The 69,254-nt window shown below is 42.3% G+C and overlaps 1 protein-coding gene and 2 long non-coding RNA genes across 3 annotated transcripts in view; 2 read left to right on the top strand and 1 right to left on the bottom strand.

Moving 5' to 3' along the window:
- The window catches only part of LOC125307643 (rap guanine nucleotide exchange factor 2-like), a 104,642-nt gene extending 99,629 nt beyond the window's left edge, over positions 1–5,013 (top strand). The window contains 3 exon segments of the mRNA XM_048263697.1: positions 673–1,130; positions 1,611–1,892; positions 2,049–5,013. Of these exon segments, the coding sequence (XP_048119654.1) occupies positions 673–1,130; positions 1,611–1,892; positions 2,049–2,074 (766 nt within the window). The 3' untranslated portion in view covers positions 2,075–5,013.
- A 14,068-nt stretch (positions 5,014–19,081) lies between these two features.
- Positions 19,082–32,624, bottom strand: LOC125306870. Its single transcript, XR_007195618.1, has 3 exons — positions 32,316–32,624; positions 31,983–32,201; positions 19,082–19,181 (listed from the first exon to the last, which is right to left on the bottom strand). It is a non-coding gene; the product is annotated as an uncharacterized LOC125306870 (long non-coding RNA).
- A 2,543-nt stretch (positions 32,625–35,167) lies between these two features.
- LOC125306867 lies at positions 35,168–36,444 on the top strand. The gene is made up of 4 exons (XR_007195614.1): positions 35,168–35,267; positions 35,485–35,530; positions 35,998–36,081; positions 36,219–36,444. It is a non-coding gene; the product is annotated as an uncharacterized LOC125306867 (long non-coding RNA).
- The last annotated feature ends 32,810 nt before the right edge of the window (positions 36,445–69,254 follow it).

Genomic DNA, 69,254 nt, shown 5'->3' with positions numbered 1-69,254 from the left:
AATGTTAGTAGAGGCGGAGCTCCACCTGTAAGATATATGACAGAATCCTACACGAGAGAGAACTTCGTTTTTAAGACAATTGATTGGTCAGTGGGCGGTAGATTACACGATTTGAGCTATAACTTAGCACAAAACCTCCTCCCGACCAGGTTTGGTTGACAGCATAAGATGCCATGGTGAAATAGCGACACTAAAACAAATCCACTTTCGTGTCACAGCATACCCTAGCTTTGAGCGCAACATACCTCGCTAACCCACTAATCGAGATTCGTAGTACACCCCACAGTACAGCCTGGAGTAGGACAACACACACACACACACACCGGCCAGTACAGCCTGGGGTAGGACAACACACACATACACACACACACCGGCCAGTACAGCCTGGGTATGACGCATACACACTCATGCCTGTCCATATAATATTTAAATATGCATATGTTGGTCATATCAACAGGAAAAATGGTTAATGGCTAATTTGCAGTTCTGGTGAGATGTCAACTGCCGGTATTTTGCCGGATTTGTTTACACACATGCCAACCTATCAACCAGTACAGCCCAGAGCTGCATCCTCATAACAAGCTCAGCATAAAGCTCCTATATATAGCTCCTAACTCACCGTGTGTGTGTGTGTGTGTGTGCGCGTGCGTGCGTGTGTGTGTGTGTGTGCAGGTCGTACTCATCCATGCAGGACTGCCGTGCTCTGTACGCGGGTGCGACGGTGCTGTCCTCTCCCAGCTCGGAGGAGCTGACGCAGGACCAGGGCGACCGCGTGTCATTGGATGCTGCCGACAGTGGCCGGGGCAGCTGGACGTCTTGTTCCAGCGGTTCCCATGACAACATCCAGACGATGCAGCAGGGCCGCAGTTGGGAGACGCTGGCGGAGGGGGCGGGGCTGTGGGCGGGGCGTGGCAGCTGGGCGTCATCGGCTGGCTCCTCCTCCTCGTCCTCGGTGGCGTGCTGGGGGGAGGAGCCGGAGGGCGACACGGGCACCATCAAGCGCCGTGGCGGGAAGGACGTCAGTGGCGACGCCGACTCCAGCAGCATCACCTCCACCGGCTCCGAGGAGTCCAAGCAGGCCAGCCGCCGCCCATCCCCCATCACCGTCGGCAACACCAAGGCTGTCGTCAGTAAGTGTTACCATGGCAGCCAGCACATTTCTGTGAGAGGGGCTTTAAGGCGACACGTTGGCAATGAGTCACTATACTGCTCACTATTTTTTAGGGGTGTAAAGATTCTGAATGTTATGCCATAAAGTAACACAAATAACTTTGCACTCTTTTATAGCCTACCCATTTGATCATTCTAGAATTGGATGCTATAGTATTCATTTGAATAAGACTCTAATCTTGTTAGTCCAAAATAACTACCCGACGCGGTTACCAAGGTGACTGCCCAGTGGTGGGACTTTGGTAGAGTTGGTTGTGTTGGGTCACAGCTGATTAGCCAGTGTGATTGGTGACCGCTGATTGGCCAGAGATTAGATAATTGGTGACAGCTGATTGGCACATGATGAGATGATTGATGACAGCTGATTGGCCAGTGTGATTGATGACAGCCGATTGGCCCGTGATGAGATGATTGACGTGTGTCTCTTGTGTCCCCTGCAGCGCGTAAGGAGGGGCGGTATCGTGACCCCCCTCCCACGCCACCCGGGTACACGGGCCTCACCCTCTCAGATGTGACGATGGAGGGCAGCGTGCCCGCACACGCACACACACTCACACACGGCGGGCGCCGGCCACCGGACTACACCACCGCGCTGCAGCGCTCCCGGCTCGTCACACACTCGCCGGACTCCCAGCAAGCTCTCGCTGCTTCAGCCGACACACACACACGACACACACACTCCCAGGACGGAGGGGAGGAGGAGGAGGAGGAGGAAGAGGAGGGTAAGAGTTGACCAGGACTGTATCTGAGCAGCTTTATGTTTGTCTATGTTTGTTTCAGTTGCACATGCATCATGCATGCATGAATATTTTTAAGAGTGTGTGTTTGTGTGTTTTGTGTGTGTTTACTGACCATCTCTTCCCTCTCTTGTCTTACAGAGGACGAGCAGGTGTCTGCAGTGTGAGTGTGAGTATGTGTGTGTGTGTGTGAGGGCAGTCCTGACGTGGATTTCAGCAGACAGACATTGAGCCACGCCCAGCGGTGCTGCCTGCCGTTTCCTGATTGGTGGATCCATCTGTCTTCTCTGCCTTAAAGCAATGGGGAGGGGGTTACCCCGGTTACCCCGGGTTACCCCGCCCTGCGCCGTACTGTGAAGGACTGGAGGGGAGGGACTTAGAGAAGAGACTGGGATCTCAAACTCAATGCCTGCACTTTGGAACATATGACAAGACTACAAAAACAATTTCACTTTGACACACACACACACACACACACACACACACATACACAGGTGCGACATTCATGTTTGAATAATAAATTTGAAGAAAAACTGCGAACTTCTGTTGTCCGGACAACAGCATTCCTGAGGCCACACCCACTCTGGAGTCATCCATCATCTGCACTTTTTAAACTGTTTTATATCAACAACACACACACATGCACACGCATACACACACACTGAAATTCCAGCTCACCCACTGGACAGGGGGTGTGACATCACTCCACACCAACCTTCATCATCATCATCATCATCATCATCATCATCATTATTATCGTAGTGTCATCATATCAGTGACGGCCTGGAGAGCCATCAACAGAGCGTTTTCATTGGCCACTGCCACTGTTGCTACCTGACCATGCTCACCATTGGAGCAGGTCCGTGGGCGGGGCTTCCTGGTGTCCAATCATGCACTCTGTTTGGGTCAGGGGTGGCGTGGGAGGGTCCGCACACTAGCAGCAACTCCTAACTCCTCCACACGCTGGGAAGTGCCTCTGTCAAGAACACGCCCTTTCTCCATCCTCAGCACACACACTCCATCCCTCCATCCCTGACAGACACACACACACTCCATCCTCGACACACACACACTCCATCCTCAGCCCACACACTCCATCCCCGACACACACACTGATTCCAGAGCTGACAGGACAGGACTGGACGGACATGTCCAGTGTGATCCCAACAAACGGTGCCTGAGGCGCAGGAGGCCCTCTGATATCTGGCTAACAGGCTAGCAGCCTAGCCAGCAGTGTACAAGCTAAGTGACTATCTGCTGGCCAGCTAGCATGGGAATAAGAGCTAACCGGCTAATTGGAGGGCCAGCTAGCATGGAAATAAGAGCTAACCGGTTAACTGGAGGGCCAGCTAGCATGGGAATAAGAAGCTAACTGGGATAGCTGGAAGTGGAGTACCACCAATCAGGCTAACTGCAGAAAATAGCAGGGGGGAGGGGGCATAACTTGCTAACAGGCTAACTGCACAACAAAATTAGCAGGAGTGTGCTAGCAAGCCTATGAGCTAGAAAGCTAACTTCACAACAGAGTTACTGGGAGTGGGTATTGGATCTAACAGGCTAACTGCACAGCAAAGTTAGTGGGAGTGGGACTAAGAGCTAAATGGCTAGCAGGCTAACTGCATAGCAATGTTAGTGGGAGTGGGACTAAGAGCTAAATGGCTAGCAGGATAACTGTAGGATGCCATAGGTGGCGTTTAACCCAGGGGCATGTTGCATGGTGAGGGCAGGCGCCACTGGAGCGGGGCACTCGGGGGAGCGGAGTATGACTCAGAGGGTGGGGCAGAGGAGTATCTGAGGGGGCAGAGGGGCATCTGAGGGGTAAAGTATCAGAGCGTTGTACTTCCATCAGGTGTGTGAACACACACTTCTTAATCACATGAAGGGTTTATAATCTCCTCACTAGATCAACAGTGGAGTCCTACAGGAGCGAGTGTGTGTGTGTGTGTGTGTGTGTGTGGGTGTGTGTATCTGCTCATATTTATCTGAAACTGATGGCTGCGTGTGTGTGTGTGTCCGTGTCTCCATCCACGCACTGACTTTTACTGGAACTGAAGGAGGGTGTGTCCACTGAACAAATCCACATTTCCCTCTCTGCTGCTGGAGATCCTGGACTGACTGCGCTCTCTGGAGGGTTCCAGACACGTTCTAGACTGGATTCTGGAGGGTTCCAGATGCTTTCTAGACTGTTTTGTATTTGTTTGATGGGTTGTTTTTATTCATGTGGAGGGGGTTGGGGAGGGCAGAGGTGGAGACGTCCCTGCAGACTCTGGCCCAGATGTGGCCCAGACAAGCCCCCCCACACCTCCTCTTCTTTTGTCACTATGGTAACGCTGATCACATTGATCAGCCTGTAGAGAAAAAAAAAGAAAATCTGACTTTTGTGAACTGAGTTAGAAAACCTTGTAGTTACAGTGTTCTCCATGGAATCTCTGTGACATCACTTCCTGTGTGGTTTTGTTTCTGGTTTGCTTCCTGTCTTTGTTCGATGTGAAGGCTGCAGGTTGCAGGCCTCTATGGCTCACGGTCCTCACACACACACACACACACACACACACACACAAAACGTTGCACAACCCTGTACAAGCAGAAGAGTAAAGGTAGTAGGTAGCTTGGCTACACCACGTGATGTGTGATGTCATGTGTGATGTCATGTGAGAAGTGCTTATTTAGCTGGTGAAAATCTTCATTCTCCTCCTGATACTTTTACCTGTACGTCTTTTAAAAAGACAATTGGTGGAGTATGTATTGGCTGTTATTTTTTTTTCTTTTGTTTTCTTTTTTTGTATTTTTAATACAATAATTGTACATATTGGTTATATTTTTGTTGACTTGTAGAAATTGTACTATGTTTATGCCTCAACGTCCAGTTGATATGAAGCTGGAGGATGAATAAATACGATGACCGGAAACGAGTCCTAGGTTTAAAAATGCACTTACTCTCTTCAGATCTTCTTGCCCCTTTTGAATACTGTCTCGTCGACTGACGTCTGGCACCATCTAGTGTTTGCACAAGATAAGACATGGAAGTAACTTGAAATGTGTAACTCTCTCGTACTTTTTTTTAACTGACAAGTGTATGTCAGAACAAATAAAAAAGACAACTGTCTCCCTGCCTCATTTCCTCCTCTATGTAGACGATAGCATGACTCAGCAGTGAAGCACTGGCGCTCAGCATCAGTGCAGACTAAAGCATGACTCAGCAGTGTACAGGAGCGACCAGCTGGAGCAGACTAAAGCATGACTCAGCAGTGTACATGGGCTCACGTCATCCGTTGCCGAACTGAATTGTGTGTCTGTTGCGTCGCGTTTCTTCTGTCGCTCGCGTTGAGAAGTTCAGCTGTTGCTGCACCGACAGACGGCACCGGCCAATCAAGCCAATCGACGGAGGGCACCAACCAATCAAATTACGGTTATACTTCAAGTCATTTGCATAGCTACCGTCGGGAACACCCACTGGCATGCGTTGACGGAACGCAACTGTGTGTAGAGGCCGTAAAGCATGACAGCAGTGTACAGTAGTGAATGCAGCTGGAGCAGACTAAAGCATGACTCAGCAGTGTACAGGAGTGACTGCAGCGGGAGCAGGCTAAAGCATGACTCAGCAGTGTACAGGAGTGAACGCAGCGGGAGCGAGCTAAAGCATGACTCAGCAGTGGAGCACCGGTGTTCCAGTTTGTCTGGTCCGTGATGTTGACTGGTGACATTTGCATAAAATGGAGCGCCAAAGATTGTCATTTTCACAAAGTGTTTGCAAAGTGAGACAGCATAATATGAGGATCTCGGAGAAACGTGTACCAGTTAATGTCTAATGCATGTCCACTTCAGCGTTATCCACACAATACGAAACATGCTACAGTATGTGACCAGAAGATTAAAACGAAGTCGCCCGAAACATGGAAGGTTCACATGGGTTTCAAACCATGAGTCTCAATGGCACTGCAAGCAGTTACACCATCAATCCCACCGCACATCTGATGCCTCTAAGCATTTGTAATTAGAGCCTCAGCTAATAGTACAGTACGCTGTGTTTGGACAATAGGCTCCCGCTGGATTTTCATGTAAAAATATTTTTTTTTGCATATTTTGCTAATATAGAGTCTAAGGAACAAGATTTTTTTGTCTTCAAATTTCCACAATCCATCTTTAGTGTTTTTATCTGTATGTTTTAAAATAAGTGATTATATCTAGTCCGAAAAGTGATTTTCACATTTTCTTCTTCTTCTAATTCCACTTTTTGCACACAAAACCCCCAAATAATGTAGAAAGGTTGTTGGTTCTAAAACAATATCCATAGTTTTCAAACTTTGAGTGTAAAAAAAGTGTAAAAACACCTCCACGCCTATGTCAAAAAACGATTTCTTAATCTTTGCTTTTCTTGATGCTTTCCTTGACCTGCCAAGTCATTCTATTGTCTTGGAAATCATCTATAATAGTACAGGCAACACAGTAGGCATGGGTAGTTGAGTAACAGTAGGCAAAATTAACAAAAGAATATAAGGTACAAACAAACAGACAAACCATGGATGGCCCTCTCACAGCCTGAACTAATAATACAAAAAACAAATAACTCAAGGGAAAACCAGTGTTGCCAGCTATTTCAAATGGAAAGTAGCTAAAGCCAGCTCCAAAAGTCGCTAAATGTCGCTAGATGACGTCACACACTAATTTGCATATCAATTACGTCACCAGGTCGTGACCCCCCCAATTTTTTTTAAAAAAAAACGGTGATGGCCCTTTAATTCCCCTTTACACCTGTTTGCTTTTCTCCCTAGGCCTACTGAAATAGGCAACTTTAAGAGCCTAATTTAAATATATTTAATTTAACATACTTGTATATAGGGTAATTGATACACTTTACACTTCTGTACATCTTGTCATAGTATACACCAGAATGAGGATTAAGTGGCTGAAAATCAGTCATTTCCAACCTATTCCCAACTGCTGCATTTGCTTTGCACAGCTTGAAATCTGATTATAACTTCACCATAGGCTACACACAATTTAACCTTACAACAATGGCTATATTTTGGATTTATTTAGTTAATGTCACTCAGACAGACCGACATCATTTTTTTCCCTCAGCCGACAGTCTGTCCTGCATTGACAACATTGAGGCGACATAGCCTAAACGAATGCTTTAGGTTTTTCTAACTTGTATGCTCGATTTTGAACTATCTGCTTGTGAATGAAGTTGTAGCCTACTTTCCTTTGTTGAATGGTGGAAAGCGTGTCCCTGTTTCCCTGTCATCATGTCATTGCTCTCGTCTCGTTGACTCTGGTTGTAATCTCACCAGAAGTTGCTGCACCTTCCAATAACATTGTCTGAGCTGTTAGATCTATATAACATCTACTTCCGTGGATAACATGGGCTGATACTACATAGGCCAGTCATTACTTTTATAATCATGGGGCAACGCTTTGGGCGAACTCGATGTAGGCTAATTCACAAACGAAACAGGCATGAGACTCTTACACAGCACAGCCGAACTCACTGCTCACTCATAAGAGTAAAAAGGGACGTTACATGCCATCACATCAGAGTCTCAAAAAGTCTCCAAGAACGCCAGAAAAAGTAGCTAGATTTGTCGCTAGTCGCTTTTTACAAAAAAAGTCGCTTGGGGGGTCTGAAATCTCGCTAAATATGTATATATAAGTTCGCAACACTGGGGAAAACATTGCTCAGACACAAAACCATTTGCATTTACTCTCTCTAAAAGCAACGGGTTATCCACAGCCAACAGGCCGGGCGTGCGAGAGAAGCAATGAAGTTGAATTAAGAATATATCCATGTTCTTCCAACAACAACAACCACAAGCACCCAGCACCAAACAATTCAAATGACCGGCACTGTTCTCCCAGAGAGGAAGCTACGTACAGTATATGATCACCACCCATGTGCGCCAGTGCTGCAGGTCAGCCTTTCCACATACACACCTGGCTTTAAAGTTCACCGTCCTGGTAGCATACCTATCTACTGCCAAGGCCTGAAGGGGACGGGGAGAATATTTACTTCTGCTACACTGGCAGAGAACTCATGTGAAACAGACTGTGGGAGGTGGAAGGGGTTTGAATGCTGTCCGGCAGTATTATGAGCGTGAACGTCGGAGGGATAGAACCGGATCAGGGTTCAGACCCAACTCCTCCAGTCACACGATTGGAAAATTACCTGCTGCTATACTTGGGGCCAGCTTGAATTTCCCCTTGGGGATCAATAAAGTATCTATCTAGCGCTGGTTCTTTCAAAGTGACTGTGCTAAATGGTGCCACTGCCAGGTGGCTGGCGCTGTTTGTGGGGGTTGGACATCTGGTACGCCCTCCAAAAGAGCCTGGGACAGTTGGTCAAGGTTAAAGTTAACACCATCTTGGTCACTGTGATGCTAAGCATTAGTCCTGGTGTGGACTATGGCTACCCTCAACGGGTCTCCAACTGCAGGGTTACTGAGGCCTGGCTCCCTCCCGGTACCCCCATGAGGCTGTGGAGCAGCCAGTGCTAGTGGGCTGGAAGAATCTTGACCGGTGGGAACAGGTTTAAGCTCAGAGCCATGCATGGTCTTGAGGGGCCCCTCCTCCCCATACGGCCTGATCTTATAGTGTGTGCCAATTTCATACTTGGTAGACACCCATGTATCCTGGATTTTGTGGCGACCGTGAAAATGGTTCTTGCAAAAGAGTTTACATGTACATTACATTTAGCAGACACTTGACCAAAGTCACTTACATACTGTATGTCAGCTATATTACAAAGGATCACATTGTCCCAATGTGTCCCAGAGCAACTTGGGGTTAAGTGCCTTGCTCAAGGGCATACTGTAACAGTGAAAACCAGGAATTGAACCGACAACTTTCAAGCTACTGCATGCTAGCCCAGCTCCTTAACCACTACACTACCACCACCCACTACAAAAAGACTAGACTGCCAGGTGGTAATATGGGTACAGTGTCAGGACCACCATGCCTATGATATGCCGCAGCCTCTTCCAAGTGTCTCCTAGCATAGACAGAAGTCAGGTATACTCTTGATGTTGCACCACCCAATCAGTCGGTGGACTGTCCCTGTGGTCACTTCCAGTATTTAGGTGGGTCAGAGACTAAGAGTGAAAGTAAACAAGACAGGGCCTGGGAGAGAAAGGTACTTACCAGAAGGGCATAAATAGAAGGAGCTAGCAGAAGAGGAGATGCAAGGACTTTCCAGAAAGAGGAAGTGAAACCAAAGTTGAAGTGACACATAGAACCAAACAAAACATACCCTGCCTGGCAACAGCTTACACATAGAACCTGGCTACATGTATTCTGCCTAGCAACACACATTTTTTAATGTTTAGATGAGAGGGGTTTTCCACCAATATCTCAAGTCCAAAAACGGTCTGATTGGCTAAAAGGGGCCTGGTGGCGTTCCTGGTGATAGGAACGCCTCCCAGGCCCCTGAGAGCATAAAAGAAAGAGCTCAGGCACATTCAGATCAGATCTCATTGGGGTAGCAACTGCAACTCATGACTCTATTGCCTGACGGTCCAGTCCTGACGCTGTTTGGATTGTATTCTCACTGCAATACGGTGAATAAAGGATCAACAGTCTTCAACGTTTCTCGTCTTGGTGTTCTCCTGTGGGTCTTTGACATCAGAGTGCTAATTGGCTTGGAGGTTCAGGAAGTGGTCAATTTTCCATGACAAAGGCCTGGGTAAACTTTGAGAAAACATTTGTGACTACCAGAACATTCTCTTGTCCTGTGCTAGCCCAATCCCAGAGAGTAAAGTCAATGGAGATTATTTACAAAGGCTTAATGGCTAACAGATTTCCCAAGAAGGTTCTGGCTTGGGTTTGTCTTGCTTTAGCAACCACACAGTGCTCGCACTCAGAACACGACTTTTGCACCTCATGCCACATCTGGGTCCAGTAGCACCTCTGGCATAGGAAATCTGTGGTCCTGTCTACCCCAGATGGCCATGGTTGTTGTGTAGGCTAGTGAGCACTTCGACTCGCAACACCTTTGGCAGTAAAAGCTGCAGCACTGGATCCCTGGAAGGAGGAGCCTGGATCGCTCGGTACAAGGTCCCATCCACTTCCTGTATCTGGGACCACTGCTTTATCAACTGCGGACTTCCCTTGGTTCACTCCACTTGTCTTAACGGGTAGGTGGTCATCCCTGTCACCAAAACAGGTATCTGGAAATACAGGGATCAGTCAGGACTTTCAGGACTCTTTTGGTTTGACCAGGGATGGTGTCCCCATACAAGATTCTGTCATCCAAGAGTCTTGGATAGGTGCACTCGAGGCTTGTATGTTGGCTATGGCAAGCGGCAGGGGGACGTCCAGGCCGTGAGACACAGATCGCAAAGTGTTAGTGGGGCTTCTGAGAAGCCTAGAAAGGGTATTGGCATTGCGATTAGCTGTCCCAGGATGATATTTGATGTTGTAATGAAGAGGGCAAGTTGAGAAACCCAGTAATGTTCCAGAGCACCCAGTTTCGCTGACTGCAGGTATTGGAGAGGATTGTTGTCAGTATATACGGTGAACTTCTTGCCCAGGAGATACTTGCAATTTTTTGCCCACTTGACTGCAAGGAATTTGAGTTTCATGGCACTATAATTTGACATAATTTGCTCTCACTTGGCCGCAAACCCCGGCTAGCAAAAGCTATTGGTCGCTGTAACCCATCCTTCTCCTGTGACAGAACTGCTACCAATCCTGCATGCCTTGCATCTAGGGGTGTGAGTCTCTCATGTAAAAGACGATACGATTCGCATCTAGATACATGGGCACGATTCGATACAAGAAAAGATACATGTTTATAAAAAACGATTCAGTACGATTCGATCGATGCGATTGCAATTCGATGCAGTTCAAGAATGGCTGAAAGATTTTTTTATAATTTGCTCAAGGTGCACATTCATTTTATATTATCAATTATCATGGTCATGGATGTCAATTAGGCAACAAAATGTGTGAATATGATTATCTAAACTGAGGTTTGTTTCATATACTGTATTGAAATGAAAAAAGAATAGTCTACATTTCAGTCAAGCACAGCAGCCAAATACAACATAAGAATACATTTTTATAGACTTTACAGATTTTCTAGAGTTATATGTGATTGTTTTCATGGAGCTGTAGCCTTGTTGAGGTAAGACAATACCGAAATAAAATAAAACAGTGCTTAAGACACTCTTGGCCTTTTCTCATATAGGCCTAGCCTACCCTACAAGAATAAAATAGGCCTACAAATCAATGAACTCTCTGGGCTTATTTTGTTCCAACAGTAGACCTAATGCAGAAACCTAAAATGCCACAAGTCTGAGTGAATATGAACAAAATCATTGGCTAACTAGATGTACCGCAGAGCGGTACAAAATATGACCGCCGCCCAGTCCAGCACATTTTTTCCACAAAAATAAATCACGCTGAAAGGCCTATATGATTCTAACTGTCTCACTAAATTGCATTATCCACAATCAATTCTCACTGGTATCTGCTAGACAACAAGTACCAAAACATGATTAGTTCATAGATTTCACATGTAAAATTCATTTTATACAATCCCACCCCCATCTTGCCTGTTCATAATTCTGAGAAATTCTTGAATTGTGTGCATGTGTGCGTGTACACGTTTATGTTTGTGTGTGTGGGTGTGTGTGTGTTTGCCTGCGTATGTGTGTTTGTGCATGTGCATGCATGCGTACATATGTCTACTGTGTGAGTATGTGTCATACGTATGATTACTGTGAATGTATGTGTGTCCGTGTGTCTGTTTATGCACATGTGTGCACATGGAATGGGATTACATGACCCCTAGAGGCAAACATATGGAACAATTTGGTCATCCTAGGCCCTACGGTTCTCAAGATATTCACAGAAAACTGTGTCTGCCCTACCCTCCTTTCAGGGGGTCCAGTACAGCGGGGGGGGCTACAGATCAAAGCGAAAAAACGATGGTTCCATGCTATCCATATGGGGTTACATGCCCACCAAGTTTCATGTACCCCGGTGTCTTTTGTTGGTGTAATGGTCAGTGTCCCTCCCATGAATTCACAAAACTTGTTGGTGTCATAATGATCCTGGTCACTAAATGTACACACCTAAATTTTTTTGCTTTTATTTTTAACTATTGAAATAAGGGTAATGGGATAGGTTGACATGCCCCTTAAGATCAACATATACAAAAAAAAGTGGACCTCCTATGAGCACAGAAAACTGTTCACAAAACTTGACATGCATTCAGGAGGGTGTCATAATGATCCTGCACTTTCAAATTTTGAGTGTGTGTGTGTGTGTGTCCATTCTGTGGGCCCTGAGTGTGTATGTGTCCTCTCTAGGGGGGGCAGTTTTGACCATGGCAGGGTCTCAAACTCCAAATGAGCTGGGGCCAATTCTGCCAAAGTCATCTGATTGGAGGGCCAGCTATTTCTGAAAATGCAATGTTCTTTTTTTCAAATACCACACAAAACTGCAAACAGAAAGTGCAAGTGTTTTTATCTAGTTTTAGACACCCGTGCTAGCAACCTTAGCTTATAAATACAATAATGATAAAATAAATATTAATACAAATTATAAAATAAATGAAAAACATAAAAACAGGTATGTGTGTGTGTTTCACACCAAATAAAAATATTTCCTCTCATAACTTTTTTAAACCTGGCAAACTAGGCATCAGGGTTAAGAAAGCAACACCATTGGATTTTTATATCAAAATTTCAAAAGGCCATGGCTTGAAAGTGGTCAGAGATGAAGTCCTACTGTAAATGTAAAAATCTTTGAGTAAAACAAAAGTTTATGAAGGGGGTAAATTTACCCATGTAATTTGTCACTGGATGGCAAGCACCTCAAATTATGCACCTTTCAGTAAATACTGGATGAACATATTTAAGCAGGTTTACTTTCCTTTTTTCATATTACCCACATAACAAATGAACAGGAAAACACCTAAGATGTATACCAACACCTAATATGTTGTGGTTTAGTAATAGATTACTACAATATAGTATTCTGGTCAAACAGTTCCTATCGCGGGTAATCTGCAGTACCCAGAAGTTTGCATCATATTGCGGGTGACTTTGTAGTTCTTTAGAGCCCTATTTCTACTAGCCCTGCTGTCTGTACCACATCCATTACGGACACTATCATCACGATTACCACTGCAACCTCCAAGCTATGTTGGGCAGAGGGTCGAAACAAGCATGGTATGCTTAGTGGACACCGTTGTATACACGCACCTCCATTCACAGACGACCGCCGTGACTATCACTGTCATAGACGATCGATCATAATCTCCAAAAGGATATTCTCCTTCAGAATTAGAATAGGTGAATAACATAGCTTACCTAGAACTTCATCGCACGTGATTTGGTGTAGGCCTATTTCTGCTTCAATTTCTGCAACACTATGGCCTGCATCGCTTCGGCGTCATTACATATGCACGCCTTTGTGTTTCTCGTAATACAAGTATTTCCTGAAAACTTTGGCGCAGCGATTTTGGGTTTGAATCAAGCTATGGATGTCTTGCACATAGTGGAGCAGAGTAGGCCTACAAATGAGATTTGTCACCGTACCTGGATCTATCGTCTATTTTAATCAGTATCGTTGTTTGTCGCAATTAATAGCCTCAAGGGCCAGATTACATTATTATTTTGTCATACGTCGCGGGCCGGAATTGGGCAGGACGCGGGCCGGGTGTTTGAGACCCCTGCTCTATGGGGCCTGAGTGTGTGTCCTCTATAGGGGGCCTGAGTGTTTGTGTGTGTGGGTCCACTCCGTGGGCCCTGTGTGTGTGTGTGTGTTCCTCCACTCTGTGGGGCCTGACTGTGTGTGTTTGTGTCTATGGCGATAGAAAGCACTTAAGCGATACAACATGCATACGGGCGTATTATATTTCACACAGTAGGCATCGCTTTCAATGGCCACTTCAGTCGCGCATTACGAGGCGTGAAGCTGCGTGAAGCTTTAGTACCACTTTCAGCCACTGTGCGTCGCTCTGCCACTGTACATCGCTCTGTCAGTAGCCTGACTGCCACCCCTTCTGAAAAACCAGGAGGCTAGGCTACCTTTAAACATAATTGTTACCGAGAGGAATCCCAGCCTACGAATTCAATAACAAAATAAATCGTAATTAAACATTACCTCAATTAAGGCTACTTGGGTATGGCTTAAGGCTTGACTACACGGTGGTAGCGAAAATCGAAATCTGCTTTTGATAGCCTACCGGTGCCGCTCCACAAAATGAAAAAATATCTTAATTTGCTGTCTATGTTATTGTCAGTGTTGGGGGTAACGCAACTACGCAAATCAAAACAGTGTCTTAATTTGCCCTACTTCTTGACTGCAATGTAGTCAATTGACTGCTTGACATGTCATTTTTATTTTTCTGTACAATAAACAAATACATCTGCTTTATGCCGCAGAATTACATTCATATTTGGCTGACTGCAGACGCGCCACTTCCCTCCCCATATTCCAAGATTAAGATAGTAGCCTATACAATAAGAACTTCATACTATCGTAAAAAAATCGTTAAAACGAATAGCTATTTGCAATTTGACAAAACACTGGTCCTCATTTTGCGAATGCAAGGACGATATGAACCTGTTGCATTTAGTTAGATGTCCGAGTCACGCATAATGTTCCACTGCATAAAACCACTGGCTCGTAATCACAATAATTTAACACACGACAGTTGGATAGCCTACTTCATCATGTCCCCATGCCTACATTTTTGTGAGTAGCATAGAGATCGTTAAAAACAATAAAGTATGGCTCTCCGTTTGGGACATCAAAACTTGCTTGTCGAAGATGCTGACTTGCAAAAGCCTCGGGATAACACGTTATCTCCACTATCATCAGTCATGTCCCTTGATCAAAGTGGGGAATGAAATAAAAGTTTGAGAACCACTGGCTTAACAAGTTACCTGCAGTCCAGAACACAGAATCTGTTGCAATATTCTGATGATCGGCGATGATATCGGCAAATGTTTGTTTTCCAAAGTAAGAATTTCACTTCACCATGCACCTTCGACAATGAATAGCTCATTACACTTGTTACTGTTAAACGTAGGCCTACCTGGTATCATTACAAACATTATTCTGTGTCCTAAAACTGGCATATTTTATGGCATTGTGTCATGTAAGTTTGTTGCAAAATCTAGAGAAATGTGTGAGGTGGTCAGAGGGGGACAATTGAGACACACATTGGATTGTGTTATTACTTGAACATTCCACACTATCCACAGCTGTGGTAGGCCTATCAGGGGCAGGAGGATTACTGTTAACGCAGGCTTTATATAAAATTCTTCAACAGAAGGCCTCGAATGTTGTCTTGTTTGTGGAGCGCTTTGCTTCGCTTCTGTAATCATTGAAAATGAGGGCTTCCCTCAATGACCCTCCGAGAATAAATAAAGGTTGAATGAATGAATAAATGAATGCAGGCTTGCCCAAAATAAAAAAAAAAAAAATTGTTCCCTCGAGATTGGCTACGCATTTCAAAACATCGCAACGTAAAATGCCACAAAAAGCTGTTTATGAATAGGTCTTAGTGAGTTAGGAGTCCTCTCGACTTAAGCTGTCCCAGACTTAGGTGCTACTTTTAGGTCTAAAATGCTTCGTGAATTACTTTTTGTGAAAAAATTTGGAGTCCTAAAGTTAGGAGTGACACCCATTATTTTTAGGAGTTGCTCCTAAATTAAGCCAGTTAGGAGCTACTTTTAGCCTTAAAATTCTTTGTGAATACGGCCCCTGAATAAAAAGGCCTAGCCTAAATGAATCAAGGCAAAACAAATAGCCTAGTAGCCTAATGAAACATACAGATTGATGTAGTATCTTTGTAACATTATTAAATTATTCTGTTGCTATGCCTACGTTTGCAAAAGAGAACATTTTAATTTGATTCACAATAATGTTACATTTAATTTACATGTTGACAATGATTAGCCTAGTTTTGGTTGTTGTTGGCGGCGTTATTGCATGTTAGTTATTGCATGTTAGTTATACAATGCAAAATTGCTTCCTCACGATTGGAAGCTCCTGTAGCTGCATAGGATTTCAAAACACGGCAAAATGCCGCATGTTTGTGAATAGGTCTGTGAGTAAGGAGTCCTCTTGACTTCTTTTAAGCTGTCAGAGGTGGGAAGGTGTGATTTGTTGGGGGCAGGGACGGATTAACTGGGCACAAATGTCTAATGGCCCCCCCTTCCCCCCAGCCAACGTGAATCGGGTGGTTAGTTAATAGGCCTATTGTGAAGATTGTTCCTGCCATCTAAGGCACGAGTGCATCTGTGAGGCCAAGCCTCACCAAGTAGCTTGTTTGTTTACAACTAACATTCCATTTAATTAAACTGCTTTATAGGCTATGCCGAAATAGTTTTCAACATTTTGAATATTAGTGTCGGGTGAATTGAAATGTTCTCAAAGTAGCCTTATGGCTGAAAGCTGCTTGGGATCAAGCAATATAACCATACAAACGCGCTTCCTGCACTCATTGTTTCAAAAGGAGTAATTTTGGCTTTGTAAGAACTGAAGAGCTGTGGATGGCACGGCACAGTATGCCCAATGAAAATAAATTAACGCAACGCAACACAACACAGACCCGCTTCTCTCGCGTCAGTCACTGACATGAACGAAACACAGAACCCGCTTCTCTCACGGCAGTCACTGACAGTAACCTAGAATAAATGCATGGGGAAAAACACTTCCCCATGACAAAGACATCGTAAAACACTGAAAGTTAATATTTTGTCACTAGCATACATCTGTCATATATTTGTCATATAACATACATCTGTCCTTTGTATTATGTTCCAAGTAGCCTATGCGTAATTCTGCTTCATAAAGTTGAACAAATACATTTGCTTATTTCACAGAAAAATATAAATAGCCAGTTAGGATCTACAGTGCAGAGTTGGTAAGTTATGGTAGGCCAACTTGCAGTGAACATACAAACAGGGGAAATTCTTTCTCTTGTAGCTGAGTAGCCTCAGGTGCGCACGTGGTATAAGGCCGAACATGCAAGTGCCAATGAAGCGTGCTCTCCGCGACAATCACGCCGTTAACTTAAATAGGTTAACATCACTCTAAGTTCGCCTTCAAGCAAGGAAAACGATGATTTGAAGACATCTGTTTCGTTGGAAGGGCAAGGGGTAGCAACAGGGCAACACAGAGACAGGCCCGATGGCAGGGCTGTTATGAGAGTATTAAAATATGGGATATCATTAAAATGGCAAGACAGCGGGGGAAAGTTAAAATACGTGATAAACACGGAAAAAGTTGGCATGCATTGTTTCGGTCCCCGTGTACAGGGATTATTTGTCATATTATTAATCACATATGATTATTTGAGAAATTGTGCAAACAGGCGCAACACATTTGAAAAGGAAGGACTGGTAGCATGCAAGCTCACGGGAAAGATTGATTTAAGAACGTTATCACAGTGTGTGGCTGTGGCGCGGGCGGAAGACAGCGACAATTGGCAGGGGAGGGTCATGTCTTTTTTAACAATTCTGTCGGAGGGTCATTGAACAATTTCTAGCAGGAAAAGAGAGGGTCATGCAACTTGCAACTGAAGCACTCAAAATTCTTCCGGTGGCCCCTTCAATAAATAACGAACAGTCCCTAGATTGCTGCTGGGCTATATGTCTTGGTTCATGTCTGTTAACCACTCATTGCTGTCAAACGCATAGCCTATCTCGCGGTTGCATCCATTACAAACAAACATGCAATGTGAACGTCTGGGATTGGGGAGAGCACTAAATGCTCTACTGAATAAGCACGAAGTCAAACCTTTAAATGAAAAACACTCTTTAATAATCAAAAAAAAAAAAACGCTAATGAAGTAAACTTGTGACCATCAAAAATCTTTTATCGCCTGTAACTCCGTGATAACAGGATGTAACAGGAAGGCATTTGGCTGAGCAACGGAGGTTAATATGCTCTATATTTTGTCCAAATGATGTCTGTCTATCATCGTTGCACTCAGAGAAAACCAGAATGTTTAATTTGTCCCTGCGTTTCTTCACGGGCTGCAAGCGGGATTCACTCGCAGTTAACCAAATATTTCTTTATTAGGGCAGGGCAGGCATATTTATGGCTATTAAATTATTTCTAAACCAGTCTGCTAAAGTCTGTAGTGAAGTCTGTGTAGGGTTTTCCAGGCTCCATTTCTTTTTACGAGACACCCTTCTCACTTGAGCCATCTACCGGTTGTTTGGGTTGTTGCAGCGTCTCACTGGAAAAATACAAATTAAAGTCACGTGATACCGCGTGATCCCACGCGCGGACCGCGAGTGAAGCTGGCCAAGTTGAAGCACTGCCCACTGTATGTTAGGTCACAGATACCTGCGATTACAACACCTCATTTTTACCTTTTTGTGTTTAACTAGGTGGTGCTATACATGAAATGAGTGGTTATGGAATGGGTTGACATGGCCCCTTGAGATCAACATACAAAAAAAAATGGTCCTCCTAAACCTTACGGTTCTCGAGATATTCACAGAAAACTGTGTCTGCCCTACCTTCCTTTCGGGGGGTGCAGTCCAGCTGGGGGACTACAGATCAAAACGAAAAACGATGGTTCCATGCTATCCATATGGGGTTACATGCCCACCAAGTTTCGTCTACTCCGGTCTTTCAGTGTCCCGAATCCTTGACGGAAATTTGGACATGCGAAAAAGAAAAAAAATGACTAAACCTAAGCCGCTTCGCTGCGCGGCGGTCATAATAAGATGGATGTTGCTGTTGGCGAACAGTGTGACACGAGTTAAGCTTTTATTAAGTTGGCAAACGTTTGAACTAGCTCGCTGGTGGGAAACGATGGGACTCATAGCGCTGCCGCTGTCCTATTATTAGTGCAGAGGGAATTTGAAAGACAACTGATTATCCCACCCCTCGGACTGAGCACTGCGAACGGTGAGTGTCCAGACCCTACATTTTAATATGGGTCTGACTCGTCAGGCTATAAACTGGCTATTAGACTATACGTTTTCCCTCCTACTCAAGCGAGGACGCCTTGCACACTACTCCTGCTTGACCCATCCTTTCTGGCAATTTCCAATCAGAGCCAAACACTTTCATCACACAGAATAGAGTGTGTGTGCCTCCCTCTATAAATCATGTGTAGTGGGAGAGTCATTAGCCTCAAAAACATGGCCAAACTTAGAAGTTTAATGTCAAAACATGAATTTTAAAAAACTTATTTGCATTCATCTTCTGTAGGGTTGATTACTGCAATGGGCTTTTCCATTTGGTGTCTCTGGGCCGAGTCCTCTACTTCTTTGGCTTCATGTTCTGAGTCCTTTTCTGTGAAAAGAGAAACATACAATCAGTCACCTTGAGTTGACCATTTTTTCATCTTTATACAGTGGTTCAACACTGATCAAAATAGGAAATATAAGTTTCTTTAATGTAACCCTTTCCAGCTAAGGGTTACATTATACATAAAAAACATACCGTGAACTTACGACATGAACTGTGCCAATTTAGGGTGACATTTTATTATTATATGGTGTTGAGCAATTTATGTGTCCTTCAGCTTGTACTGTATTGTCTGAAAATATGAAATCTCCCCTTGGCCCACCGTCTATTAAAACTGTCTAATGCCACTAAGGAAAATAAGGTAGCTCAACTAGATAGGTAGCGCAGATCGACAGATACGTTCTATCGAATTATGCTACGGTAGCTCATCTCGACAAAGCAGCACCGGCACACAAAGCCGCGCCCTTTTACCCATATATGGATTGGCGGGGAGTTGGGCAGAGTTAGGATTCCCCAAGATTTTCCAAGATGGTGCCACCCATACCCCCCATAAACGGCCTCAAAACCGTTCTTCAGAAAATCAATGGGTGACGTCACAGACGCTTTGTCCATATTTTTTACAGTATATGGTTGCTTCTACCCTGGAAATCCAGAGTTCTCGCGAGAGCACAATGGAATTGACCGATCCCAAGCCCCACCTCCCATTGTCAGTCCCATAGTTAAGTCAGACAAGTTTGCAGGAAAGTGTGCGAGAACGCGTGTTCAACGTGGGGACGCAGCACCCCCATTTAGCCTAGTTTAACAGTGTATGCTGGATTTCTGGGCGTCAAGTAATATTGATATATTCAAAAAAACAGAGGCCAGAAAGGCCTTCAGTATGCGGAAGGACACATTCACAATGTCCGCTGTTATCAACGAGGTGGAACACCACAAATCGAGGACAAACCAATCCGGTGTTACGGATCTTAATGGGATGCATGTTAACTGGGGATAAACAATTAGCACGTTATCACGAGTTACCTTATTTGCTGCAGATGTGACTCTGATTTAATAAACAGATCTGTGCAAACATATGGTGTTGACGTGCCATAACAAAATCTAACCATATTTCGAGGATTAATTAACACGCAACTTGGGAGAGTGGCTAGCCTATAAGCAGCTCATGTGGGAAGGTGGAGAGATAGCTTCGCTTCTGTAGGCCGATAGCCTACTTATTATTTTGAATGGCTGCTTTAGAAGGAAGAGTTCAAATAAACATGATACAAGTGTATTGAAAAGGAACCACTAGATCTATCAGAGTTGAAACCTACCATGCACGACATATCTGCATGGCAGGCAGACGCTATCAAGAGCAATTGCAGATGTGATTTGTCTTGCATAAGACTTCATCAGTGCCCGCTTAGGCTAAATGTGAGCAATGTAGTAGGCCTTTGGTGATTTCGAGACTGCATAGCCTATACAGCAAAGCATAGTTTTGATCTTTAGAAGACATTGGCTATCTCTCGTTCAGCCATCAATAATGCATCACAGTAGGATATTGCGTTTGTTGAAAAAATGATTGTTAGCTTATTTCTTTGAACAGTCTTCTATCCCAAGTTAAACATGGCAAGGTAGCCTGTGCCTAAAAGCTGAAAGTATTGTAGTTGTGTGTAAGGCCATACGTGATTGAGTATGAGTGTGCGAGTTCAGTTCCTGCAAGGTAGGTATAATTTTTTGCGTAGGCTTATGTTGTCGTTTTAACAGTGGAAACCAGGTTTAGTTATGTTTTAGTGTGTAGTTATGAACACAAATAAAGGGAACATTTTCGTACACACTCAGATTTCTTTAATGAAAAGTAGCAGCCTATCCAAAGTTATGCCTGTTTCACACATGTCACTTCTACCCCAGGCATATACTTGAACCTTTTTGAGCTCTTTAGTTATTTAGTTACTTAGTCTACTCGCAAAAGAAGCATTATAGCATTCGCATAACTGGCGTATTGTAATACAGAATGGACACTAGAAAATTCAAAATTGACAGAGGTTGACAGAGGTCCTCCGAAGTCCTCATTGTGACATAGTAGGCTTGGGATCAGTCAATTGTCTCTACGAGACACTCTGGCAAGGAGCAATGATGCACGTTACTTTTACCCCAACATTCCGGGGAACCAGCTAAACTGATGAAGACAGCGCTGCAACATTGGAGGACAGTACACATTGGTCGTTGTGTTATCCGATTGCGTCGAAGTCTGAAATCATTCAGAGTAAACATGGTCTAGTGTTATCCAATTGTGTGCAGTGAGATTTTTAAATGCATGCTTGTTGCCGCCCCTCGAGTTAGGCCATTACATTGTTCTTGGCCAGACCCTTAATCTTTCTAGATTATCAGGGTCTGGATTTTCCAGGCTAGGTTGCTTCATGCTGTGCAACAGGAACTATTGATTTCCCTTCCTATGGTCCCTAATAGTCCAGTGGACAGAAAGGTGAACCCGGAAATGTTGAGTACACCAAAGTTTTATGATGGAAATATATAGAATGGGTTCCCAGCATGCAGAAACTGCCGGATGCTAATTTGCATATGTTGGGCAATTTGTGTAATTGAGCTAATTAGCATAAATTACCATAATCACCTATATTGATCATATTATAAGAGCTGCTTGGCCAAAATGGACAATGTTAGTATGTTTTTAGGGGTTACTGGAGATGCTGAGTCCATATCTGACATTTTCAAGATTCAAAATCACTATTTTGCTGAGTTTTTGGGGGCGATTTAGACGGATTTTTGGAGGATAAAAATGTTCAGTGTTTAGGAATAATTTGGATCCTCAAGTTATTTCTGAATTCCACAATAATTTTGGAAATAGCTATTCACTGGCCCTCTGCTGTGACTCACAATTGAGTAACAAAGGGAAGAACTAGCCTCTACTACTCCTCACTGTCCTCATCCGTTGTCCTGTTGCCATCTTCTCCAGACTCTTCATCCCTGTCCTTCTGCTGTTTTTGATGTGTAAATATATTCCCACATGTAACATCACTGCCTTTGCAGAAACAATAATTAGTACAGGCCAGGCCTGCAGCTGCACAGCTGCACTTTCCAGATACATGTATACACAGTTTTAACCCAGCTTTGCAGTTACAGCTGATAACATCTAACAAATCAGGAGGAGCAACAGGACTTGAATCGAGGGTGGGCAAGTTCCTCTCCTTTCTTCATACCTTTCTTCTAACTCCCTCCAAATGCGGTGATATCCACAGCCGATGGATCAGGACGGTCTACTGGTTTCCAAAGCAGCACCTGTAGATGGGCACGTTTTCCATGGAGGAGCAAGTTGCGTTCTGAAGGAGACAGTGTCTTCAGTGCTGGAGGAGCCGGGAGACCTCACCGGGGATGAATTACTGGGCACGCCAGGGATGAAATTTGTCTCAATATCAACACATCAGGATGTAGGCTATGAATCTGGAATTTAGTATTGGCCCCCCAAATGCAAGCCCAAACAAATTAAAAACTTTGCATGAAATCATTGTCATAATCCAATATCAACACATCAGGATGTAGGCCTTCAGTAGAATCTGATTGGTGGGCCTGCCTTGAAGAGGGTTTGATGCGTGGCCATGGTTGGACTGGGAGCCTGTTGGAAAATAAGTCGGGCCTGTTACCACCGAGAGAAGACCTTGGCCCTGCTCTTTAGAAAAAATAAGGGGGAAAAAAGTTTGTTGTGTGAAATGTTCGTCGGCCTGTTCGCCCGCCAGAAAAATAAGGGGAAAAGGTTGTAGGCCCAGAGAAGGTCTAGGCGCGATTGTGAATGTGGCGGAACAGCGGAGGACAGCTCTGCAACAAGGCAGCAGAGGAGGGGCGCCAACGTCGGTAGCTGTAGCCTGATTAAGCTGGCGTGGGCGGCTGCGATGGAGCTGGAGTCTGCTGCCCCGACTGGCGAGACGGCCAGTGGAGCATCGGAGGTGCAGTGCCAGTTACGGTGGTAAGCGCCAGGGAGTCTGTGGCAGTGGAGGCTAGGCCCCGCCAGGTGTTGCGGTGGTGCACACTGCGAAAGTGCGACCTGAGGGCATTCTCTGAAGGGAGCTGGGGACGAGAGGCGACAGACCAGGTGACTGCTAGCACGCCCCGCATTGGGCCGCTGGTGGTTGTGGTTCCCCAGGGTGAGTAGGGCTCTTGCGGTGTGTGCACCCCACCTGCTGTTGGCAGTGCCAGAGACTAATTCCTGGACTGAATGTGGGAACGCCTGCGCCGAGGATGGCAATGGCTTGTTGGGGGAGCTGTGCAATGCCAGCGTGCTGGACTGTGCTTGAGATTCCAACAATGTTTCGCGCTGGGGATTCTGGGAGAACTGAATGATCATCTCAATACCAATGTTTCCCAAAAGGCTTGTCCCAAGGAGAACAGTATTACCTTAAACACACATGAGGAAACTGAAGAGTCCAATCAGTAGACTAGGATAAGATAGCCAACTATGCTACTTTGTTTACAATATTTCCAGACTTCAACCAGAGAGCTGAATGTGGTAGAGTTGTAATAGAAATAGTAGGCCTAAGCTATAGGCTAATCTGCATAAAGTTTGCTGTCATAAATATCAGACATTCAGTATTCTCTCTTTTTATATCAGGATATAAAATAATACAGATATATTACATTGTAATCCTCTGATGGAGGCTAAGGTAGGCTATCCCCCCCCGGTTCGTATTAAACCGTGGGTCAAAAATCGTGATACGAATCGAATTGTTAGGTTGGTGTATCGTTACAGCCCTGCTGTATATCGCTACAGCCCTATCCTCCAAAAATCTGTCTAAATTGTACCAAAAAACTCAGCAAAATCATCTTAATGAGAGTAAAAACGTGACCAAACCAAGTTTAAATTTTGAATTTGAATCTTGAAAATGTCAGATATGGACTCAGCATCTCCAGTAACCCCTAAAAACAAACTAACATTGTCCATTTTGGCCAAGCAGCTCTTATAATATGATCAATATAGGTTATTATGCTAATTTATGCTAATTAGCTCAATTACACAAATTGCCCAACATATGCAAATTAGCATCCGGCAGTTTCTGCATGCTTGGAACCCATACTATATATTTCTATCATAAAACTTTGGTGTACTTAACATTTCGGGTCCACAATGGGGCTCTATGGGCTGTCCACCGGACTTTAAGGCTCCACGCTGCGAGTTATTGTGTGTGAAATGAAGGGGTGTATTTATGTGTGCAGTAAGGTTTATTTCCGCGGCTTGTTTATGCTGCTGATTGTAAGAGATCAGTGTGTGTGTGTGTGTGTTGTATGTGTAAGATATACTGACACTCCTATTCATCCATCATCTGCCACATGACAGGGAGGTAGTTAAAAGCATACACACACACACACGCAGAAGGTGAAGGATCGATTGTCATTCTTTTCACCTGTTCGATTTTTAGGGCTCTATCAGCAGCACCTACTACACACACTCACACACACACTAACTCTTTCTCTCTCACACACACACACACTAAACACTCTCTCTCAGACACACACACACACACACACTCTCTCATTCAAACAGCAATGGCCATCTCTGACACAGTTTTCCTATCGGAATAAATCCTCAGCCCTGACAGTCTTCACACAGTGGAAGTAGAATGGGGACTAACGTCTCTGCTCTGGGGACTAGCGTCCATCTGTGCTCCTTTTTAGCTCAGTTAGCAAGCTAAATACCTTAGCCTCCTTAGCCTTGAATTTCCCCTGGGGATCAATAAAGTATCTATCTATCTATCTCTATCTATCTACAACACTACATACTCAGAAGTTGAACCTTCTTTCATACATATATAAATTAACATCCCCCAGAATGTCCATACGGAAATTTTCAACAAGTAATGTCAACTATTTAAAGAGGCCCTATGCAACAATTTTAGCAAAAATGACCTTAATTATGCAGGTTGAGTCGTTCTGATGGTTCTACAACACTTTTTGGGTCGTTTTGTGGGTGCTTCGTCTCTCCCTAGTGCTTCTCCGCGGAAAAAACGAATATGCAACTTTCTGGTCGCGGTCCGAACACATCCGGATGTAATCGGCGGAAATACTCGAAAATGTAGTCGGATTGTAGTTTCTAAGAAGACTGCAAAACGGACTCCGACTTGGCTTTGTTGCTGTCGAAATTGTAAGTAGCCTATCCTTGGGTGAACTTTGTTTTTGTAATGTGATTTGATAGTCTCTTGAACAATGTGTTTGCTCGACCGTTTTATTGTGAGCCCTATGTGTTTAGCTTGGTTTATTGATGGCTAGCTTGTTAGCTAGTGGGGGTTTAGCGTAGCAGTCACTTGCTACCGAAGCTGCAGGGGGAGCTATGTCGTGAAAAATGCGAGCCCAAATCAGGCGAAAACCCAGAAACAGCGAAGGAATAACCAGACCTGCATAGGGCTTCTTTAACTATTTTACACTGATGATGCAAACTTCGCTAGTTAGCAAGCTAATGAAGCTAATATGGAATGCAATTGCAAGTTTTAACATTCATAATATCACATTGTTTCATCCCCATTCACACTATGTGCACTCATCAACACTCTAGGAACCATTTAATACCACTGGTATTGTTATAATAAACATTGGACAATATCAATAACCTCCATCATCAAACATGTTCTGCCTTTAAAAAAAAGATACTGCATGGCGCAGTCACAGAATTCATAGTTTACCCACCTCGTAGTTTACCACTACACCCCTGGTAGTGAAGTAGTCATTATCATTTAGTCATTTCGGTCAAAAAGCGAATTTCCTTCAGTCATATTCTTGGAGAAGGATAGTAGTCCAGTATAAGGTGACCAGACTAATAGATCAGTCTAAGGTGACCAGACTAGTAATCCAGTCTAAAGTGACCAGACTAGTAGTCCAGTCTAAGATGACCAAACTAGTAATCCAGTCTAATGTGCCGTTCTTTTTGTCCACCGAACTCGATTTGCGAGCCAGTTTCCTGGGTTACGAACCAGACGTTGCAAATAGAACACTCCCGAGGTTGTTTAAACAAGTCGTCTGAACCAAGGGGTAGTAGAAGAATCAATGGAGGCTGGAGGGACCACTTCTCTGCTAACCCCCATAGAAGCCCATTCATTTTAGGATTTTTTAGAACTTAATATAGCATATATCCTGTGCCGATATTGTAGCTTCTGTGTTATCTACATAAACAATAAAAGGCAAAACAAGACTCGACTACCTCGTACATAACTTTAGGTTCCCGTAAGAAGAATGTTTAGCATGTCTGGTTGTAGGGAAGCTAACGCACCGTAGGGAGATAACCGTATTGTTTGGATAAGAAGCTCAGTCCAGCCAGCACGGAAACTCATGAACAAAGCTATGTAGCCTACAATAGCATAGGTAAAGCATTGCATAGAGGCAAGTAAACCTAATGAAAAACGGCACTAACGATAATCATTTCGGAGGTTTTCAATGGATTAACCGTAGGCCGGAAAAGTGGAAAGAAGATTAGCTTCAAGGCTATAACTTTTTTGTTTTGTTTTACCATGGCTGTTTTTGAAGATGATCATGTGTGGTAGTTTCAACATTAACACAACTTGATATCACTTGTGAGGATGATATTAATAATAATACATAATTAAATGTTTAACTTTGATGACTTTGAAGGCGAAGGAAGTGTGAGAAGAATTTCTGTGAATCTATCATATGAGTTACAAGATTCAGTTCGATGGCTAACGTCACAAAGTTAAGTGCGAGTCTGCGCAGTACTGAGGGACCAACTGAAAAATCGTTCAATTTGACTCAGTGCCCTCCCATTGAAAACGACGGAGTCTGTTCATCCATTTCTTTTACTGTCTATGGTCTGAACTCAGAGGACCCCGAGTTCAGTTTACAAGATGGCTACTACAAGCATCACACATAAGTTAAAATTGTGGTTTTCTACTATTTTAAGCACTTTTGTCTTTGTTGTAACCAAATGAAGAAGTCGTACACACAGCACTGTATACTGTTACCTATAGGCATGTCGCTCAAGTGCCGCCTTTGTATCGTCTGCCGTTAAAACTGGCTAGAGACTCTCCATGTTGCTATGACAACAATGCCGAGTCAGAGCAGTAGCCTAATGTTATTATTAACGTTAATCATAATGGAATATTCAGATATCAAACTGAAATATGTTTGGCAATATGTAATGAACATGTGTCTATATTTGATTAACGTTTAAACACAGAAAGACTATTTTTCAAGCATATTACAGTCACTAAAGGCCGATTCACACCAAGAACGATAATGGTAACTATTAGGGACGGGCATAATTAATCAACGATCGATAGTTGATCATTAAGAATTCCGTCGATCACGTTAATTTGTTGTCGACTAAACTACTGCAGGTTGTGTTACATAGTGTGTCTTGAAGAAATTAAATGAATCACTGTGTGGCAGCAATTAAACATTATACCACCCGGGGACAATATTTGACGCTATAGGCTTACTCAGTTACCTACGAGTTTCCGTTTTGATTTATGAAGAGTTCACGGTGAAGTGTGGCGTGGGACCATTTTATAGTTTAAAAAACGATAACGTTAGTTCACTGCAAACACTGCAATGTAATATTTGCCTACCAGTAGGGCTATCAGTGCAAGTGCAATAGAAGACATTGTTTCGATTTAACTCAATGAAATAAGAGCTTTTAATATTTTATATTGTTGGTTGGTTTAATACCTTGTTATCAATGAAAAGTCGTTGTCCTACACCATGGGTCTCCAACACGTCGCTCTCAAGCTCAGTTGCTTGTCGTCCCCTTCTAAGCTTGCAGGCTGAAGCAGTAGGCCTAGGCTACTACATTTAAACACAATTGTTGCCGTGACTGGAGGCATTCCAGCCTACAAATTTAAAGGAATACGCCACCCCTAGGTGAAATTGGGTCACTCCCTGCAGTCCCTAGAGTTGGACGAGTGAGCCAAAGCGTTTTATAGCCGACCCAGCCATTGTCCTAATCTAGAAACGGCCCGGTTAGCTTTAGCTTAGCATAGTCGCTGTAATCCGGCGATATCAGCTAGCATGTCGTTGCAAAAATGATTTCTCGTAACCTGTACATTCACATCGAGTACAATCATCAATGCAAATTAACACGAAGGGATTTACTAGACCAATTTAGATTTGGAACTATTTTCGGGCATAGCACCGGCAAAGCACCGCTGCCAGGCGCAAAGACATCACGCAGCATCTGTAAACCCTCAACTTCCGGCAATACACCAGCGTGACTACCAAGTTCTCTGCTACTAGGCTGACACTGACAGGTGGGCTTTCTCTAAGAGTTCTAATGGCGATGAATATGGAAGATTACAAGATAGACGAAGATGATGACTTCGACTACCAAGATCCAAGACCCTACCTTTTCGAACCTGAGTTCACTGAAGAGGAGTTGTGAGCTTTGGATCTGGGAAGAGAGGACGTTAAACTAGTCGGTCGAGTCGGATGAGAGAACGAGAGCAAACACGAACTGGTGGTGTGAGTGTGGAAAAAAAAACTGAGGACTGCAGGATGGATAATTGCTGTGAAGTCGTCGGTAGCAGTGACACAAGTGCGGTCACGCTCCTCTTCGGGAGCGTTGCCCAACATCGATGGCAGTATTTTATCCCACTCTGCAAAGCATAAACACTCCATTTCAGTCGGCATGGGTTGGCACACTCACACCACCAGTTCGTGTTTGCTCTCGTTCTCTCATCCGACTCGGGTGAAAATCCTGACTCTTTCAACTACCTGAAATGTAATAGCGAGCCATCAAATACCTCCCAGATTTCAGTGCTCATCATGCTCATCAATCCCAACATTGAGCAATATAATCAAACTGTCCAAAAGTAAATTAAATCCCAAACCAAACAGAAAATCTTCTGCATTTGATAGCGGTATGCACTCCAAACGAAACGCATGTCTCACAATAAAACGCACATAGAAATTAAGGCCTGCTCAATATAGCCTACGTCTGCCCCAAATAAAGCCCTGTGCTTTGCGCAGCCTAAGTAAATAAAAGACCCCGGCCAGAATTTGAGGTAGAGGTCTGCTCGGGACTGATTTTTCATCGCCCGCTAAAGCCCGCATGCAGGAGGGATAGCCTATTCCGTTTTTCTTTCTCTCTCTTGAAAGGAGCACACACCTGAGAAAGACTCCAGATGTCAGTTTCTTGGTTCTGAATGTAGGCTAACAACTGAAGTAGGCCTATTCTGGTGCCTCTTCCTTTGTCATGCTTTCGATTTTTGAGTTTTGACAATGAGCAGCAGGAACAAATTGAACCCACGTAAACGACAATACAGGGCCTGCTATCCTTCAGTTATGCTTAAAGGAGAATTCCGGTGTGATATTGACCTAAAGTGTATTGAAACATGATACCGAGTGTGAACGTATGTCTCATAGCCCATCTCGGCTTGTCCCCTGCACTCAAAATCTGGCGCTAGTTAGCGATGCTACCAACAGCTTTTTCAATAGTGGTGCTTGGCATCCGGGCTAGCCATGCAAATAAATCACTGTTTTACACCCATTTACGAGGCTCAATGTATCTCCACACTTCATTGGTAGACTTCGAGGGGCCCTGACATTTAAAACGAGACATTGAGAACTTTGAAAAAGCACTGGTAGTTTACTTACAAGACGATTTATACAGACAGTATCTTCCACGAAGTTTAGCGTTTTAGTGCTTGCAGCCATCTTGAATTTAGTCACGCGATAAGTCGAAAGCAACGAAAAAATGAATGAACAGGTATGATAAGGGATCAGATTCCAAAAATAATTCAGTGGAAATGCATGGATTCCAGTTTCTTAGCAACAAGAAAGCTTTTTCAAAGTTCTCAATGTCTCGTTTTAAATGTCAGGGCCGTCGGAAGTCTACCAATGAAGTGTGGAGATACATTGAGCCTCGTAAATGGGTGTAAAACAGTGGTTTATTTGCATGGCTAGCCCGATGCGAAGCACCACTATTGAAAAAGCTGTTGGTAGCATCGCTAACTAGCCCAGATTTTGGAGTGCAGGGGACAAGCCGAGATGGGCTATGAGACATACGTTCACACTCGGTATCATGTTTCAATACACTTTAGGTCAATATCACACCGGAATTCTCCTTTAACATTTTTGTTCACGATTAATCACATATTTTATCGCATGATTAAAATTCTATTATTTTGCATTTCTGAACTTTCCAGGAGTCCATGTTAACAATATAAAGCAATTATTGTGTATCTTGATTAGGATTCAAATGAAAGCAAAGCAAGTTACTTCATTAACTTAACTTGAAGACGTAGGTCTATTTGATTATTTCAAATCAAAAGATGTGCAGCAGACCTGAGGCAACACAATATATTCTTCAGAAATATAGCTAATAAAGGGCATAACAAACATAAAATACTATATTCATTATCTTTGAGTTCAGTTGAAAATAAGGAATTTTTCGACATGAGTGCACTGCCATTTTATAGGCCTACAGTCTATGGTGCACTGTCACTTGCCACACACATCAGCGCCGAAGTTTTTAACACGCAAACACTGGATGAACAATGGATTTTATGGAGCGGCGTCGACCAAATATAACTGAATCGTGATTTAAACGGCGGCAAAGTGCGATGCTGGTGTGCAGAGTTGTATTGAAAAGAATGGAATCTAATGTACAGTAAATGAATGTCGAACGCACTCATGTCGGCATCGGTGTCCACAGCAATTTAAAACACCATTCAGCTGACCGGGAGTTCAGAACTGCGTTGGTGTTTATTGTACAAATCTACTCTTTGGCCGGCTCGTAAGCCCAAACAAGTGTGTGCAGCATGCCTCTACGTAGCCTACTAAAGGCGCATCATCATAAAGATAGGCTACATTTAATCTGCATCACGCCCCATTTTAGCAGAAAACAAGTTAACATACATATATCATTGATTCTAATGGGAAAGACAGATAGCCTAATCACACCTTGACGTTACATCTAGTTATTAATTTACAGGCCATTCAATAATTTTACTAACACGGCAGTTATAAAGAATTATGTGTATGTAACTTACTCATGTCGAAACGATGTAGGCTACATTACAACCCATTCAGCACGTAGCTACACTTACCATATCCCATGTATGTGGAACTTCAGTATAACAGGCATAGCCAATTATCTCACCTACTGTAGTTGTAGGAAAAAGGCTACGTTCATATTACAAGTGATAGAATGAATGTGTGACTTTTTAGTTTAGTTGATGTTATGACATGTAAAGTTAAGCTTGCCGAACTTAGTTATAGTCAGCCACGGGCAGTTTGACTGTACCTACATTCGTGACACTCCTGTTAGTAGGCTAAACTGGAAAGAGCAAAAAATAGGAACATAATGGTCACATTAATCCCATAAACACACAGATAACTCTTACACCAACCTTATTTTGTGCCTTTTATTCACGCGTTTGTTTCAAGATTTAGTAAGTATAACCCTTTTAAGCTCCCCCCACTTCTATGCAGCATAAGTTTCCATTATCCAAACAGCTCCCTTTCCCCTAAAAGGGGCGTGTACATGCAGCACGGTCTAGCTAGATCCAGTGTGGTGTTGTAGTTGTTCTAACGTTACTAGTTGTTGCAACAGCTTGTGAAAAAACTACAAAGTTTGTTACACCAAAACGAACGTTAATCTTGCGATAAAAAAATTGACGCCGTTAAAATAGGTTTACGTTAACGCCGTTAATAACGCGTTTAACTGACAGCACTTAAATAGCCTAATTAAGGTTCAAATTATATGATTCAAAGCATTCTGAGTGATTAAAGAAGGTAAATGAAATGGCCATCAAGTCAGTATAATATCAAACTTAAATGCAACAACCATTAGTAGACCACCACTGTACAGTATAATTTAATTGTCATATGGTATAATTTAATTGTTACTGTATTGCTCACCTGTGAGGTACATGGTACATAGCCTCTGGTTTTCCAGAGGGGCATCTTGATTGTCTAACTGGGCGGATTGTATGAGTATTTCAATGCTGCTTGTAGTCATTCAGTTCTTTTTGAAGGACATCCATAAAGCAGTATCTCATCAAACCCATGTGTGTGGGGCTTCCATTGAAAAGATGTCTCTCCCTCAACTCTCCAAACTGGTCCATCCAAAACTGAGTTCTAGTGTGAGCACAACATAGAGAGCATAGAGTGAAGTAGAAGGGTGAAAACAGAGGGTTAAGGCAGATAGTAATGAAGAGTTTTTGTAAAATGTTATTTGGGCAAATAGCCAACCTTTGTTTTCTGAAATGGGACCACCAGCTTTCTATCCTTTGGTTTGATGTTTGATACATATGGCTTTTTGCACCTGCAAACTCGTCTGTGTGTTTAGATCTCAAGGCACAATGTAATGATGCCATCAATCCGTTTTCAGTGCCACAGTCTGTGCGTAGGCACATTGGGAAAACTCCAAATTCAGCCACACATTCAAGGTAATATCCAGCCATGATGCAAGGATCGTTGTTTGATTTTCCACATTTGAGCCACATCATCTTTCTGGAAAATCCGTCTACAGCCGCTAATGGCAAACCCATAAGGCTTTAATTTGTCGTAGCCATCGGCATTCCAGACTTCATTAGGTCCCTTTGATTGATAAGATCTTCGGACAAATCTTCGGCTGGAACGAGACAATAACCCGGACGGGTTAAGCTCTCTCATCAGAATCATCACATCCTTTCTTTTGACAACATACTGATATTTTTGTTTAAGAGTTTGCCACATAGCTCTGTAGCCCAGGAGTGTCCCTGGCCCCCTCATCTCCTCGACTATGGCTGCCTGCACAGATCCCATGGCAGTGTAACCTGTCCGTCTGGTCAGATCAAAATTCTCTAACCTCCTTCTTAAAGGGACACCAGGCAACGTTTTCGTGTTAATTACACATCTTCGTAAGTCGGTATATGGTTAAATGACTCGTTACAGGGCGAATGAAGACTCTCTCGCCCGCCCCTACTGCCTGTAGGAAGAATATCCCGCTTGCAAGTTCAGTGTATCCTACCCGCCGACCGAAGCAGGCAGGCTAACGAAACGCTAGAGATTGTTGCAAATGTGTGTATAATGGCAGAGCCGGCGAAGAAGCAGCGAAAACCCTTGACAGAAGACTCAAAGAAAAGGAAAAGAGCTTCAGACTGAGGGGAGTTTCGTAGAGCTCATGGACACATTGTTTTTTGTGACCAACATGTCATGTCATGGCAATCATCAGGTTCACATTCACAGTCAATCTGACACCAGCAGGTGAAATAGGTGGTAACATCATCACATGACCACACCAGACCCAGTGAAAGTACTCCACACTCTAACACACCAGAAATTGCAATCAATATCGTCAATTCAATATCCTGCATATTTTAGCTTGCATATAGGCCTACATATACACAATCTATGTCATTTAAGCATATTTGTATCAAGAAAAAACATATTGCATGTTCAAAAATACAATAGATTTTTTCGGTCATTACCCATATCAACCAACAATTCATTTACATAGAAAAATACACTCTATACAAAAATATAATCTATTTACAAAAATATACTCTACATACACATCTTATCCCAAGAATACACTTAAATCCAGTTCCTCATTTAGACCGTATGGTTCTACTGTGTTGAGTTCATGTATCCAAAAGGCCTCTCTCTGTAAAAGTTGTTTAATTAAATGACCTCCTCGTGGTTGAGGTTTGATCCTCTCAATACTTATAAACTTAAGGGTAGTGGCTGGTCCATGACTCTTATCTCTATAATGCCTTGCGATTGCATAATCAAAGTTACCATTTCTGATTGCTGCTTTATGTTCCGCAATGTCTAGAATTATGTTGTAGGTATGACCCTCATTGAAGTATTTGCAGATGAGTTCATCCACTTAAGAATATGGAAATAGGAATATTTCAGTGATAGCACAGTAGACATTAAAATGTTAGAAATTAGAATTACACGAAGTTCCAAGAAAATGGATAAACAATCGAAATGAGAGTGCACTTTCACCTTGAACACTGTAGAAACTGCTCATCTTTTCCACAGGAGCCACAATGTAATGGACTGGACTGTAGGTTCACTCCACAGAATGGACCATACATTGTATATCTGGTTAAGAGAAATTAAAACATCTAATTTATTATTTTGGTTTGCCTCAAAACAATATAGTCAGGTAAAACTGATGAAAGCTCTGAACCATTCAACCATTTTTATGATATTGAATGTTACCATAGAATGTTATGAGGATAACTTGAAAGCAAATATCTTTAATTATTATTACTAGGCTACTTAATTGCTCCTTCTCAATACTATGTTGAAAGGTGTTGTGCTGGGTTTTACAATGCCATGAAACGCAATTCAGCCAATCAGAAAGGATTGTAACCTCACCTCAACGTCATCCACTGTTCATTATAGGGAGGGAAAGTAATCTCATACCGCATCTAGTGGTTGCGTTCCTTTTAGCGGAGTAGATGGGTTTTTTTTTTTAGAAAAAATATATCTCGGTGCACATTGGGATCTTAATTTAATGCCTTCCATATGTTAGGCACTGGGGTCACCTCTATTGCTTCAAGTGGTCATACCTTATTTTTAGGATCAGTTGAATTGTTTTGAGTTTTTGTCGTAACACGGTGATAAGGAACTACAGCTGCATGTGACGCCACATGTTTGGGCTTTAATCTCTAACTGATCAATACGCCAATTTGCTTAACTGGCTTAACATATTTTTGTAATAACTGAATGTGATGTAAACCACGTGGTGATAACCTTTATGTCAGGACAACTGGTGTTGTGCTTCTACTCACATGAAGAGCTAGCTGTAAGTGTTAAGTGTCAATGCTAACCAGGCTAATAAACAAACCATGCTACCGTGAGTAACGTTGAAGGGTAAAGTCAATGTGACTTCTTTTTTGTAGTTCGTTTATGAAACAAAAGGAGCAATTTCAATTTTCTTAAATAAGGCAAAATAGGGTCTGACATTTTCACAGTTTAGAATATTATTACTGTATAGACACTGAAAAATATTTTTGGTGGATAACATCGCTGATTTGGCTTCACAATATATTTTTTAAAATAGGTCTATGGGATTTAACATTGGAGCTGCTCTTCGATAGGAACGCAACCACTTGGGGCGCTGGTTTTCACTTTCCCTCCCTATTGGGGAAGTATCAACCTAGACAACATGTGGTTGTACAGTTGATTTGTTGGAAATTGTAGGGGGTAAGTTTTGACTACAAGTTTGTGGCGTATATTGTCGACAAGGCAACAAATGGTGCAGAAATGCGTCTTGTGTACTCGCGAGTCTATCAAGCTCGTTATTTTCAATGGTAGACGTTCAAAATGTTACCCGCTAGCAGCTTGTTGCCTAGCGAGTAGCACTAGCACCAACTTAGCTATTTAGGTAGCAACTAACCAAATGCCCATGAACTTTTCGCAGGTTGAAGGAGCCCAAGAAGACCTGAAAAGGAACGGAAGCTACACTTGTATGTGCATAGCTATTTACTGCTTATTGAGCTTATGCAGTATTATGTTCAATAATTGTAGCATGGACCGACATGTCCTGTGGCCAACTCCGGTAGCCAATTGGTCACCTGATCACCGTTTGATTTGGTTAGCTCGAACACTGTAAAATTGCTAAAAATAACGCTTATAGCCTACTTACACAACACTTCAAATGTCACTTACCTCAAAGGTGTACCGAACACAACCAGCAGAGAAACACTAAACTTAGAAGCTAACACTAAAAGCTAAAACAAATAGATGCTATCGGATAAATATGTATGACACAACTATATCATTTTAAGTATTATTCATCTAATAATAATTAATCTAAATCTTTAAACTTGGTAAAACTAATGTAAGAAATGCTAATATAATGCTAGGATGCTATCTATACTCACTAACATAAAATCTCTATCTCTCTTTCTCCAACTCGAAAAACCCACAAAAGGCAACAGTTTAAACTGACAAGATTGCATGAGACAGCCAAAGCCTTGTTCTATAAGAGGGCCCTAACAAAACGAAAGATTCCCCGGTAATAATATAATATTTCATGGTTGATTTTTGTTGATTGTTGTTTTTTGTATGTGTGACTTGTGTTGTGTGCAGTGCAGGTAGCTTGAAGCTAAAACCCTTACCTTTTTGTTTTCTTTTTTTCCATGACAACTGAAGATGCTGGGATCCACCATCTTGGATGACCATAGTGGAGAAGTAGACCATAGCTCCCTCATCTGATTGACATCCTCTCTTGACAACATAGCCATACCAGAATGATAGAGAAACCATACTAGTGGAAGTAGACCATAGTAGGCATCTTGACACACACACCACCCTGTCTGCAGTTGAAAGTCGTTGTATTTTTTACAGTTCTTGAAGTGCAGTCTGTTGTTTGTGTACAATAAACTGTTATGAACTTCAGAAGTTTCAGTAAGAGTTCAGTTTGTCCCTATAACGTTATAGGTTTTGTGAGATCTGCGTTTTATTGCAGATGTGAGCTCCTGAGCTGAGACAATGGTCTCTCGTGTTGGTCAATATCTTTGCCCATCTCAAGCCTGTCATCACCATTTTTTAATGTACATTTCCAACGGCAGTTCTATGATTTAAGGTTCGCAAATTTGCTCATTACTAGCCTGACCTGAGGGCATTGTTTTGGTTGAGCTGTAGTCGCATAGCGGCATCATGTGGATAAAATTGGCAACATTAACATTTGTTTGGTTAATGCCTCAAGAGATGCCTTCTTTCGTGTAACTCCTCCAAGCTACAATTGATCACTTCGGTTGTGGGTTCATATCCGTTGTGAAAACTTACTTGCAAGTGTTTTAGCGTTTGTATTTCGCTAAGCCGTCATGGTCGTGTTGTGAACACTTACTTGCAAGTGTTGCATAGCGTTTGTATTTTGCTGAGCCATCAGGGCCACCGTATCAAAGGGGTTTCTTGAGCTGTGTATCAGGTGCATTACAATGATGTCTGAGAAAGTCATCTATAGGCTATAAGGAGTGATCAAACATCCCCATTACTCTGTGTGTGCGTGGGTGTGTGTGTGTGTGTGTATGTCATCTTTAGGCTATAAGGAGTGATCAAACATTCCCATTACTCTGTATGTGTGTGTAACCCCAGGCATTTAAGGGGACCATCTTCTCCAATGGGAGGTGGTGTTGATAACCTACACCGATGGACCGGCACAGACCCCTGTCTGAAAGATGGACACACACACACACTCCTCACCTCAAACAGGGCCTGCAGCGGTTACACTCTGATTTTCAATCTGCTGCTCAGTAATGGAATAGAAAACACTTATCACTCCTCTTTCTCCATCCTCCTTCTTAGAGGGAGAGCAGCTTCACAGAAGAGAACTTCTGACAGCAAATTTGAGGGAAAGTTGGTAAACCTCCCTTCTTACCTAATTTGAGGATGCTGATTCTGAATATTTTGTTTACCAAGCTCAATTCTGAGTTCTAAGCCTCATAATCAGCATTTTAACATAAAATAGCGTTAAAAAAAAAATTAACATAGTTTTGCTTATTTTTCACTAAATAGGGTTGATTTCAAAAGTAATCACTAAAAACAAATAAAAGTGTTCTAAATACATGTTTGAGCATTAAAGAAGCCATACTATAGTTTATTAACGTATTTAATGGGAACATGAATACAGTTAACATGTAATAAACTCGGAAATTCTAATCAAAACACAACCATATTTTTATTGCTAACATAGTGAGTCACTCATGTGGTGTTTAATGCATTTCATCACAATAACAAGTTGCACAGATAACCTTCAACTCAGAATATATCCTACAGTACATATGAACTTAGATAGCGGGAATAAGCCTAATGCAGAACTGCATGTACCGTCAGCAACAACCGACAAGTAAAAAACATTTTACTTCTAGTAACACTGGATTTGGTATGTGCTTGCCTCCATACTAGAGCTTGATAATGTGCTCTTCTAATATGCCATTGAGCAGCATCACTTGTTGGTGGTAGAGCCTTCGATCCTCAATATCTAGAAAACAGAGTGGCTCTGGCATAGTGTTGTCACAATACCAAAATACAATACGATACAATACCGGACATAAATATCTTGATATTCGATACTGAAACGATATCCAAATCCTAAAATATCTGGAAAAGAAAGGACGCAGACCTTTGTGTATTGAGTCATTTGTGTTGAATTTGGTGCACTTTTGGTCAATTCTGGGTTTTAAACTTCTAACTTCCTTCATAATTATTATTTTTGTAGTCAGTAAAATAGTAGTTTGTGTCTGATTAAGTCCTTTATTGTTTGTTATAGCTAATTTATATTATATTGTGTGGTGTTTTGGCAATAAATTACCTTTATATAGCCAAAGTAGGCTAGATCAAGGTCAGTGTTCAAATTACTACATGCAAATCACTTGCTACGCAGAAGAGCCTAATCTTTAGGCCATCTGATGTAGGCTACCCTAGGCCTTCCCGTGTTTATGGGATTTCTTTGACAGTTGTAAAGGTAAAAAAGTGAATATAGTCTTCTTTGCTCCCAGTGTAATTTAATAAGTACGTTTCAACCACTCAGGTCTTAATCAGATGGGCCTACACCATTATCTGTTGCAATAGCTGTGTACATTCCTACATTAGGTCTATTTCTTAGTTAACATCATTGGCTACCACATAACAAATACCAAATAACAATACAAAAGTTTCTTACAAATTTTCCTGCATACTACTAAAATGTGCTGCAGTCAGATGGGTGTCCTAAAGACATAACTAGATCTTGAGCATCTATGTTGAATGAGCAGTTTTTGCAGTAATCACTGGACATTCCACATTGCTAGACAGCACTTGAGTAAGGATAGACTTATTTCCACTTCACAAATAACAATCGCTATCTGCAATAGCTACAGTACAGGGACATTAATCAGTTCATAGCTGAGGTTGTCTTAGGTCCACTTCCCTTTCAGCATCATATGCCATAATGATGCACTGGAGAATGTTTCTTTTTGTTGCACTATAAAGATATCTTGTCTATTTTTTTTTGCAAATAATGCAATCTCCATAGCACTCTTCAGCACTCCTCAAACATGCACACTCTTCCATTTTTCTGCATGGCTGGAATTTGAATGATAGGAAAGAGCACAAGTGAGATCTTTTAACTAGGCAAGCACAGTCGCCTTTACAGTAAAAAAAACAAAATACAGTGTAAATCCCCTGTAAAGACTGACAACTGTTCATAATAGTTAGTGACAAAGGACTTTCTACAGAAAAATGAGCAGTCACCTACTATACTATCAATTTTCTTATCAAGGAATCTATTTTGTTTCTAAACGTCACACTGAATTTTAGCTTATTTTAATTTGCTACTTGAGGGTCATTGGGGTAATTCCTGTCCTACAACATATCTGATACATAAAGAGTATATTAATGCCTTATTTTTTGCAATTCCAATGATATCTGATGGCAAAACCATTATTATGCTAATTATGCTAATTAGCAAGCTTAAAATTCAAACAAAATGGTATGTAAACATTGGCTTGGTAAACAAAATATTTGGCTTGGTAAACAAAATATTTGAATTCAGCACCCTCAAATTGTGTGAAATAGCCCCTTTACCGTCTTTTCCTCAAATTTGCCAACAGGACTTTTTCTGAACGTTTGTTAGCTATCTGCTCTCCCTCTATCTCTCTCTCTCTCCTCTCTTTGTTCTCTCTCCTCTTCTGTTGTGTGGGTAATGACCATCGTTGGTGGCTCTAAACACCTCAGTCTCACATCCTCCTGCTGCTGCATCACATCGTCCTGCTCACGCATCGGTGGAGATCTGCAGCTCTTGCATGCTCTTCCAAAGCATCAGAAAACCCACAGACGTCTACCACACCGGAGAACTAGCCGCAGACAAGACCTGCACCACACCACTAGAGGGCACTGTTGCCTAACGCATTTTATTTTAGTTTCCCTTCTATTCCCTCCTTCTGATTGTGTGTGGCCTGTTTGGCAGTAAAGTTCTCTCTCTGTGTGTGTGTGTGTGTGTGTGTGACAGGTGCCTAATTAGCTGGTGAGCATACCTGTCAACATCTGGCACCCGCTTCCTTATTTGGGATTTGGGTTGCCAGGTTTTAGCCTATGACAAAACGGTTGAAATTGAAAGTAAGTGATCGTGTATGTGTAGGGTGTAGTTCATACACAATCTGGCAACCTGGGAGATGTCAGACTAACAGAAAAAATAAACGGATCAATGATTTTAAAGGCCGTGTTGCAGGGTTCATTTTCCAACGAATTTGCACAATTTGCTTGTTGATAATAAACATTTAAACTGTTATCCATTGTATTTGATGTTGTTGGGTATCACAAAACGGAATATAATACGAAAAAGCAGGTACTATTTCACAGCGTTTGAAGTGATTCTCCTTTCCCCCACAATGCATTGCATACGTCACCTTGGGGAGACTACAGACCAAAGCCCACCTTGAGACCCTTGAGAGTAATGAGAGAGGAGTAAGGGATTGTTCAGCAGTAGATAGCGCAGATTATAATAATAATAATAAAGCTTTATTTGTATAGCACCTTTCATACACAGAATGCAGCTCAAAGTGCTTTACATTTGAAGCATGTAACACAATAATAGTCATTCATTATCAATCACTTTTCTTTGCTGTTTATGATATACTCAGCAACATATCAAAAATATAGAAAATTGCGTCCATAAGACTGGCAGCCTTAACCCTCTTTACCCCCACAAGCACATATGGCAACTGTGGCAAGGAAAAACTCCCATATTCCAGGAAGAAACCTTGAGCAGAACCTGACTTAATAGGGGGAGCCCATCTGCTATAGATATAGATATTATAGATAAATAGATAGGCTATAGATAGCCTAGATATGTATATAGACAGGTAGATAGATTGGTAAATAGATCATGTAATATGCTGGTCACAGGGGAGCTCCTCGACCAGCGGCCAAAATGCACTCGCTTCCCTAGTTACTGCAGCTCTCCACCAGTTTCCATCGGGACGGCACAGCCCACACAAGCACCTGCAAAACTGCGACTTGCCCATATTATCTCCCTCTTTGGTAAGCCGTTACCTGACGATGTCAATGGCAATCAATCACGAGCAGTAGTTATCGAAAATATTCATGCTGAAGACACGACCAGCCTAATTGGCGGCGGCTAGAAGCTAAGTAACTGGGGTGGCTCACAGGTGGGACTAAAAAGTTAGCCCAGCTAGCTATCATGATGCTTCATATTCTGATCTTCTGACTAAGTTTGCCCGGTAGCCTACTTATCTGAACTAACGACATGATCCCCATCACTAGATATAAAGAAAATGTTGACTTTCATTCGGTGCTGTTCACTGACAGTAACAAAAAAAGTGTCGTAATGTTATAAGCATGATACATTGAACTGAATAGGTGCATTATGTAGCCTATATAACGAGGCCTCTCAAATTCAGAAAATTGCATTAAACTAAAATCGGAAGACATTGTTATCTTTGATAGACCATAGGGTCGTTGTCATATAAATGCTGTAACGAAATTCGAAGTGTAAATATACAAACTTTATGTTGAAAGTGTAACCGCGACCGTTTCCCATAGGAATGAATGTAAAACATACCCTCCAAAACGAGACCTCCCGAAATTCAGACAAATTACTAAATTGATATCAGGCACCGTTATTACCATTGGTAGATCATATGGTAGCTGTAATATAAATGCTGTGACGAAACTCGAAGTGTAAATATACAAACTTTATGTTGAAAGTGTAACATGACCGTTTCCCATAGGAATGAATGTAAAACATACCATAAAAAACGAGATTTCAGAAATTCAGAAAAATTACTAAATTGATATCAGGCACCGTTATTACCATTGGTAGATCATAGGGTAGCTGTGATATAAATGCTGTGACGAAATTCGAAGTGTAAATATACAAACTTTATGTAGAAAGTGTAAGCGCGATGTCCATTGAAATGCATTGAAATGAATGAAGTGCAGATCAAGTAGTCCCAAAGTGACGTCATCACCAGATTATGCATTAAACCCGCCAGCTAATGCTAAAAACAACAAAACTGGCATTTAACACCATTTGGAGACATTTTTAAAAATGATATACATATATTGAGTGCTTTATGTACCCATTAATCAACAGTGGTGGTTAACCTGCAACACAGGCTTTAAAATTAAGTTTGATGGCCATGCAAATTACGTGAGTTTTCCGGGAGAAATAACTAAATGGGAGGGTGCTGGGAGATGACCTTGAAATACGGGAGAAACCCGGTAAAAACGGGAGTGTTGACAGGTATGCTGGTGAGAGGCACACACACATACAGTGAAAGGGAAGGATGGAGAAAGAAAGAGAGGATGGAGGGAGGGAGTCCTGGTTCCATTACAGGTATTTGGCCCACTATCTAGGTAAAGGGGGCAGGTGCAGGACGAGCTTGCTATACAACCCTTCCAGTTGTTGTGTTTCCACTGCTTACAAGACTGTTACGAGACCATACTACTGATGAGATGGCTGCCACGGGGCAGCCGTGGCCTACTGGTTAGCGCTTCGGACTCGTTACTGGAGGGTTGCCGGTTCAAAACCCGACCAGTAGGAATGGCTGAAGTGCCCTTGAGCAAGGCACCTAACCCCTCACTGCTCCACGAGCGCCGCTGTTGCAGGCAGCTCACTGCGCCGGGATTAGTGTGTGCTTCACCTCACTGTGTGTTCACTGTGTGCTGAGTGTTTCACTAATTCACGGATTGTGATAAATGCAGAGACCAAATTTCCCTCATGGGATCAAAATATATATACTATATATATATATATATATATATATATATATATATACACACTATATATAACATAACATAACAAAGGCCAGAGAAGTGATGGTTTATGGGTATTTAATTGTAACAAATAGTCAGAAATAATGATTGTGAACAGTGCGTTGTTTAACAAAGAGGAGTAAAGCAAAATGGAGAACAAAAGAACAAGGTGGTGCGTTGACGCTAAAGTGTAACAAAACAGAAAAACAACCCTGTGACTGCTTGACTCAAAAGAAAACCATGGTCTGCTGACTCCCGACTGTAAACAAAAGACAACAATGGGTTTTGTGGAGTCTTCGAAGTCTTCTACACTCCTTGGGTCTGCTTCTAATAATGTGCAATAACCCGCCACCCAAGCACCACCCGCTCAAATAAATAGAAATAAAGGGTAAGTTACAAATAGCCTGTGTATGTGAGTGCTAACTTAACGAAAGTACAGTTCAAACAAAGGGAAAATGGCAAGGCAATGACGCAGTGCCACGCTGCCAGCAGTTCAGCTCTCAGAGAGCGAGGAACGAAAAGAGAGACCTCCTAGGACGCAGCCGTCTTATATACAGTAGGCCCTGCCCTGCCCCGCAATCAGCCTACACTCGGGATGACCTAGAGAGGGAGACAGAGAGACAAGACAACCCACGCGCCACAGCGCAAACAGGCAACGCACAATATTTATACTAGGAGCATCTGCGCAACAAAGACCTGGGACCTACAGGGAATTGGCCATACGGACCTAGAGCTGCTACCTCCCGGGGTGTGTCTGTGTGTGTGTGTGTGCTGACCAGAGCTGCTACCTCCCGAGGTGTGTGTGTGTGTGTGTGCTGACCAGACCTGCTACCTCCCGGGGTGTGTGTGTATGTGCTGATCAGAGCTACTACCTCATGGGGTGTGTGTGCTGGAGTTGCTGTAGACATCACTGAGAGACACAGAGCCAAGAAGAACACCTAGACACCCTCACACCTCACACACTCTCTCACACACACACAAACACTCTCTCTCTCTAACACACACACACACACAAACATACTCTCTCACACACACACACACACACATCATTGCAAACACCATGCAAAAATGTACTATACATACACACACATACACACCCTCACTGACCACACACACACACACTACTGCAAACACCATGCAAAAACAAACTATGCAGTATGCCCCCACACACACACACACAAATGCATATGTATTGGTCATGTCAGATACCTGTACACATACAGTATGCATGTTGCCTTTTCTGTATTCTGTATTCACGTCTAACCGTTTTGCTTTGGCAGTGAATACAAATGTCATACTAATAGGTTGTAATTTAATTGAATTGAAAGAAATTGAGAAGAGAGAGCATATCACAGGACAAAGACTCAATCAAAACTCTGCGTGCCAAAGTCTGAAGAGAGAGAGAGAGCATATCACGGGACAAGGACCCAATGAAAACCCTGCATTTAGAATTCTGAAGGAACATCGAACACCAAACAGTGCATGCAGAGCAGAATTGAACCAATACCCTCTTTTATTAAGAATTAAAAAAAAGTGACCTTTCATCACTTCAAAGCCCTTAAGAGCTGAGAATTGAATATTGAAGAGAGTCCCTTCATCCCATTAGTCCCGAGGCTCCAGCAGGACACACACACAACTCACAAGACTAAATGGAATAACACACACACACACACAAAAACAAACACTTTCTCTCACACACACACACACACATCATTGCAAACACCATGCAAAATGTACTATACATACACACACATTACCACCCTCACTGACCACACACACACACACTACTGCAAACACCATTGCAAAAACAAACTATACGGTATGCCCCCACACACACACACACACACACATGCATATGTATTGCTCATGTCAGATACCTGTACATACAGGATGCATGTTACCTTTTTCTGTATTCTGTATTCCGCGTCTAACCGTTTTGCTTTGGCAGTGAATACAAATGTCATACTAATAGGTTGTAATTTAATTGAATTGAAGAAATTGAGAGAGAGCATATCACAGGACAAAGACTCAATCAAAACTCTAGTGCCAAAGTCTGAAGAGAGAGCATATCAGGACAAAGACCCAATGAAAACCCTGCATTTAGAATTCTGAAGGAACATCGAACACCAAACAGTGCATGCAGAGCAGAATTGAACCAATACCCTCTTTTATTAAGAATAAAAAAAAAGTGACCTTTCATCACTTCAAAGCCCTTAAGAGCTGAGAATTGAATATTGAAGAGAGTCCCTTCATCCCATTAGTCCCGAGGCTCCAGCAGGACACACACACAACTCACAAGACTAAATGGAATAACACACACACACACACAAACAAAACTCACAAGACAAAATGGAATAACACACTCACAAAACTCACAAGACTAAATAGAATAACACACACACACAAAACTCACTAGACTAAATAGAATAACACACACACACACAAACAAAACTCACAAGACTAAATGGAATAACACATACACACACACGCACACAAAACTCACAAGACTAATGAAATAACACTTGTCAGCCTCAGGGCACCAAATTCTCAATACTCGGCAAGTAAAATGTCTAACTGTTGGAATTGAAACACAAAAACAAAGCAAACTACTTAAAGCAAAGGAGTCCAGAGTTAAAACAACCTGGGGTGTTTTTCTACAAAAGTTAGCAACGGCGTTGCTGAACCACCATGGTACGATACAACTCACGCTCAAACAACTACGTTGTAATACCTGTTTCTAGAGAATATCATACCTGTGATGTAACACCTGTTTCTAGAAAACATCACCTGTGAAAGCATCATACCTGTGTTTATCGCACCTGTGTCGCAATTGGTAACCCCACCCCATCTCTCTCTCCTGCGGTCATCACCCGACCCCACCCCATCTCTCTCTCTCTCTTTCACTCACTTCCTGTCACGCTTCACTGTCCTGTCTGAATAAAAACAAAAAGCCCCAAAAATATACTTTAAAATATACTATAAAAAAGAATAAAAAAAATTCAACTCCACAGTCTCCACAGACCCCAGTCTGCAGTGTGTGTGTGTGTGTGTTAGTCTGCAGTGTGTGTGTGTTAGTCTGCAATGTGTGTGTGTTAGTCTGCAGTGTGTGTGTGTGTGTGTGTTTGTACAGCCTCTTCTCTCTGCCTGTGAGTCTGCTTCTCCATCTCTCCACCTGCTTCTTAAAAGCTTTTGATGCATAAAATGCTCTTTTTGCCTTTTTGTTAAGTTCCTTCACAGCAAACATGAAGTGAAGGTTTTGCCTATAGAGGGTCTTGCCTATAGGTGTACTTACTTATGTGATACATTTTGATGTCTATTTTAAAGTTGTTGGTGTTTTCCTGTTGACTGGGACTCCCTCCCTCCCTCACCCTCTCTCTATCCTCTCTCTCTCCCTCCCTTTCACCCCTCACCCTCCTTCTTTCATTCTTTCCCTCCCTCCTTCTCTCCCCCTCTCACTCTCTGGCTCTGTGGTAAGTGAACTTGTTGGGAGTGGAGACAAAGATTGATGCTCTTTTTCTTAGCAATGTGCAGCCCCAGTGAGTTTTAAACGGCATCACTCGATAATTATCTCAAAGGGGAGAGACCTGCTCTTAACCTCACTGCCCTGCCTTACCCCAGCCACCAATCACAGGCCAGACTGGCAGTATGCAAATACCAGGTTAATGAAATGTTATCAAGCAAACTTGAGTGGGCCGCAGGCTCGTCGCGAGGAACTTTCTGATTAGTGAGTTGTCTTTGTCCTGCACAAACTCCATCCAAGGACAATTAGCACTCAGGAGTGTGAGTAATGGCTCTGCGACTGGACGGGATTAAACGGTAGCAGGTCAGGCCCTGTCGTGGGAGGATGTGTCAGGCCATTCATTTCACATCAGCCATTAAAAATGGCCATTTCATAATAAGCTTTATTTGTATAGCACCTTTCATACACAGAATGCAGCTCAAAGTGCTTTACATTTGAAGCATGTAACACAATAATAGTCAGTCAGTCATTATCATTTCAGCGTTTGATATCATTAAAAATGCCCATTTCAACGTTTGATACCATTAAAAATGCCCATTTCAACGTTTCATATCATGACTTTAACTTCAACCTCCCTTTGAGTAGGTGAATCTTGTGATAAGGAATGCCTAAAGACTGCTGTAATTTTGATTAAGCGATGCATAGTTGTTGTCAACAGAACTGCACGCACACTGGAAGAAGAAGATAAATGTAAACGATTTTTGCCGGTGTTGTAAAAAGAATGTAAGGATATACAGAGTACACACAAACCTCATTTTTGAGAGAAATAGTAACGGTGAATGCATATACAAACAAGTTCTCTGTTTAGGATTACTCCACAAAACAGCAAAAAGATTTTGGGCGAGCATACTTCCGCCACAATGGAGCAATGCCAGACTGAACCCAACCTCAAATGTTGTGGGTGGGACTAAGTTCGGCTGGCACCCAGGCTAAATTATGAGTGTAACGTTGGGTCTCTCAGGCTAATTATGAGTGTAACGTTGGTTTTGGTTGTTTGGACTGGATCTCTGTGCCTCTGTGGGCCCCTATCATGACATTCTAAAGTGCATCGTCACTCGTCAAAAGTCTATTCAAATTTAGTAGGATGTCCAGTTCACATTGGGAGGGGTTTCGTTATCAAACGTGGAGCGCATGGCGCAACAAGGTGTTCCTAGGTTTTTTAATCAGTCATATGGGTGTGTTTGGGGCGTAACATCATTTTAAACCAATGAGAATGACATCTGTCATTCCGTTTAACGGCGCAAAGAGCGATATGTCAAATACATGCATCGGTATTTTGGCATTCAACAGCGCATTTGAAGGAGGTTGCTTGCGAGACCGTATGGAATAGTCATTCTTAAACCATGCTTTACTAAAACCTAGCATAGCCTTCACGCATCTATTATTTGAACTCATTGGCAAAGTGAAACTAACTTCACCAAGGAGTCAGTCAACGACAAGACAGCTACTTTCACAATTGACTGACAAAGGGTTACCACCAAAAACATAGGCTGGAAAAAAGCAACACTTACCCTATTGCTCAAATGACTGAATAAAACAACATTTATCCTGCAGAGGAGTTGCTTATATCTTGTGACAGTGCGTCTTCAGCTGTGCTCCATACGTGTCTCTCGCCTCTCCCCTAATCACTTTTAACCGTCATTACCAATTTGCAAATGATGGTGAATAAACTACTCATCATGACATGTACAGTATTTCGTAATATCTTTATTCTAATTATGTTTCCCATTGTAATCGTGCAATTTGTAATGCTTTGCATGTACGTGCGCTGGTGTGCGTTCATGAATGATAGAAGGATGGTGCGTGCACCTGCCAATATGACTGTTGACATGCGCTCTTAAAATAGCATATGAACAACTCTCCATTGACTTCTGACCAGGTTTAGGTGGTGTAGGATAGCGATTTTTAGACAACGCGCCAGGCCCCTCCCTAGGTTGTTAATTACCACACCCCTGGGCGCAATGCTTAAAAAACAAACGTGCAAAATACCGAATTAAACTTTGCTTGGGTGAAAAACGAACTTTACGCCATGCGCTGGTGCCCAAAATACAGCCCTGTGAGTTTAAGGGCACTTTCATACCTGGCTTGTTGAATCAGAACGTGGACGGTTTCCCTCAAAGATCGGTTCGATTGGGTATATGTGAAAACAGCACTCTCGGAACAAAACAAACAGACCGAGATGTCCTGACAGGTTCATTTACAGTGAGGAAGCAATCGGGCTGTTGTAGAGGGACAACTACGTGTGCTTACATTTTTGTAGGCCTAACTTTAGAAAACACGTTTATTCAACTTTTAACAGAGTAGAGATCTAGCTAGCCTATCTTTTGAATTTCAAGCGAATGTCTAATGTTATGTTAATTTTACTGGTGTTACACACGAGAATGGCAGAGTGGGAGAGTAACCTAGAGACTTCTTGGACACCCACACACACACATATGGAGCTCTTATAATAAGTTAAATGTGGGGTTAAGTGTCTAGGGGATAGTGTCTTTAGCTGTGAAATGTGACCAACTGGAGTATAATTTAATCATGCATGGGTTTGTTTGGAGACAAAAGTGTAACCTCACATGAGTTTGCTATATCATTTGTTCCGACTGTACTCTACTGTAAATGCTGCCATGTGAACACATACAATCCCAGAGACAATGGAGGAAAAACTGCACTGATTCAGCCCGTGACTCAGAACAAAATAGTATGAAAGCGCCCTAAGTTAGAGAAGACAGTCGTTGGGTATGAAAGCGCCCTACGTTAAAGAGGACAGGTGTTATGAAAGCACCTAAGTTAGAGAGGAGTGTTTGTTTCTGAGAGGTTGTGGCATAACAGCAGATGTGACACTAGCATGGACACACACATACACTCTCTCTGTCTCTTACACCCACACTCACACGCAGCAGACCAAAGTGCACTGTGTGTGTGCCTGTGTGTGTGTGTACTGTGGTGTGCCATCATATGAAGCTGAGGACTCCTCTAATCCCTGATTGGCTGTCTGACATTCCAACATTATTACCAGGGAGGAAACAAGGGGACTGACACACAAAACATCAAAGAGCTGCTGCCTTATCTCCACAGAAGGAAATCCAATTTTGTCTTCTTCCCTCTCTCTCTCCCTCATTCTCCCTCTCTTTTATCTGTCTCTCTCTCCTCAGCTTCTTCAGTGAACAACACCCCTTCACCGCTGAGACCTAAGGTTCCAGCCTTGTCACGCCTCCTCCACACATATAGGGGGCAGGTTGTGATAAGTAGATGTTGTGAGTGAGCGGAAGATGAGTAAATGGGTAATGAACGAATGGGTAATGAATAAACAAAGCGATTACTTTAGTTAGTATGCAGAGTGTTGAAGCCAGAAGAGGAGGGCGTTGTGTTCTCCTTCTCATATTCTCGCCCCCTCATGTGGAGTACCTGTGCGGGCAGATGGGGTCCATGAAGCGGAAGAAGAGGGTTGCTGTTTGAGAGGAGTGAGAAGAGTGAGCTGCTGTTTGAGAAGAGTGAGCTGCTGTTTGAGAGGAGTGAGAAGAGTGAGCTGCTGTTTGTGAGGAGTGAGCTGCTGTTTGAGAAGAGTGAGCTGCTATTTGAGAAGAGTGAGCTGCTGTTTGAGAAGAGTGAGGAGAGTGAGCTGCTGTTTGAGAAGAGTGAGCTGCTGTTTGAGAGGAGTGAGCTGCTGTTTGAGAGGAGTGAGAAGAGTGAGCTGCTGTTTGAGAGGAGTGAGCTGCTGTTTGAGAGGAGTGTTGGTAGAAGAGGAACACAAAGAGAGATGTGTGCAGTGATGAGGCAAGGCTTTGCAACTCTTAAAAAACTCCATTAAAAACAACACTGTGTTAAAAAGAAAGCTTTAATAACTTCCACCCAAAGGCAGTAACAGTAATTAACACTTAACCAAGAAAGGAAAAGACAGCAGTGGTAATAATGAATGTTTTACATAAAGAAACTTGTCACAATAAACTCTTGAGCTATAGAAAGCCATGACAATGAGCAGAGCCGTTTCTGCGCCTCTGGGAGCCTGTGTGTGTGTGTGTGCGCGCCTCAGAGGCTGAGTCCCGCAGCTACAGCAGACGCCATCTGGCTCCAACACAGCAACTCTACCGCTGCACCCACAGCTGCTGCAGAGAGGGGGGATACAAAGAGAGAAAATGAGAGAGACAGAGACAATAACAGAGAGAGAATGAGAGAGAGAGAGAGAGAGAAAGTGAGAGATGATGGAGATGATGAGAAAGAGATTGCGGATGCAGAAGAGGAACTGAGTGTGATAAAGAGAGGAACAGAGAGGAAGAAAGAGGAGAGGAAGAGAGCAGAGGATGAGAAGAAAGGAAGAGAGGAGAGGGGTAAAAATAAAATCTCCCGTTGTTCAGAAAAGTGCTTTCACTGCATCCTCATCACTGTGCCTTATCGTGGAGAAGAACAATCAGTCTTTTTTTTTCCTGTCCTGTGTGTGTGTCTTTCTTTCTTCCCGTCCTGTGTGTGTGTGTGTCTGTCTTTCATTCTTCCTCTCCTGTGTGTGTGTCTTTCTTCCTCTGTCCCAGGCTGCCTGTGAGTATCTGAAGGCCCAGAAAAATGTCCTTTCCCTCAGCATTATGCCCCGTTTACCACACATTCATCACACATCTCCCCACAGCACCACACCGTGTATGAGTGTGTGTGAGAGAGAGTGTGTGTGTGTGTGTGTGTGTGTGTGTGTGTGTGTGTGTGTGTGAGAGAGTGTGTGTGTGGGTGCCTCCCTCACTCCTCCAGTATCCCATGGTGCACTGCAGCAGTCATCCTCAGTGGCTGCAAAAAGCTGCTTTCAGCACCAAACACCCACTGTGAGGATTCTGGCTGTAGGTGTGTGTGTGTGTGTGTGTTTTAGGATTCTGGCTGTAGGTGTGTGTGTGTGTATGTAAAGTGCCTGGCTGGAGATAGTATGTGTGTCTGTGTGTGAAGTGTCTGGCTATAAAAAATGTGTGTCTGTGTGTGAAGAGTCTGGCTAGAGATGTGTGTGTGTGTGAAGTGTCTGGATAGAGGCATGGGGTTGAGTGGAGGGACACACTGAGCTGGAGAGAAAATAAGCTGAGTGGGTGGGCACACACACACACACACAGCCAGAAACCTCTCTCTCTCACACACACACACACACACACATACAGTACACACACACAACTGTGTTACTCTCCCATATGAACGGCCTGTCCCGGCTTCTTCAATAGGGAATCATGCACAGAAACCCAGACTCCGTGTGTGTGGCACAGCTTGGCCAGAGTCCCCCTTGACTGGCTCAGCAGCTTCGGCACATTCCAGCAGAGCTGATTAAGTGTGCATGCAAAAGAATGAGTGTGTGTACATATGTGGCTGAATCACTCAAATAGCCATAGAATGCATGATGCACCACTTGCCCAGATTCAGCCACACCACACACTAACCCAAATCACCCTTACACACACACACACACACTCAGGCCATAGAGGTAGACTTGCCTCTAGAGAGTCAAAGCCATCAGTGTTAGCTTCTGTCGCTAGCACACACACACACACACACACACACACACACACACACACAACAGCTCTAGCACATGCTGAAGGGAGTTTACATGCTGCACACACATACTCTCTCTCTCACACACACACACACAGCTCTAGCACATGCTGAAGGAGGTTTACATGCTGAACACACATACTCTCTCTCACACACACACACACACACAGTGATCTCTTTTTCTCCGCACATTACCACTCACACACACACACGCAGAGGCTTCATACTCCATACACACAAATTAAGATATATGATCTGCTGTGCACACACAAACACACACACACACACACACACACACAAACACACACACACAAACACACATACACACACACACACACACACACAGATTCTCTCCTCTTCCTCTTTTCCCCCTACAGGCTGTTTTATTCACAGAGAGAAGAGGAGGACGAAGATGAGGAGGAGGAAGAGCTGACTGTCCTTGTGAGGTGCAGCAGAGATGAGGCAGTGAATCCAGGATCTTTGGCTTAATTGCTTAATTTTACTAATTTTACTTCATAGGTGTCCCGTTATTCAGAATTAATAGCCATCCCTCCAGCCAATCAGAAAAGAGTATTTAAGTGGCCTATAACGCCAATCCAATAGGTTTTTGTTTGTTTTGATGAACTTAAATGTATTTTCTGTTTAATTTATATTCCCGTCTGGCCACATCAAGTACTCTATTGAACACTTGAGCAAAACCAGCTGGGGTCTTCTGCATGGTGTTGACTCACCTCTGTACTATCTGTAATCATCTGAATCAGTTTACGAAAAAACAGCAAATCAAATTCTTTGCCTCGTCTACTTCATTTTCATTCAAGTGTGACACTAGTCGACTAGTGAACTAGTGACATGCACGCCGTTTGAGTATTTATTAATCTGAACTGTATTTATTCAGCCAAATAGGAAACTTCCCCACCTACTCATTAGCATTTTGTATTAAGTAGTATCTGTGAACGTTTTGGCTTGAAATAGTTTCATAATAAACATTTTGTAGCCTCACTAGTTAATAGTGAGCATTTGGCATTCACTAGTCAACTAGTAAAGCCATTGTGTGCCTCACTACTTAACTGGTAAGGTACAAAAAGTGTTTAACTAGTTAACTAGTGTGCATGTCTGTCTTCACTAGTTAACATTGTGAACATTTTGTGCCTCTAGTTAACTAGTAAGGCCAGAAAGAGTTTTAACTAGTGAACTAGTAAGCACTTTGGGCTTTACTAGTTAACTAGTAAGCATTTTGGCTCTCACTAGTTTACAGAAAAGACTCAATAGTATTGGACACTGTAGCTTGATATATGAAGACATAGGAATAAATGCTCATTGGGCTTGCCATAGAGATGAGATTAGTAATGAGCACACTACTATATATACCACACACACTACTGATATAGAATCTCATATATAAGCCCTCATATATTTTGTGTTCACCTATATGCCCAAGATGTATCGAGGCTATGTTATTTGATATTGTTTCTCAGGGCTTTAGTGGTGGTGTTGAAGCCTATAAAACGTTTTCTTGTCAAATGCTCTGTGTGTGGCATTTTTTATAATAAAGAGCACAAAAGAAATACCTGTTATGTCCTCCATAGTAGAACTTTATGTAGGCCTACACATTTAAGAACAGATATTGGGTTCTGCCCAAAGTCCAGTAACATAAAAGTAACATAAAAGTAACGAGTAACGTAAAAAGTTACCTTCCATAGAGGGTAACTAAGTAAAGTAACGAGCAAACACTGGAAAAGGGGGAGAGAGGGGAAAAGAGAGCAGGACAGAGGGATTTAGTGATTGAGTGGGCAATGTGTGTATGAGACATGAACCTGCACAAAGTGTGTGTGTGTGTGTATGTGTGTATGAGACATGAACCTGCATAAAGTGTGTGTGTGTGTATGAGACATGAACCTGCACAAAGCGTGTGTGTGTGTGTGAGAGAGAGAAATGTGTGTATGAGACATGAACCTGCACACAGAGTGTGTGTGTGTGTGTGAGAGAGAGAAATGTGTGTATTAGATATGAACCTGCACAAAGCGTGTGTGTGTTTGTAAGAGAGAGAAATGTGTGTACAGTATAATACATTAACCTGCACAAATCGTGTGTGTTTGTGTTTGTGTGTGTGAGAGAGAGAGGGAGACTGTCACACTCTTCAGCTTTTTCCCTCGTTCTTCTGGAACATGTCATCGCCTTATCAACTGCAGCCATGCACATGCCTCACTAATAATCTCCTCCGCCACAAGTAAAAACGGATTTAAAAAACATACTCGCATTTCAGCCCTATTTGTGTGTGTGTGTGTGTGTGTTCATCTCCTCTGCTGGTTATGAATATTGCCAAAACAATAAAGTGTCTGCCTTTGAACCCCAAATGTGCTGTGGAGTAAGCAGCAGAGCAGAATGGTGTTATTAGTCACACGCACACACATACACACACACAAATGCACGCACGTACACACACACACACGGTGTTATTAGTCTTCTCATAATCCTGCAGCTCCTGCTCCGCCCACCCCGAGCACACACACAGGACAAACAAAGGGATGTGAAACACAACAGCAATAACAACAACCCCACCTGTGCAGTACGACTTACCTGTCCAGTGCTGGTCACCTCTATAAACCCCACCTGTGCAGTACGACTTACCTGTCTAGAGTAGTGCTGGTCATCTATATAAAAAAAACCCACCTGTGCAATACGACTTACATGACTTACCAGAGCAGTGGTCGCTGTCAGATTTGACAGGGCAGGACAGGACCCAAGCGCAAGACTCTTTCAGACAGAAGTACGGACAAACACAAAATATGTGTTTTCTGTCGGCTACGTGTCCAGCTACTGTTAGTATGCCTAAATGAACAGAATATCAAACAGTTTTCAGTAGCTACCAATGTTGCAGAAATCATATCACATAGGCATCCCTTACATGTTTGTACATTGGGTAACACTTTATAATAACTACACACAATTCATCATTTATTAAGCCTTTGTTACTTATTAGTTAATTGTTTGTTCATCATTAGTAATTTCTTGTTCATACATAATTTATCATCAGTAAAGCATTTGTTCACACAGTTACAAATGGTTTGTTCATAGTAAATCATTCTATCCAAAAAATATGTTTGTAAGTACATGATTTATACATCACTAGATGTACCGCAGAGCGGTACAAAATATGACCGCCGCCCAGTCCAGCACATTTTTTTCCACAAAAATAAATCACGCTGAAAGGCCTATATGATTCTAACTGTCTCACTAAATTGCATTATCCACACTCAATTCTCACTGGTATCTGCTAGATAACAAGTACCAAAACATGATTAGTTCATAGATTTCACATGTAAAATTCATTTTATACAACCCCACCTCCATCTTGCCTGTTCATAATTCTGAGAAATTCTTGATTGTTTGTGTTATGTTTATGTTATGTGTGTGGGTGTGTGTGAGTGTGTGTGTGTGTGTGTGTCTGTGTGTGCGTGCTTGTGTGTGTGCCTGCGTATGTGCCTGTGCATGCAAGCGTACATATGTCTACTGTGTGAGTATGTGACATACGTATGATTACTGTGAATGTATGTGTGTGTGTGTGTGTGTATCTGTTTGTGCACATGTGTGCACATGAAATGGGTTAACATGACCCCTGGAGGCAAACATACGGAATAAAATGGTCATCCTAGGCCCTACAGTTCTCAAGATATTCACAGAGAACTGTGTCTGCCCTACTCTCCTTTCGGGGGTCCAGTCCAGCGGGGGCTACAGATCAAAGCGAAAAATGACGGTTCCATGCTATCCATGTGGGGGTACATGCCCACTAAGTTTTGTGTACCCGGTCTTTCAGTGTCCCGAATCCTTGTTGGTGTACGTCACTAAATGTACACATAAATTATTTTATTGTAAGGCCCCCATGAACGAAAGTACACAAAACTTGGCATGCATTCGGAGGGTGTCATAATGATGCTACACTTTTAATTTCGTGCAGTTTTGACCTTGTCAGCCAGAGATATTGTGATGAAAACACCTAATTTTTGCTTTTAATTTTTAACTAGGTGGCGCTATACATGAAATAAGTGGTAATGGGATGGGTTGACATGCCCCCTTAAGACCAACATAAATAAAAAGGTGGACCTCCTAGGCCCTACGGTTCTCGAGATATTCACAGAAAACTGTCTCCGGCCACCTACAGGCCAGTTGGTGTATAATAACATAAATTAATTTATTGTGTGGCCCCCATGAACGGAATTCCACAAAACTTGGCGTGCATACAGAGGGTGTCATAATGATCCTACACTTTCAATTTCGTGCAGTTTTGACTATGTTAGGTCACAGATACCTTCAATTACAACACCTCATTTTTACTTTTTGTGTTTAACTAGGTGGCGCTATATACATGAAATGAGTGGTTATGGAATGGGTTGACATGGCCCCTTTGAGATCAACATACAAAAAAAATGGTCCTCCTAAACCCTATGGTTTCGAGATATTCACAGAAAACTGTGTCTGCCCTACCACCCTCCTTCAGGGGTCCAGTCTAGCGGGGGGCTACAGATCAAAACGAAAAACGATGGTTCCATGCTATCCATGTGGGGTTACATGCCCACCAAGTTTCGTGTACCCGGTCTTTCAGTGTCCCGGAATCATTGGCCGGAAATTTGGGCATCAAAAAAAAAAAAAAAATCATTGACTAAACCTATATGAAACAACCACTTATAATGAAATCATTTTCTTATTATAAACCAGTTGCAAACTATTACAAAATGCTTTGTTCATCATTTGTAAAGCATTGTTCATATGTTAATTCTCATAAATAAAGTATTTGTACACACAGTTATAAATGGTTTGTTCATAGTAAAGAAGCCTATATCTAAAATATGTTTATGAATTATTGTTAATACTTAATAAATTATGCAATAATATTTTGATGATGAAGTAATATTTCCATTATTTAATAGTTGTTACATACACATGCACTAATGATTAGTTAGGGTGAGGATACATATTTTATAAACCACTTCCTAATACTATAATTCATGATTAACTCAGGAGTTACAAGTGGTTAGTTAATGATATTTTGTGAGCTTATCTAAAGTGAGGACTTTCTATGCCTTGCAACATATTTTCAAATGAGTTGTAAAGATTACATTCACATTCATTCATTTAGCAGACAAGCGACGTACACATGTCAATTAAATTGAAGGCCATTGACATAACAGTGAAAGCCGGGAATCAAACCCCCAACTTTTCAGGCTACTGCATGCTAGTCCAGCTCCTTATCCACTACACTACCTTGGCCCAGATAGAAACCCCTACAACTATGCAAGAGTTTCTGTTTTCTTCTACTACACACTGTTATTAAACATTGTAAACCAGGGGTGCCCAATAGGTCGAACAAAAAAAAAACGCGCCTTTTCAGAAAAGCAATCCATCCCATCATGTCATATATTACCATGTGCCCGCTGATTGACGTGTAGACAGGCCAGTCTGCTGGTTGCTATTTTTTACACTACATTACCATAACAACCATAAACTACCAACGATTCTAGAGTAGAGCTAGCCTCAGTCGACACTACAGAAAAGCGCCATTGCTTTCGTTTTTACCGTTGCTTTTCGTTTTCGCTATTGCTCGTTTATTATCTGTATAGAAAAACTAAAATGATACCACAATGAATGAGGGAGTGAAAGAAATCAAAAAAGCAAAGACTTACCATTTCCATCAGGAATGGGAAGATGACTTCTTATTCACGATGTCATACTCAAAGTGTGTCTGTCTGATCTGTCGATCCAGCATTGCACTGGATCGAGGGGAATGTAGAGAGACACTTTAGAATGGTTCATCGAACCTTTGATACAGACTTTCCTCCAAGCAGTGAATTGAGAAAGAGAAAGGTGAGGGAGTTGAAGTCTCAGCTTTTGGACAGCAGTCTCTTTTCACTCGGCCAACAGCGAAAGCGAAGGCCGCCACAGAGGCATCATTCCGGGTGAGTCGGACAATCGTTAGGCACAAAAAGTCTTTACAGGATGGAGTTATGGTGAAGGAAGCCTTCATTGAGGCAGCTGATTCTTTGTTTAAAGACTTTACAAACAAAACAGAAATAATATCTGCAGTCAAAGCTGTTCAGTTGACAAGAAATACAGTGACCAGGCGATGCGAAATGATGGGCGACAACTTAGTGCAGCAGCTTGCTAAGGACATTGACTGTTGCGAGTGCTTCTCGCTACAGATGGACGAGTCTACGGACATCACAGACAAAGCCAAATTGTGCATTTTTATTCGAATGGTCTTCCACGACATAACTGCAAAAGAGGAACTTTTAGCAGTTCTGCATATGAACGCACACACACGAGGGGATGACACCTTTAAAATATTCAAAAACTTTATCGACAAGAATAAGATTCCAGTGTGCAAATTGGTGTCAATCACCACCGACGGTGCGCCTTCCATGATCGGCCGCACTAATGGATTTGTTGCCAAATGCCGAGAGGATGAAGCGTTTCCTGACTTTTTAAGTTATCATTGTATCATACACCAACAAGCGTTGTGTGCGAAAATGTTGAACATGAAAGAGATCATGGACGTAGCAAACAAAGTAGCCTGCTCTATCCGTGCTAGATTTCTTCAAAGACGACTGTTCCGCTTGCATCTTGAGGAGGCTGGCAGTGACCACTCAGACCTACTGCTTCACACAGACGTAAGGTGGTTGAGTAGGGGGAAATTCCTGCAACGATTCCGCGATCTCCTTCCCGAGATAAAGCAGTTCCTACATGACAAAAAACATGCGGAATACACGCAACTTAACGATGATCGGTGGCTGCTTGATTTGGCGTTTTTAACTGATCTGGCGAACTTGCTCAATGAGCTGAACGTGGAATTACAGGGCAAAGAGAAAACCGTGATCAATATGATAAGCTCAGTGAACGCCTTCAAGGCAAAACTTAAACTGCTTTCTTCAAAGATCCAACGCCATGATCTGGGGAACTTTGGAAACCTTGCATCTGAGCTGAACAATCAAGGAAAGGACTTAACGGAGATTGACAGTGCATGTTATGCAGAACAGATTGACACAGTCCTGTCAGACTTTGACAGGAGATTTCAAGACAGCTCTACTTGAGCCAGTTGGCACGTTTATGTGCTTCCCTTTTCGGGAGAATGCTGAGGTCGATGTCCTCGCTTCTAAGATCGCAACAATGTTTCAGCTCAGTTCTGCTGAAGTTGAGGATGAGATCTTGACACTGCAAGCGGACATTAGCTTGAAGTCTAGGGCCCATGAACAATTCTGGAGTTTACTCACAGAAGAAAAGTATCCCAACATGAGAAAATGTGCAGCATCACTGACTGCAATGTTTGGGTCTACTTACTTGTGCTAATCGACCTTTTCACATATGAAATTTATCAAGTCAAAATACCGCTCCACCCTGACCGACGATAATTTTGGAGGCCTGTCTTAGACTGGCTATCAGTAGCTATTGCCCGGACTATGCATCCCCAGTGGACTCTATCCAATGCAAGTCATCATCTGAATAAAGTACTGACCATTGATGTGAACATGCCAATGTGTATGCAAGAAAATGACATGCAACTTATTGTACATAAAGTTAATTCACTGTCTGAAAGTTTCAATGTTTGAACCGTGAATTGTAGTGTGATGTAGGCCAAATGGCATGGTATATGTATGTATGTTAAAAAAAATCCTAGTGTTAAAAAAAGTTACATTTCAATGTGAGTGTGTGTGTGTGTGTCTGTCTGTCTGTGTGTGTGTGTGTGTGTGTGTGTGTGTGTGTGTGTGTGTGTTTTACCTGAATAGGTAAAGTTACATTTCAATGTGTGGATTTTGATGTAAATGTACTGAATTGTATGGGAAATGCAATGTAAGTGCCACTGTGTATGAAATCATATGCATGTTGTTTAGTAGCTTCTATTGTGGACTATGTTACTGTTGTTACTGTATTTCTACTGTTGGTAGGGAAATTAAACTCAACCATAAATTACTAATGATTTAAGTGTGAAACATTAAAGCAAAATAGCAGCCAATATGACACTGTGTGTTCGTTTTGATACATTAAAAAAGACACATAATGTGAGTAGTAGATCATTTAACTTAAAAGGTAGATCACCATTCAGAAAGGTATGGGCACCCCTGTTGTAAACTATTATTAAATGCTGTATTCTTCGTTTGTAAAGCATTATTCCTACATTAATTCTCATTTGTAAATCAGTTCAAAATGGTTTGTTCATAGTATACACGCATATCTATATTATATTTTTGAATTGACTGTTGTAATACTACTGGACAGAGGTAGTGTAGTGAATAGGGAGCCGGGTTAACACACAGTAACCCATAAAGTTGGGGGTTCAAGCCCCGGCGTCCACCAATGTGGCCTTGCCCTTTAATTTCATTGACATGTGTAAGCCGCTTTGGGTGAAAGTGTCGGCTAAATGAATAAATGCAAGTGTGAACTTTATAATCATTTGTAAATGTGTTGCAAGGCATAAAATGTCCTCACTTTAGATGAGCTTACAAAATATCATTAACTAACCACTTGTAACTCCTGAGTTAATCATGAATTATAGTATTAGGAATTGGTTTATAAAATATGTATCCTCACCCTAACTAATCATTAGTGCATGTGTATGTAACAACTGTTAAATAATGGAAATATGACTTAATCAAAAACATATTATTGCATCATTTATTAAGTATTAACAATAATGTATAAACATATTTTAGATATAGGCTTATTTACTATGAACAAACTATTTATAACTGTGTGAACAAATGCTTTACTGATGATAAATTAGAAATTACTAATGATGAACAAACCATTAACTAATAAGTAACAAAGGCTTAATAAATGATGAATTGTGTGTAGTTATTATAAAGTGTTACCGTACATGGTTGCACATTCCAACATAAAGAAGCAGTTACGCGAAACTTCTAACTCCCTGTCTAAAACCAACGTGATAGCAGCTTCAAACAAGCGGCAGCCATTGATTTTTTTTAAACCCAGCTTCTTCAACAGGGTGCTCTATCGTCATCGTCTAAAGCCCGCCTCAAGGGTTCTGATTGGTGCCTAGATCTAGGAAAAATCGAAATGGGCTAGGATGGGTTCTTGGCCAGATGGACTTTCAGAGCAAATCTCGAATTTGCCGGAAGTACGTCTGGGTTTTTCCCAGGCTAGTTTTATTGACTCTACAAACTATAAACTTACAAGACTTCTGACGCGACAAGAGAGACCAACCCACCAACGACAGAGGACCAGGGCAGTGGAAATACACAGACCAATGAACAGAAAGACAGAGGACTGGACGAGACCAACAAGACAATAACGGGGAACAGGTGAGAGCAGAAACAGAGGGAAACTAACAAGACAGGAAGTGCAGACTATATATATATATATATATATATATATATATTAGGGTGCATCATTTGCCCCACTTTTTTCATTTTTTTTGAAAATCAATCTGTACCTAGAATAGATTTTTTACACTAACTAAATTAAACTTCCATGAGAAATTTTATAAAATTCTATTGATATCTAAGGGGTCCACCGAGCTTCTGAAGTTTCCAACTAACAACGGACATACAAATATAATTTTTTTCTTAAATAATGGCAAAAATAATAGATCTAGCCCTATAATGTCAAAGAAAGTTGAATATAAATATGTACATTTCGCATCATTTGGTGCCAGCTGTGTGTCTCTATCTTTATTACTTCCTGAGATATGGCAGTTGTCATTTCACATGGATTTTCCATAATAACAGCATGAAAGTAAGCTATCAATAAAATCTTAAATTATATTCCATTAACTAACATTACCCTATTCTAGAACTATGAACACCTTACATTTCAAAGTGTAAGACAAACTGTAAACCTCCTACAAACATATTATATGACTGAGCAAATGGGTAATCCATGAATAGATAGAACATACATAATTCTTAATAACTAACCACCATATGATGTTGATGTTTTAACATCAAAGAACACACACTCTTTACATGTTTCCCTTCCTCTTCCTCAGGTTTGGTGTTTTCTCTCTGTGCAGAACATTCTGGTAATGTTCTTCGCCTCTTGCAGAGCCTAGTCTGTGCTGAGCTTCACATTACGCCGTCATTGACCACATTCATGGACTCCAAGTGAATCAAGGCCTCCTTGTAGGCTGGGTGAGCAGGCCAGGTTGAGATGTCAGTGGTGAGGAAAGCAGGGTCCAGCTGCAGAAGATGAAAGATATACCACAAATCAGGTCCCAGGTTTGCTAGTGTCGTCTTTTGGGTTATCTTTCCTGGAAATTTGGGCTTGCCGAAGCCTGAGCCATATCTGTCATTTGGACATGTGGAGGAGGTAGATGGTTTGACAGCAGGCAAGCTGGTGGCCAGGGATTTCTTGTGCTGAAGTACCACTGGTGTCTCTGAAAGGCCTTCATTGCACTCTTGAAGATCACTGCTGAAACATGTGAATACCGAAGCAAATTCTTGAAGAACTGCAGGTCGTTCCATGATGCGTCAACAGCCACTGAACACTGCAACCACCAAGATGAGGCCTTGATTCACTAAGAGTCCATGCATGTGGTCAATGACAGCGCAGAGCGTAATGTGAAGCTCAGCACAGACTACATAGGCTCTGCAAGAGGAGAAGAACTACCAGAATGTTCTGCAGGTGGTGGAAGCAGACAGAAAGAAAACACCAAACCTGAGGAAGAGGAAGGGAAACATGTAAAGAGTGTGTGCTCTTTGTAGCGGTTCGGACTTGTAACCGGAGGGTTGCCGGTTCAAACCCCGACCAGTAGGCCACGGCTGAAGTCACCTACTGTAACCCCCTACTGGCACCTACTGTAACCCCTCACTGCTCCCCGAGCGCCGCTGTTGTAGCAGGCAGCTCACTGCGCTGGGATTAGTGTGTGCTTCACCTCACTGTGTGTTCACTGTGTGCTGAGTGTGTTTCACTAATTCACGGATTGGGATAAATGCAGAGACCAAATTTCCCTCACGAGATCAAAAGAGTATATATACTTATAGTTATAAGGATTTTCATATAAGACCATGACTGGACTACCTTCACATCTGCTTTTTATAGATATTGGGACATATCGCTACGCTAAAAATAGGGGGAAAATGCAATATTTTAGAAACCAATGAAGCTAGAGATATCAGACTGGTACCAAAAGATGTGCAATAGCCACGTTTATATTCAACTTTCATTGACACTGTAGGCCTAAATGCATTATTTTGGAAGTTATTTACGAAAAACTGATTTTTCCAGAGCGGGGATACAGGCTCTGCTAAGAAGCAACTTTAGAGGCTTGGTGGACCCCTTAGATACTATTCAATCCAGCTAATATTTTACACATTTTCTTTCATTAGTATTGTCACATTTTAAAATTGGGTACAAGTTGAATTTCCAAAATTAAGGGCAAATGATGCACCCTAATATATATATATATATATATATATATATATATATATATATATATATATATATATATATATATATACACATACATAGTAACAATACTATATATATATATATATATATATATATATATATATATATATATATATATATATATATATATAAAAAAGGTATATATGACTACCCTCCACCCATCTCTACCCTTTGTCAAGTCCTACATTCCTGTTACTGCTAGGTCAGATAATAATGGCCACAAAGGGATCCCCATAGAAAAGCGTTGAAAACCTGTAGACTTAGTAAACATTAAAACCAGTAACTCTGATTCTTTAAAATCATGACAAAAGTACTATGGGCACAGTGGAATAAATAACCACCACACAATAGCAATGGTTGGGAGCATACCTAGGCACCTAACCCTAACCCTAGTGCCTTCCATGAACCGATGCTTGCAAGACGACGTTAGGGGCTTAAAGCACCTTGCCTTTGTGCCACCCTAGTGGCCATTTTGTGCATTGTTCTGTGTTTATGTGCTTGTTGCTGTTGCCCATGTCTTCTGTGTACCTGTCGGTCATGTGTTTTTGTCTCCGCCATCCCCTTATATATCCCCTTATATATATATAGGGTTAGGGTTAGGTGCCTTGAAGTTGACGGTCGCAGTGGGGGCTTAGGGACATAGGTATTCTCCCATCATAGGGCCCTGAAACATAGGTATTCTCCCATCATAGGGCCCTGGGAACATAAGACATATGTATGCTCCCAACCATTGCTATTGTGTGGTGGTTATTTATTCCACTGTGCCCATAGTACTTTTGTCATGATTTTAAAGAATCAGAGTTACTGGTTTTAATGTTTACTAAGTCTACAGGTTTTCAACGCTTTTCTATGGGGATCCCTTTGTGGCCATTATTATCTGACCTAGCAGTAACAGGAATGTAGGACTTGACAAAGGGTAGAGATGGGTGGAGGGTAGTCATGGGTGGAGGGTCATGGGTGGAGGGTAGTAGTCATGGGTGGAGGGTATACATGGGTGGAGGGTATACATGGGTGGAGGGTAGTAGTCCTGGGTGGAGGGTAGTAGTCATGAGTGGAGGGTAGTCATGAGTGGAGGTTAGTGGTCATGGGTGGAGGGTATACATGGGTGGAGGGTCATTTGATTTGATGATCAGTCGTGTAATGTGGAGGGACACAATCAGATTTCGTCTCACTGTGGACGCAAATCAAATTCAATAAAGGAATGATACAGAATCCACAATAATGTAGACGAGGCCTTAATAATGTAGACAAGGTATTTAACAAACTGAGCACAGTTTGGAAAATAAAGAATGTCCATAGTCCATTTTTACTTTTTTACACACACACACACACACACTTACACATTCATGGACGCACTTCCATACCCCTGGAGCAAATTGAATGTATAAATCCATAGTCTACTAAACAAACGTGAGAGTCATTCATCATTGGCTTGTGTGTGTGTGTGTGTGTGTGTGAGTGTGTGTGTGTGTGTGTGTGTGTGTGTGTGTGTGTGAGCTTGGGCTTGTGCTTTCACAGCCACTAGGCAGGAACACTGGATAATTTGGCCATTCCCTTTCATTAAAGCTGTGTCACTATGAAGCACACACACACCCTCCCCCACTGGATATGTAAAATGAGCTTCATCGTCATCTCTCAGCCCTCTGCTCTGCTATCTCTGCTTGACCAGGCTTACAGTTAACGTGTTTACACACACACACACACACACACACACCAGTGAGGTGTCATATTCCACAGGCATCCAGCGCCCATTTTGTGGCAATAGCTGGCAGCACCTGCTGTGGTAATTAGCACAAGCTGAGAGCTGCACACACACACACTCACACACACACATACACACACACTCACACACACCCCACACACACACACTTCCTGAGAGTCTGCATCTGTCCAGCTCTGATAACATTGACCAGCTGTTACCTTGAGACTAGCTATCAAAGACGAGACTCAGGAAGACAATAGCTGGACAAAGACAGAGAGTGTGTGCTTCTGTGTTTTAATTTGTCTGTGTGTGTGTGTGTGTGTGTGAAAGAGAGAGAGAGAGTGTGTGCTTCTGTATTTTAATTTGTCTGTATGTGTATCCTGTATATGTGTGTGTGCAGGGCTGGCGAAATAGGAATATGTCTCCCCCATGTTCACAGACCGAGTGTCACGTTTGGACTGCAGCGTGCAGGTCGGTTCTGGGCTCAGTGTGTGTGTGTGTGGGGGGGCTCAACGTGGCTACTTTCCAGCGCTACTGGACCAGACGGAAAAATAATAAAATATTGCGGGACAATTGCGATCGGGCTTCCCTGATTGGGTGACATGGTGAGATGCAGATTTGACGTTATTACATTGTCGCCCCCTCTGCTACGTTCCACTGCTAGCAACCTGCTACGTTCCACTGCTACGTTCCACTGCTATGTCCCACTGCTACGTTCCACTGCTACGTTCCTCTGCTATGTTCCACTGCTAGCAACCTGGCACTTCAGGCTGAAGATCCAGTACCCTCATATGCAGGAGAAAAGTTTTTCAACCTGTGCACTTTTCTGTATTCTGCAGGAGCCTACTAGGTCATGCCCTCCACCGGCCCTGTGTGTGTGTATGCGTGTGAGTGTGTATGAGAGAGAGAGAGAGAGTGCTTCTGTGTTTTAATTGGTCTCTGTGCAAAAGCAGTTTATCTAATAAAATCTTACCAATTGTTATTAATCTTATATCAAGATCAAAAAATCTAGTTGGTATTGTTTTCAGTATGAAGAGACTTACTGACACTTTCTTGTAAAATCATTATTTAAAGAATTACTTAATTTAAAGAAGAGTTTGACTTCTTCTAAGAAGTCTCACCCTGAAAACAAGCAAATTTGTCTGCGTTGAGTACATTTATCTTGATAAGACTCCTTAAAATAAGTCAAAGTCTTTCATATCACTCCGCAAGTAGTCTGATCACTTCTTGCAATGGAACTTCATTCAAAAGTGAAAGCAGACGGTTGATCAGCTGTGTTCTAAAGAATGTTTAAATCAAGTTCAGCGCGAACTATTTTTTTCCAGCAAATAAATGTAAAAAGACATATGATGTGGAGTTTATTTTTTCGTTTTGGTATAATAAGCGGGATAATGTATAACAAGTGGATAACAAGACCCCCTACTGACACGACAGGGTTCACTCTGTCAGGACTTATTTCCCCGATAATGACCGGTGTTCTATACGTTATCTCTTTCTTAATAACGCTTGGTAAGATATTTTTTACAGTGTGTGTGTGTGTTGTGTATGTGCGTGTAAGAGAGAGAAAGAGAGAGAGAGAGTGTTGTGACAGAATGTATAATTGTATGTGTGTGTGAGTGTGTAATGTTAGTGTTAATTTCGTCAGACGAGACGAGAGGAAATATGTTAGTCAACAACCTTTTTTTTTTCATGACTAAGGCCGACGGCGATGGAGACAGCAGTAATGTCCTGAAACACTGACTAAGACTATCTTAAGATGCATTATTGTTGACGAAAAAAGACGAGACTAAAATGTTTTGCATGAAATAAAAACTAAGATAAAATCTCTCTTCATTTTCGTCTACAAAATGAGAAGACAGAATATCTAGCTGTTACGTTTTCAAAATATTCCGAATGAGTTCATACGCAACAGCTTTCCTGTAGGCTAGTTCACGTGCTGTTGCTGCAACCCTGTGGCTGCAACCTAAAACTACATGGAACAAGAACACTGGAGATTTCTGCCAGAGTTAGCAAGCTAACTACCTAAGCTGTATGCCACAATGCTACATACCCAGAAGTTGAAGCTTCTCTCATACAAATTAACATCCCCCAGAATGTCCATACGAAAATGTTCATCATGTAATGTCAACTATTTAACTAGTTAGACTGATGATGCAAAGTTTGCTAGCAAGTAAGCTAATATGGAAAGTTAAGCTAGCAAGTTAGCTATGGCTAAGATGGAGAGTCTGTTTGGGGAATGTGTTGTGTTTGGGCGCGATATCGCCATCTAGCGCAGCGGAGTAAAACATTAATACTTTGGTCTACTTACAGTGTTTCTCAAACTTTTCAGTTTCAGGACCACTTAACTAACCCTAGCTAAAAAAAAAAAAAGATTATACCTTCTTCAACAGTAGCCTATAATTAGTCTACACTATAGGCCTACTCACTGAACCACTTTGGTTATTGTGTGGATTCATACTGTATGATTTAAACTGGCATATCTTACATAGACAGTGTTGCAGAACTGTTTTTACATACAAGTTGGTTCAATATTGCAAACAACTCATCTATATTATATTTTACCACGCCTGCTTTCATGGACCACTTGGGATAGCTTGTGGACCACCAGTGATTCGGACCACACTTTGAGAAACACTGGTCTCTGAATATGACAGTGGTCCATTCAAATCTTTACATCTATGGTCAAATCCCAGCCGAAGCTATAACTGTAGCTCGACTTACCTGTGCATGTAAACATACTGACTGACAAAAATCAGAATGAGTAATTATAACAGACGAGTAGCCCTGTGGACACACAATATTGTTGGAAAATTGAGATGTGTGAAACACTATTTGACTCAAATGGTAATCAGAAATAATTTGTTATAAAAAAAAGACTAAAATGTGTTGACTAAAACTGACTAAGACTAAGATACCTTTAGTTTTCTTTTGACTAAAACTAGACTAAAATGACGAGACTTTTAGTCGACTAAAACTTGACTAACAAAAATTATATTTGAATGACTTAATATGACAAAGACTAAAAATGACATTTCGTCACAAGACTAAGACTAGGACTAAATTAAAAATAGGTGACAAAATTAACACTATGTAATGTCTATATGTGTGTGTGAGTGTGTAATGTCTATATGTGTGTATGTGTGTGTGAGTGTGTAATGTCTATATGTGTATCTGTGGTGTTTGTAGTTGTCTCTCTTTGTGTGTGTGTGTGTGTGTGTGTGTGTAAAATGCACAGTCAGAGGGGAGTTTGTTAGAGAAGAATGATGGACAGTCCAGAAGGTTGACCTTTTGTCATTAGAGGGACAACCTGCAGAGATCGATCCACACTTTGCCGATCGATAGACGTTTCTAGACGGCTGAATCCCTTCTCACCCCCTCCTCCTCCTCACCCCCCTTCTCCTCCTCACCCCCCTTCTCTCCTCCTCCTCTTGCCAAGACTTGCCAAGTCTTTTAACAATCCAACACAAAAACAATCAATGGCACTTATACAGACCCTCCGCTCTCACACACACACTCTCCACTCACACACACACACACTCCGCTCTCACACACACACACACTCCGCTCACATACACACACACTCCGCTCACATACACACACCCTCCGCTCTCACACACACACCCTCCGCTTACACAAACTTCGCTCTCGCCCAATCACTGCGGCGTGTCCATATGAAACCATTAGAGCTGTAATGTGGATGTGTATAGAGGTACACACACACACACCTGCCCCCACCCCCAGTAGATCCTATAGAGGTACACACACATACACACACACCTGCCCCCATCCCCAGCAGATCCTATAGAGGTACACACACACATACTTGAGCTGCATTGATAAGGACTGTTAAGCAGACAGACACACACACACACACAGAGAGACCACACAAGTACTCATAAGGGGCATAGGGGCTCACCACACACACACACACACATACACACATACACACATACACACAGACACACACACACACACACACACATATCAATGGGTCAATGTGGTAAGCGCCTACAAGTATCTGGGTCTCCACCTGGACAATAAACTGGACTGGTCAGCCAATACTGAAGCACTCTACAAGAAAGGGCAGAGCAGGCTGTACTTCCTGAAGAGGCTGCGGTCTTTCAATGTATGCAGCAAGCTCCTCAGGATGTTCTACCAGTCTGTTGTTGCCAGCGTCCTCTTCTATGCAGTGGTATGCTGGGGAGGAAGCACAAAGAAGAAGGATGCTGCGACTCAACAGGCTGGTAAGGAAAGCTGGCTCTGTAGTGGGAGCTGAACTGGAGTGCATCAC

This window comes from Alosa alosa, chromosome 14 (assembly GCF_017589495.1).
Source record: "Alosa alosa isolate M-15738 ecotype Scorff River chromosome 14, AALO_Geno_1.1, whole genome shotgun sequence".
NCBI classification, from domain to species: Eukaryota; Metazoa; Chordata; class Actinopteri; order Clupeiformes; family Clupeidae; genus Alosa; species Alosa alosa.
The sequence above is the reverse complement of the archived record's forward strand: the minus strand, read 5'-3'. Positions and strand labels throughout refer to the sequence as shown.